Source organism: Diceros bicornis, chromosome 5 (assembly GCF_020826845.1).
Source record: "Diceros bicornis minor isolate mBicDic1 chromosome 5, mDicBic1.mat.cur, whole genome shotgun sequence".
Lineage (NCBI taxonomy): Eukaryota > Metazoa > Chordata > Mammalia > Perissodactyla > Rhinocerotidae > Diceros > Diceros bicornis.
Genome location: NC_080744.1, coordinates 57,587,659 through 57,659,380, shown reverse-complemented (window position 1 = coordinate 57,659,380; position 71,722 = coordinate 57,587,659). Strand labels below are relative to the sequence as shown.

Here is a 71,722-nt window from a genome sequence, read left to right as displayed (position 1 = left end):
ATAAAATATAACTTTAATATTTTTTATGGAGGAAGAGGCCCACAAAGGCAGAGTCCCCAGTGTCCACAACAGTTACAATGTGGCTCTGGTGGCCAGGGGTATCCTCAGTGAACTTTACATGTGAAGGTCCATTTAATGGGATGATCGTAGTATTGGGGGCAGATAGACAATTGGCACCTCCCGAACTATGATCGACCATCACACCCTGGAGGGGAATCAGATGAACTAATTAAAAGGCTGGTTCTGTCATCAAGGTCAGCATGGATTGGGTCCAACTGCCCAATCCTCATAGGGAATTTTCCATAAGAGGAGATACCATACAGAGCACGTGTTGTTGATTTTCTTCTTGACAAAGGAAGATGGCATAAAACTTAGCCATGGTTTAGGATCAAATCGGTTCTTTATCTCATATCAAGTCGGTGGGCATGGGTTCACTGCTTTGCCATAAGCATCAGAGAGAAGTAAAGCCATGGACCATGCTCTGGGGGAAGGGAGATCAGCTTTCTTGGCTGGGGCCAGTTTGTTTTCTTCCTTGGACTTTCACCCCAGTTAACAGCTCCACCCAGGGCTCCCTGAAGGACAGATGGGCAGTCCCTCAGAGAGCCTTGGAGCCTTGCCTGGCTCATCCTTAAACTGGCCATCCCCACTGGACCCCTCCGCTCCTCCCTGAAGCTGGTTAGCATTCTCAGCAGAGAAGCAGCACAAAATGGTAAAAAAGAACTTGAGCCAACCCTGTGTTCCAATCCCAGCTCTACCACTTCCCAGCTCTGTGTCCTTTCTGAGCCTCAATTTTGTTATCAGTTAAAATGGGGGTAATATTACCTGTTCATATAGTTGTTGTGAGTATTGAAGAAGAAAACCTATGCAAAGCCCGTAGAACTAGTAGGAGCTTGGTGTTGGCAATCTGAAAGCAGGGTCTAGGGTACGTGTCTTGAAGCTGTGTTTCCATACTTCACATAATATAAAGAAATATCAATGGCTTGTATCAAAGATGGGGGTGTGCAGCCCTTGGTGCTTCCTCTGTCTGGCTTATAGTAGCTCCCCTCTCTTCTTCTTAATGACTTGATCCCATCCACCAATAATCTGCCTTCATGGTTCTACCCGCCACCCCACCACCACCAGCCATGGGAAGACTGTGGTGTAATGGGAAATGCTCTGGATGTGAGGTCAGGGGCCTAGATTTTAATGTGAACCCTTCTGCCCCTTAGCGGCAGGATCTTGGGCAACCTGCTTCAACAATCTGGTCTTCAGTTCATATCTGTAAAATGAGGCCTCCCTTTGTGAAATAAGAAATATACAAATATTGGTCTCTGCCCCTGGTTCCTGACACAGAGCTCCTAAAACTCTTGAAAATAGGGATGCTAGGAGAATTTTTTGTCCTAATATTTAGTCTCTGACTCCACTTCCTAACACAGAGCTCTTAAGAACTTTTTAATGTCCTGAGCGATAGGAGTGTCTTTTGTTCTAAAGAGGTGACTCATGGTGGAATCCTGGATGGGGACTCAGCACCAGAAAGACCATGATCAAAAGCTTGGAAGTTTCAGACCCACCCCTCATTCTCTGGTGAGGACAGGGGGCTGGAAATAATCGACCATGCCTACATGATTTAGCCTCCATAAAAACTCCAATAATACCTGGTTTTGGGAACTTCTGGATTGATGAACACATCTACATGCTGGGAGGGTGGCGCGCCCCAACTTCACGGGCACAGAAGCTCCTGCACTCAGAACTCTTCTAGACCTTGCCCTATGTATCTCTTTATCTGGCTGTTCATTTATAACCTTTATTATATCCTTTATAGTAAACCAATAATCCTAAGTATTTCTCTGAGTTCTGTGAGCCATTCTAGCAAAATATTGTACCCAAGGAGGGATTCATGGGAACCCCGATTTATAGACAGTCAGTCAGATGTACAGATGACAACCTGGGGCTTGTGATTGGTGCCTGAAGTGGGAACGGTCTTTTTTTTTGGGGGGGGGGGGGACAGAGCCCTTAACCTGTGAGATCTGACGCTAACTCCAGGTAGATAGTGTCAAAACAGAAATGAATTGTAGGACACCCAGCTGGTGTTGGAAAATTTCTTGATGTGTGGCAAACCCACACATCTGGTGTCAGAAGTGTTGTGAGTATGGTAGTATTTTGATTTTATGACTCTGGGCAAATTCAAAGTTTCTTCACATCAGGAAAAGATTGGGGATTCTTTGTTTGAAGGTATTTCATGACATACACCACACTACACTGTGGAAACGGGGAGACGGAAACATTCACCGGGCAGGTAGAGTGAAAACCGGCTGCCTTCCATTAACTCCTTCAGTTCACACCCTGAAGGTGGAGATGACTTTTAAATTGCTCACCAGCAAACCAGAGGCAGCTAGACTGGTGAATTCTCATACAGTCCCTGCTGTGACACTTTGACTAAGGTGAGAAGGGAAAATGGAGCTTCAAGGCTCACACTGGCGAGACCAAGAAACCCCTCTGACAAATCCAGGAAAATCTAGAATTCCAGAGAGCTAGGGGAAATCACAACTTTCTGACTGGGATCAGACTTCATCAGCTTTCCCAACTGGGAGGTGACGTCTAACGTGAAAATCCCCGTGCTGCCAACTCAGCCCAAGTTTACTTTCCTTGAAGTTGACCAGCTGCAAAACCAGAAGTTTGGGGAGAAGGTCCATTTGGGGATAAGGGGGCCAAAATGACAACCCCACATTTACCAATAAGCTTGGGAGTGGAGGGGGGGAGAAGGAGAGAAATACCAGTTCTGGAATTCCTATCCTGGCCTGTTCCCGCCCCCTACTCCTTGCAGTATGGAAACCATTTAGCTGCAGACAGATGATTTCCCAGGCCTATTGTTGGGAGCACCCAGAGTAAATCACTTCCTTCTCCACCCCTGGGAAAAGTCTCTCTCGCTTGGATCATAATTCAGTCTGCCTCCGGTGAGCTGAGACTGAGATTAAGTATGGAGTGTACCAGTGCTGATGGCCTGAGCTCCAAGAATTATGAGTAGTGAAAAGACAAGATAAAAAGGGGGCACCTCCGGGGTAATGCAGTGCCTGCTTCAGGCAAACCTGACCCCCAAAACTTGGAGAGAGAACATTTTCATTTCTCTAAACCTAAATAATTATTTTAGGTAGAAATATAAAAAATATTTAAAATATGATTTTATTCATAAGATTTCTATTTACACATACCTTTCTGGAAATCTATGTATCTCCTAAAATGAGTGTCACTTTCTCACTAAAATTAGATTATATCTAGTGATTTTGTAAAAAATACTGGAACAAGCTGACGGGATAAGTAATAAGAATACAAACAGCCTCCCTTTAGAGTAGGGAAGCAATAAACTTTTCCTGTAAAGATCCAGATAGTAAACATTTTAGACTTGGTGGACAATAAGTCTCTGTCACAAATAACTCCATAGTTGTGGCACCAATGCAGCCAGAGACATCACGTAAATGAATGGATGTGGTGGAGTTCCAATAAAACTTTATTTATGAACACTGAAATGTGAATTTCACATAATTTTCACATATCAAGAACTATTATTCTTCTTTTGAGGCTTTCTTCAACAATTAAAAAATTTAGCTTTTTTAAAATTTATTTATTTAAAAATATTTAAATTCTTAGCTCTCTGGTTGTACAAAAACAGGTGGTGGGTTGAATTTGGCCCATAGGTTTTGCCTGGTTTATAAATTCCCAGGGCAAAGACACAGTGAAGGTAAAGTTTTGTTTCTGGTTAATGTAATCCTTTTCCTATGCTTCTGGTATTTTTTTGTTTTTTTTGCTGGGAAAGCTTCGCCCTGAGATAACATCTGTGGCCAATCTTCCTCTTTTCTTTTTTTCCTCCCCAAAGCCCCAGTACATAGTTGTGTATTCTAGTCGTAAGTAGTTCTTGTTTTTCTGTGTGAGCCACTGCCACAGCATGGCTACTAACAGACAAGTGGTGTGGTTCCGTGCCTGGGAACCGAACCTGGGCCGCTGAAGCAGAGCACACCAAACTTTAACTGCTAGGCCATCAGGGCTGGCTCTCCTACACCTCTGGTATTTTAAAATAAGACAAGTGGGTAAGGAAAATGAAAGTCAAAGGAATATATTATTAACACCGGAATTTCAAGAAGAGTAAGAGAAAATATTTTGAAGAAGGCCCCTCATTTGCCACCTTGTAAACAACTACTGACTTAACCTCCAGGTGGAAAGATTTTCACCTCTATCCGATTCAGCAGACTATACTCCAGGAACACACTAAGTACAGATGATGAAAAAACAGCCTCTACCTGCTGACAGGGCAGCTGCTATTAAATAATGAAAAGTCCTTTCCATTTAGTGATAGGATTCGATCATTCATTGGACAAAGCATTTATTGAGCTCCTACTACAGGCCAGGACCTGGGTTAGGTGCCCAACATTCCAAGATATATAAATTCTGAAGATGTTTATGGTAAGCGACTTTCTTCCTCACTTTCGCTTTGTTCTTATTTTCTTGAGGGACAAAGGGAGTAACAGAGGGACACGTTGGCTGTCCCAGATGGAATATCAAAGAGGGAGACCAAAGCACGACTAGTATCTGCCTTAGCAGGGCTGGAACTAGGGTGAGGGGCGTGAGGCTTCTAGGGTGCAAAAGTTAAGGAGGCATTCATGCACAAGTTCTTGCATGACCTTGAGAGGAAGCACCTTCTTCACCTTGCACCTTAGCACTTCACTCGCCTCCCCCTAGATCTGGCCGGTGCCTTAGCTCCCCCTAAGGTCTGCTGTGGTCCTGGGGGTGGGGGAGTGAGCGTTCATGTGTTTGGACTACCTCGTGTTCATGTTCCTTCCTAAGATGCCCCGATTCCCTGGTGAGGAATCACTTCTTTCTCACTGTATGCAGTCTTGTGGAATTCCTGCGGGGACCTCACCCGCCAAGAGCCTAGGCTGCTGTGAGGCCCTGAGGCTGGTGTGGGCATCATGTGCTCCCTTCCTGGACTGTGACCCCTGAGCTGAATGAGTTGCTTTCTGTTTCTTCCCATCACCTACGTGGCATCTACAGTCTCTCTGAGTAATGCCACCATTACACACCAAGTCATACCTCAGAGCCCTGCTACTCCAAGTGTGGTCCACAGGGCAGCAGCACTGGCAACGCCTGGAGCCAGTGAGGAGCAGAACCTCATGCTCACCCCAGACCAGTCAGAATCTGCATTTTGACAAGATCCCCAGGTGATTCCTGTGCTCATGAAGCGTGGAAGCGCTAACCTGCACCTTTCCCCAACTCTCCCACCACTGCGCGCCATTGCTGCTGCCCTTGAGTTTCCCAACCACAGGGTCCTGGGACGGGGCCTTTCTTGGAAATGCAGGACTTGCTGAAACTCAAGGAGGCTCAGAGCTGACCCTGCCCTTCCCAGACGGGCCTCACTCCCTGAGGAGTCCTCAGCCAAGGGCTTCTCAGAACACTCACCTGGTGCTTTGTTGATGACTGACTCTAAAACAAAAAATTAGGCATTGATGTCAAAAAACGACGACAGCATCACTCTTCGAACAAGCGTCTCTCCAGAGACGCCCCTTCCCTTTAAAAGTTTGGGGCAGTGGAGGCAGGAGACTCAGGAGGCTGCTTCAAAGGGTAGAGTTTCCCTACAAAGTCCCTCAGGCTAATATGGGATGGTGGTGGTTCCTTTTTAGAGAAGGGACCCACTCTATGTTCCTTTTAGAACGGGCCAGGAGTGAAGGAAGGGCATTAACAATCCTAATATTTACTGATAGCCTGCCATGTGCCAGGCCCTGGACATGTTTTATCTTTTATTCTTGAATGCGACCATAAAGGACAGGCTTTTACAGAGGAGGAAACAAATTCAGAGAGGCCAAGTGACTTGTCTCAAATTCTCCAGTTGTTACCTGTGAAGAACCAGGGATTGAGCCCAGGTTTTACCCGTGTCGCAGACTCACAGAAACACAGGAAACATAACACATGAGAAACAACTGTGGTGGGCGTCTGCCCCACGTGAGTGGTGGTGATGAAGAAGGCTCTGGGTGTGGACGTGTGCACATGTGTGTTGGTGGATGGTGGGGTGGGGTCCTCAGGAGAGTCAAGGGCACAAGTGAGAAGCTGGCAGAGGGGCCTAGCCCTTCATGGTGATGGGCCACGGCATCGATGAGATATGCAGTCGGCTTAAGGCACCTTTCACACATTCGTAATTCAAAATATAATATCACTATAAAATGACTGGAAGACAGACCAAGGATGTTCAGAGTTTTCCAATGAGGATTTCATCAATGTTTTTTGGGGGAAGTGTAAAATATTGAATTCTCTCACTTTTTCCTCATTCTTTTGGGTGCCCTGCTTTTGCTGATGTACTCAGTGCACATCCCTGTAGGACCCACTTTCATGCCAGCTCTGAGGCCTAGGGATGCTCACTCAGCTGTGTGGAAGGGGTGGTGACACCCCCCACCTGAAAGACCAGCGATGCGCACCCTGGTTAGGGAGGTGGGGAGGCTGAAAACTCAAGTGAGTCACTGCTCTAAGGATTTCTGGAGTACCAGCTAGCCCCATTCCTGGGCTCTGAGTCAAGAATGTAATTGAAGCCACAGGACAATAGAGTGTGAAAGGAAAGATGTTCTCTGGTGTCCAATACCCTGGCGAGCCAGAGCAGGTGCTTGGCTTTTGTTCCTGGTGCTGGCTGGGTCCTCGTGCCCTGCCCCACACCCCAAAGCCTCTCTTGACAAAAGCCACAGCTAAGCAGCTCAGGCTCCTCCTCCAGCACATCCAGGAACTGCTCCGGCTGAGAACGGCCTGCTTCCTCCTGCTGACCCCTTGTTTCAAGGCAAAAGATACAGAGGCAGGACCACAACCCGACAAAGGAAACCATGAAGCAGGGCCTCAGATGCTAAGGTTTTCAACCAGAGGACAAGGATATTGTTCATGTCTGAAGAAGACTTTCAAGCGCCCCAGGTAACCTTCTGGTGTCTGGCAATAGGATCAACAACGAGGTGAGCTGAGTTTTCATAGTGTCATCGAGAAGTCCCTAGGAAACCAAACCCTGGAGGCAACCCCCATCACGCCCCAGTGGAGACAGGGGACCTGGGCGCTCTCTTCTGGGTTGCACGGGGGAGGCGGCTCCCAGAGAGCTGGTGATGGTTGGTCATTCTGTCGTTCAGGGTCTATTCAGGCTCCTCCCCTCCCCACTGGAGAGGGCTGTTCTTACTGTTCACCAACACTGGATTTTAGTTCTGAAGGGTGATGCAGCCTTGCCTCCTTGTGATTTCGGGGGGAAGATCCAAGTGGACTATTTGGCCCTGAACGATCCTGCTGAAATGAACATCAGAGGCAGCCTTGAAGGAGCAAAGACAGCACCATATGGCAGCCTCACAGGTGAGTACGGCTTCTTTGAAGCCTGGGAAGGGTGGCTATAAGGTCTGATCACAAGGACACAAGACTCAGATGTGTTGAAATAATAACACCACAAAAGAAGTTGTCCATCATTGACAGTTTGCTGCATGGGGCACTGTACTAAAAACTTTAATGATGCTCTGACTGCAGGTATTATTATCATCTCATTTTGCAGACGGAGAAGTTAAGTAGCTTACTCAAAGTCACACAGCCAGTGAGTGGCAGAGGTGGCTTTCCAATTCTGCTCTTACCTCAAAGCCTGAGATTTTAAGCACACTGCTAGACTGCATTCTTCACAGTGCAGTTTAGGTTTCTTTCATCCCAGCTTCTTTCCTCCACCACTGCTCATCACCAGTAATTAAGGGTCTTCCCAAAGCCCGGGTGAGAATCGCCCTGGGCAGTGCCTCTGAGCCCACACACCCATTATTCACTTTTATCAACTCTGGGTCTAGACATGGGGAACGGGAAAGAGCAGGGTGGCTGCTGGGAAAGTATCTCTTCAAGTTCAAGTCTGTGTGTTTTTGTTGGTGGGAGGAGCAGGGGGGAGGAACAGAGATAACATGTGGAGCTAGATTTCTTCAAGGCCTCTATTTCAACTGGTTTGGGGAAAGTGTTTTGTTTTGTTTCTTTTTTAAGAACCCAAAGCCTGGAAATCAGATGGGCTGTCTAGTTCAGGCTGGAGCGAGAATCACTACAGAGTTAAACAGTTCAGCACTATATTTAGGTTATGCCTGCACTTAAAAGAAGTAGCTTTGTTTTTCTAAAAAAGTGTGTTTTCATTTCCTACGAGTCAGAAAATATCCAAACTGCAAAGAATCTCATCTCAGTTCTAGTTATGAGAGCAAAAAATCGGAAACAATCCAAATGATCAAAAATAGAATAACAAATTATGGCATGTGTACCAGATGGAGTATCATATAATATCATGAAGACCAGGTTAGCAACATAGGAAGGTACTTATACAAAAATTTTTTCAATAAAAAATAAAGTTTTGAATGAAGAGCCCTATATACACATATAGGCGAAACATATGGAAAAGATTTTTTAAAAAAGTGGTGGTGAGATTATGAGTGACTTTTTTCTTTATAGATTTTCTCTATTGTTTTTATAACATTTTGTGACAAATAAAAACCTTGAAATATACACAGTTATATGGTGGCTTGTACCTTCTGTGTACATTTTGGCTTATTTGCCTTGCAACCCTGTATCCAAACGTGGCAAAGAGCTTTTCATTTGAACTTGCAAATTGCTGCATGGAATTTCCATATTCTTTTAAACATATAACACATATCTATGACTGTTATACAAATTGGAATGAATTTTTCAGGTTAGAGTCTTTTTCATCCAAATTTAATTATGCTGTGTTTGTCAGTAATACTTTATCTTTCTTGGTTAGGAACCAAAACTAGAAAAGCACAGGCAGAGCTCCCAACCCACAGCAGTTCCTGTCAATGCAGCAGTGAACTCAGTTCTCTCTGGCACACCACCTCACTTTGCATCTTTCCTGGAAGGCTGGAAAAGGGATTATCTGCAGATCCTGACAGCTCCTCACCCAGTAGGCAGGCTGACGTCTGGCAACTCCAGCAGATCAGCTCATTGCCTTCTCTCAGGGCCACAAGAGCACAGGGGTGTCTTCCCATAGAAGAAGTATTTGTGGCGACTCTCATCCGTTTGCTTTCCCAGAAACTAGAGGCTCCCTGCAGACCTCCCTAGGGAGTAGAAAAGCTGATTTTAAAGTCTCTAAGAGTCTATGTCATCATTTATTTATACTCTACTCTTTGCTCTAAAGATTGAGAGACGCTCTTGGATAAAAGCAAAGGTATCATAAGACCAAAATTTAAAAAAAGTTAAATGGCACAAAACAAGGAAGGGGAAGTGGGTAACAGTGAAGTTTTAAAGTCCAGCAGAAAAAACCTATGACAAAGAACAAAACACTTAGTGGCCAGAATAAATAGTAAAACCAAAGCATTTATAAACTAGCAGAGCTTGTTTCTCAGATTTGAGAGGTACGGGTGAGTCGTGGACTGCCTGCGGCTCAAGGACCCCTGAGCAATTTAAACAGCAGGCCCCAGACAGCCTTTTCCAATGGTTTTAGGTGTTTAAAAATCTTCCGGGAAGGGGGCATGATATCTGTTTTCAATGCACTCCTGTATCATTTACTCTCAATTTGCCAAGTAATCATATCCTATTATTATTTTTTAATGTGTGCACATTGCTTTTCTAGATTATAGACTCTTTGAAGCCAAGAAATCTATTTTATGCTTTTTCTATATTGTCCTACAATTGCTAACCTACAGTCCCTAAAATAATGTGTGCTTCTTAAGTGGAATTGGAATTTAATTCTTAGTCCCATAGGCCAAATCATGTATAATCTTAATTTCTATATGTTCTTTAGTTACTAGAAGACAATATGGAAACCTTTTCTGCGTTTAAGAGAAAGCGAGCAGAACAAGAGATTTAGAGTAATAAAAAAATTGTAGCCAGGAGGTGGAAGAGAGAACACAAGCCAGAAAGAGGAGACATTCCAGATAGGAGCTTTCAAGTAGAGGATGAGCGATTGACGAGATGTGAGCAGTTTTGCCAGAATTTGAGACTAGAAACACTTTGTTGAGGCACATTTTCTTTACATTACATTCCTATTCCTGGGTAAAATATTCTGCCTTGTTCCTTTTTAATTTCTTGGTAAGGTGTTAAGGCAGACAGTCCCGGAATGTTCTGGAAAGGAGTACTTGGTGAGAACATAGCAGGAAGACAAATCACGATGGCAGCCTTTAAGCTGAATAAGCCAGCAATTAAACATTTCCTGGCTGGGTTCCGAGTTGCAGATATGCTGGCCATCCCTATGACGCCATCACCCACTTTTGTGTGTGTGTGTGTGTGTGTGTGTGTGTGTGTGTGAGGAAGACTGGCCCTGAGCTAACATCTGTTGCCAATCTTCCTCTATTTTTCCTTGAGAAAGATTGTCCCTAAGCTAACATCCATGCCAATCTTCCTCTATTTTGTATACAGGACCCCTCCACAGCATGGCTTGATGAGTGGTGCATAGGTCCATGCCCCAGATCCGAACCCGCAAACCCCAGGCCACTCAAGTGGAGGGCACAACCCTAAACATTATGGCCACCAGGCCGGCCTCCCATCACCCACTTCAAAAACAAAAATGAAAAATCCTATTGCCTGGGTGTTGGTTTACATTTCTAATATGCTGATCACTGGTCTTTCAGCAACAACATTTAACCCTATTGGGATAGTGACAGGGCTTACTTGAGGTAGCGGTGTCCTTGCCACAGCATGATTCAAGTAGTTACTTGGCAATTGTTTTATTGTGAAATGTAGTTTTCCCAGAGGAACTGGGCTTAGGACAGGGTGGGGAGTCGGGGTGCTGATGCAGAATGTGGTCAACTCATCAAAACCTGGCTCATCAGAAGGCCACAGGGCTATATGATTCCATTGCATGTACCTGGGAGTTGAATACCCGACTTATGGAAAGACAACATTCCAAATCCTGAGTATCTCCTGAGTTGAAAACAGATCAGGATGGGGGTGTGCTCCCCGTCACCCCCATCCCCATGCAGCATCCACGCAGCTCTTTCATGACTCCAGCCCAGCCGGGCCCAGTTGGCCCCTTGGGAGACAGAAGGGAGAATCCTTCCTCAGGCGCACACACAAAGGGCTTTTTACCTTTCCCGTCATTAGCTTTCCTCTGGAGACGGAGGATTCCGCAGTGGTCCTACCCAGTGGCTCCTCAAGAATGAACAAAGGCTGAACTACCTTCATTCACATCTGCTGCAAGGCGTGTAAGCAGTATTCCTTATTCTGTCCGCTTCCACTCAACTCAGCCACACATCCAAATGCAGTTCGAGACTGGAGCAACAGAAACTTATTTTCAAGGGGCAGTGTTTTGCTTAAAAATGAAATTTGAATCTCCTACCTGGGAACATTCTTCACCTCCTGTGCACAGGTGATTAACGACTCCGGAACCGTTACCCGAAGGTTTGTGTCTGGACCATTCGTCCAATCAACAAATGCATTTTGAGTGTCTTCCATGTGTGGGGTCCTGTTGCAATGCCATGAATGGCCTCAGGGGGACGGTACTGAGAATTTTCATTTCAAAAGGAAAAAAGTTCCTTTCAGTTTCCCTAAGGACCCAATGCAGGGGGGAAAAAGGCCGAGGGCTGAGGAGGAGAAAGGGGACCAGAGGAGGAGTAAGGCGGGGGGCCCTCTACACACTTCACCTCGTTTAGCTCTCAGCCTTGTGAGGAAGTGCACACACTTGTGAAGAGGCAAACCATTTCCGTTAAGGATGAAGAATTGCTACTCAAATTAAAATTAACCTGCGGTCACACAGCAAGTGGTGGGGCAGGATGCAAAGCTGGCCCCTCTGGTTTCCAGTCCCTGTACTGCGCTGCCTGCCCCGCAGGAGAGCTGAACTGGATGGGGTTGAACTCAACTAGCTGAATGACCTTGAACAAGCCACTGAACCTCTCTAGTCCTTGATGATTACAAGCCTCCTTCCGGCTCTGACTCAGCATTTCAGTCAGGGCATCAGCCTTGGCAGGCCCTGATAAGGCCTCGGCTCCACTCTTTGTTCTCCATGGCCTTGGTAACAGATGGAAATAAAACTCTTACAGGCAGCAGGAACCAGTCTTATCCTCTAGGTTGATGCCCATTTGTCAAAAATTTGGCAAAAGTTGCATTCATATTAGCAAACCCTCAATATAGCTTCATTCATTGTTTGACACACAAAATTTACGACATCTGTCGAAGGAATGTAGCTCCGAAAACTCTCAACGTCAAAAAGTATATATAATGGAAGGAACACTTCTTACACCGCCTGACATTTCTAATTTCTTTCCAAACCCGTCTCCAATTCTGGAAATGAGGGCTCCCTGAGCACCCAGTGCTTTTTGTTTTGATTGGAGAATTCAGACTTTTTTTGTGTATGTACATCTGACGGCAGATTAAAAAAAAAAAATCACATCTACAAATAGTGTTCACAAGTTGGAAAAATGGTTAACATACACTCAAATATTTGTTCAAGTAAAAATGACATTTTTTTCCTTGATTAAAAATATCAGGCCAAAAGTATTCAACTCTGGAGGATCCATACCAGCATACCCAAAAATCAGATTTTGTTTCTGCTAACGATATCTCTAGGAGCAATAAGTAGGGGAATTGTCCTCTTCAATGCCAGTCTCAAAAAGTTCAGAATGTACCCACAAAGCACTTTCCTTTCTCCCTTAATAACGGATTGTAGAACTCTCATTGCAGATGTAAACATTTTTGGAAGATGCTTATATTCTTACACTGCACCCTTTCTCTGTGGAGTTCCACAATGTTTTACTCTGAACAAGGCAACTTTGCCAGCTGTTCCTTCTGAAATCTGGGCCGAAGTTTGAACAATGGAATTTAGAGTATGAATCTTGAATTCTTTCTCTGACTTCATGGTTTTCTAAATGGTGACCACCTCGACTTCCAGCCTTGGTGTTTCCACACTGAGAAACTGTTCGCCACTGAGCGGCGTGATCAGAGATTATCACCCTGGGGCAGACCCAATGTGTGTGCCACGTGGAGATGGGGTGTTCTCCCTTTCCTATTTAATAGAAAGATCGGGTAACAATCATTCTTCAACTTGGTGTGATGCTTCCTTAATTCATGGATTTCATCTGATCCCTGGAACCCAGGGAGGAAGTCAGGCGATAAACCACTCACTTGTGGTCATGTCAGCTGCAAGCTGACTCAGCCTACATCTTCCCAGCCTCCTCTGCTCCCAACTGGACCCGCTGCTTCATCTGTTCCTACCTATGTCTAGTGGTTGCTTTTCTTCTGATGTAAAATGAGTGAAACAAGTGGAAGAAGAATCCTAACAGGGCTTTTGAGTTGCACAGGCCTGAGTTTGAAGCCCCGACCCAACTCCCTGTGAGCTATGGGACTGTGAGTAGATTCATTCAGCCTCTGGCATATGGTATCTCAGAATAGTATTAATGACCACCATCATTTGGGGCAAAGCCAGTGTTGTCTCAGCTTCACCAAGTCGGATATTAAACGCCCTCTGTGGTGGTCTCTGGAGCATGTGGCAAGTTAAGGACAGCAGCAGTCAGTGGTTATCAAACACGCCCTAGGGGCTGTGCTATGTACTCATTACATGGGTTATACATGCGAGTCCCACAACAACCTACAGGCTACGTGCTAATCTTGGCCCTGTTTCATAGATGAAGAATCTCAGATTTTAGCTAGTAAAGAGGAAGCCAGATCTGGCTCCCAAAGTGAAAGAGTGCTGGTCAGGAAAGGTCTCTATGACTAGAATGAGATGCATTTTCTGTCCAGCTGAGGACTGGCAGGGTGAGCCTAGGGGAGGTGAAGACGTGGGAAGGTTGAGACCCAGAGCGTTTATTTGCATTATACCCTTTCTTTCTGTGGAGAAAAAACACCTGGTCAAAGGTCAAAGGGCTCAGAAGAACAGCTACAGAGATATTCAATACTTTTCAATGAAAATATTACCCATGCATCCGAATGAGTTTTCGTTTATTTCCATTCTACTCTATTTGCTTTTCATGAGAATGTCCTTTTCTCCCTGCAGCACAAATTTGGCCAACTACTATTGTTCGTAATCTAGTTTTGTTTGCTTCAAGTCTTCAAGAGAGACCTGTGATACTTTCAGTTTCCTACTCTGAGAAAATGAAGATGCACTAGAATTAAGAACTCAACACGAAATCAGAAAGATCCTTTAAAGCAATACTTTTAAGTCGACTCACACCGCTCGGGGACAAAGCAGATTTGGTGCATTAACCTACAATTTGTTGATGTGTGTGGATGCCACTGCTAAAGGCCTACGTGTTAAGTGCAGATATATACAAAAACATGGAGAAAGGCTTCTGGAAAGGGTCTTTCCTGCTTGGTCGTAACTTTAACTGACCAAAGGGATGCTGCCTTGAGTGCTTCTGGGAGAATAACACGTGGAACCCAGTTTCCCCCTAGAACACAGTTTTTCCCTAGATCTTGTTTGGCTTTCAGAAACCATTCATGAGGGAAGGTAGATTGATCGCATGATCTAAAGTTCACAAAGTAAAAACAAATGACAGGACTACCAAATTTAGAAAATGTCCTACAATGTGCATTTTATTCCATATCATTATACAATGTTTACATATAGTTATAACTCTTAAGAACATGTTTTTTCTTTACCAGTTGTATGTAGTGCCTAAATCTTTAACATGGAGAAATGATGAGTGGAAATCCACATTGAATGCTGTCCTTCCTACGCATTATAATGAGCTGCAAGTGTGCCAATTAGAAGGAAATAGTCTTAAGAGAGCAGCGTGGCTTACAAACTCTTGGCTTTAGTGAATTCAGGCATACAGGATCCATAGTCTCATCTCATAGTAAAACTCAAGACAAAATAAATTAGTGTTGGACGGAATTCTAAGTTGTACAATATTGAACGAAAGACCACAGAGGGACCTTTTGTTTAAAGTAGCACCAATCCACACCTGATTGTGTTTCCAACATTAATCTTCCTGTTGAATGTATCGTTGGCACTTCGAGTGGAAATCTTTCTGCTCTAGTGAGGATTCCTAGACTGACTAAGCATACTGTGTTGCTAAACTCTCTACGAAGTGTGGCAACGTCAACCTGGGAAATGGCACATCTGAATCATCATGGCCCTGACAGGGGCTTGCCTTTGTGTGTGTGTGTGTTTTCCCCACCCCCTGATCTAGCTGGTATTTTGTGGATGTTTCTGTGACAGTGGTAAAAGTAAATAAAAATGCATTTAAGGGGTTTCAGGGTAAGCATGGTGTTAAAAAAAACAAAACAAAACAAAACAACAAAAACAACATGAAAGAATGTGGTTCGCAGCTAAGGAGGTTTTCACATGTTGTTTAACTCCAGTAAAGTCTGATCCAGCATCTGATGCATACTAAGGTTTTCTTCTTTGGCATGAGCCACTTTCTCTGTGGTGGGATTAGAAAATTAAGTCATGAATAGCTGTACTTTGGACACAATGGTGGTTTGTGCATTTAGGCAGGCAAACATCAATCACAGACATGGGGTGAGATGATTAGCACCAGGCATGCTTGGAAGACACTACTCGTTTCCGCACAAGGACCTCCAGAGGGGAAGCCGTCTCTGACCCAGAGGAACTACAGGCACGGCAGGTTCTCATGGAGCGGGCAGGGGAACCTTCACCAACAATCCACTCAGAATCAGGCACAGGTGGGGTCTGGTGAAGGTTCACTGGCTGCATGCCATGGGAACGGGGGAGGTGCTTGCAGCACTGGAGTTAATAACAGCAGACATTTCTGAGTCACAGGCAGGTAAAGGTCTGGGAGATGTGCTGTACCACAATCTCACAGGAAACAAAGACGACATAAATAGGTTTTCTGACAACTTTTTAAATGATTTATTTCTGTTGCTCATTAAAAAGAAATTATCAACATGTTTCATGCACACTTAGTAGGACATCTTCTTACTACTCTTATAGTGTTCTATTTATCATTAGCATGACAGTCTCACCAGATTCCAACAACACCATTAGACTGAATCAAAGCATACCTTTCAGACAACCAGGGACTTTTGACATGAGCTCCTTTTCAAAAGCTGTTCTGCCCAAGCATAGGTACATTTAATTGTATTTCAAACACTATACCAGGTATTAAGAAGTTAGGAATATGAATATGTAATAGAAATATATATATTATATATTATATTCCATATATAATATATATAGTTACACACACACACATCCCTCTGATTTGGCTTTCTAGCTTAAAGCAGGACTCAGTTCTCTGTAGGAAATAGAAAACTTTTTTTGGTCCTCATATGTATCAGTTCAAACAAGAGGACCTGCTGTTGAAAAGAGGAGTGCTGAATTGATCCTTATAAATATTTATCCATATACAGTGTATTTTACCATAAAAGCTGTTTTGAGATTAAAGAGAACTTAATATTCAAGATACAAGAGGAAAATGCAGGCAAGGCCAGCCTTTCAGCTGATTCCTTCCTCCTGTGCACATTTCTGCAGAAAGCCACTGTTTTCAACCCTATTAAGTTGGAGGAACGACAGTCTGCGATTTCCTGCCCAGGGCTCCACTCCTAGAATTCAGCCCCGTTCTTTCCCACTTAAGTTTAATCCTCATTCAGGGCCAGTTTTAGTTGGTTAGTTAGGCGGCGGTTTTGCTCAAGTTGCTGGTAGAGTTGATCTGTACAGGTCAGCAAGCAGGTTAGCAGAAGAGAAGAGCAGAAGGAAGAGAGGTTAGCTAGACTTGGTGAGAGGAGGTTAACAGACAGAACACAGAGATACCTCAGGCACCGATCACTGGCTGAGCGGTTTACCCTCACCCCGTGGTCATCTGTCCCGTGCCCAGTGCAGGTGGATGCTAAAGGCCTAGCAGACTTAGGAAGAGCCAGGCTTTCTCTCTTGGTGGGAGGGGAGGAAAAGGGAACAAGGTAAGAGGAGGAGAAAGAGTGGATGTTCCTCTTGCACCTCATGAAAAACACTGTGTGAGTCGGATGCGTTTTCCGGCAAGAGCCTGAGGAATGGAGGCAGGGCTGGAGGCGAGGCCAGCACGTCCCCCGCTCCTTGCTGGGGCTCAGTGGAGCTCTCACAGCGACACCTCAACCTGCCCATTCCTGCTCACCTCTTCCTGGAACCCCTTTCATCTCCACTCCCAGGGCTGGCTTTCCTCTCAGGTACTAAAGAGGCGGCGACTGCTGCTGCATTAACATTTCCTGAAATGCAGAACTAAGCTCCGTGTCCTCCCCCAGTCTCCATGACACAGGGTACAAATTCTGAACTCTTGTCCAGCCTTGCTGCCGGGTGTGTGTTACCCTACTTAAACAGCAAAAGAACAACACTTATCTCCACTCAAAACTGACTTCAAATTCATCTGCTTACTTCTTGAATAGGATGGCGTTTGGGTTTGGCGCTAGATGGATGTGTATAAGATGAACAAAGTCTCAAACATCTACAGAGACTAGCGTGATATAAATTCTACACAACAGCATGTAATCTGCTCACACGGCAAGGAAGCCAACCACGAGAGTCAGCCTGTATCCGACAGTCCAGGGGGCGCCCAGACAACGACAGGAATCTGGCACCTACCACAACAAGCTAGAGAATACATGATTGCTTTGAATGACAGTAACAACACGGACCCAGACATCCTACTTAATGATCTTGAAAAGCTGACAATCCTACCCCTGGGGAAAATGAAAATGTCCAGTCTCCAGCCCCTAGGTCTGTTGGGATACGGATTAATTCTTATTTTAACTTTCTCTCATAAATAGTAGGAGATGCAGAAGATGCTATGTTCATATTATGTTTTCTAGCTTGGAATATCTGCTGACTTGTTCTCTTTGCTCATCCAAATTTTATGAATATTCAAAACCCTGGTCAAATGTTACCTCCTGCAGGTGGCTCCCAGTCAGAATTATTCTCTCTTCTTCGTTGACTCTAAACGCACATCATCTATTCGTTCAGACTCGCTTCACTCATCTGTCTTCTCATAAGATGGCCAGCCCATTGAGGGCTAAGAACATTTCCGATTTATCTCTTTACCACATCCCCACTACTTTCCACACTGTCTTGCATATGGGGGTTGCAAAACCTAAACCCCGCTAGTACATTCACACTATTGCAGGGGGAACTATCACCATGGGCAGGCAGCATGTTTGAGTTTGCTGAGCCAATGTTTGGCCAAGCTGGAAAGGAAGAACTTTGGAGAAACCTTAGAGAATCCAGAGGGTCCATGTGAATTCGGCTTAAATGACAGCTGTCCCCATCACATCCTCTGGACCTGCTTGACCTCAGCTGCCATGGATCTGAGATGCTTGGGTAGTCTGAGGGCAGGGACCAGAAACGTTTATACATTTGGAAGTATTTTCCTCTCCTGTTCTACCTCCCAGATGTCTGGGCCTCCAGTGCTCAGACTCAGCAAAGCTTTTGGTTTGGTCCAACCAAGGCTCCTGCTGCAGCTGCAGCTATGGCCTGGCCCTCTGAACTAGAAGCCCGGGCTCTGACAATTTCTTGTAAACTCAACTTGCTATTTATCCTCTCACATGACCACACCTTCTTGGGCTGTTCCAGATCTGCCTTCCCAATCCATCAGTTTCCCACTTCCCCTTGTAAATTGTACTTAGAGAAAGTGTGAAAGTCTCTGGAAGGGTTTCCAAAAAACAGATGTGCTTTCAGACTTAACAGAACATCTGCTCAGCAGAACTTGCAGACTGGCCGTTTTGTCTATGGCAGGAAGCAGGGTTACTCAGAGAAGGGCCCACATCTATTACTCTGAATTTAAAAAAGAACCAGGCAGGAATCATGGTCAAAGTAGGCCCAAGGAGCCTTAGGGGAAAAAAACCATGAAATTACAGAAGTCTTTATATGCTCAAGGGAGAGACAATGTCCCAATAAAAGTCTACTATACCACTACTAAAATACTTAATTCACAGCCCTCTGAAAGAGTATTTTTTCTCTGCTCTGAGGTCTTTATAGAGTGATTGACATGATTATCAGTTTGTCCAAATTTATTTGAGTACAGTGGTACATTGACCCTCTTAGGCTAACAAAGCCTACACACAAACAGATGAAGATCACCCACATTTAAAATATAGGAGAAATACAGCCAGATTGTTAAGGAGAAATGTTGGAAATTAAGAAACAAACGTCCACATCACTTTAAAGTTCTAATTTTGCAATGTGTGTGTGTTTTTTTTTTTTAAAATCACTTAACTGCTGTTTTTGAAGTGAAACAGTGAAGCCCAAATAAAATAGAACTGTATTCTGAATAATTTCCACCAACTACGTTTTAGGGAAGGAAAAAAAAAAAAGAATCACCTTTAATGGCTATACTTTAAAAATGTCCACATATGAATAAACCAGCTATTAACACAAAGATTCTGTACGTACAATAAATTTCGACTTGAACACAGTAATCATATTTAGAAAACCTGAGGTGTAATTTCATGAACGTGGCTGAGTAATGAATATACTGCTAAAAAGTTTTAACAGTTTTTTGTGCTATAAAAGGATGACCAACAATAACCTCAACTTACATTGTTTGAATCCAAGTTCTTTTTCACCTTTCTCAATATGTAAATTCCTAGCAATGTGAGATGGCTGTGGAGCCATTCATCAGTTAGCCACGTCCTCCCAAGCAGGCCATCTAAATATCAACAAAGGCGGCTCACCACATCCCAAACTAAACCTCTGGCAGAAGACACTGCTCAAGGCGGATCTTCCAACTCCAACAAGCAGTGTCGCCTGTGCAGAGGTTCTCAACCCAGACTACATACCAGAACCATCACGATCCCTAAAAAATACAGATGCCCAGGCCTCGCTCTAACCTTTGGAAGCCAAAACTCTGAAAGGGACCCAGGCATGAGTATTTTCTAAAAGTTCCACAGGGAACTACTGCTTTAGGAACTCTCAATATTAATGTATGATGTTCAGCATGAAAAGAAAAACAAAAAAGCAGCAGCCAAAAATTAACCCTCATATGCGTGAAGCAGATTTATAGTTTTATTCAGTGTTGAAACTAAAATGTCAATAAATAAGAAGTAAAAAGAATAGCAAACAGAAATAGCTTACACAGTGTTTATTTTACACTGAAATGAAGAGCTTCTGTACAATAGAAAGCACAGTGTGTGCCCGGCCCTAAGGCAGGATGCTAAAGGAAAGAACCAGGCTGAGCTGGAGAAGAGACAAACTGCAGAGCTCAGACAGGTGGAACGTCCAGCTTGATGAAAGGGTCTTGGGAGAAGTGAAGCAAAGAAACTTATCTGCATGAAGAGAAAAGGCGGGAGAAAAAGAAAAAAAGTGGCACAAATGGAAAAAAGGGAAACCAAACTCACAGATGAGAGCAGCACTTGAAACACAGGGGAGAAGGAGACATGCAAAACCCACGGCCAGCTGCACCTGCAGGAGGATGTCCATCCTTGCCCACCAGTGTCTGGACTAGAGGCGTCACAGGCCCCCTCTTGGTAAGGGTCCATTTAAAGACGACTCATGAACAGAATTTAAAAACAAATTTAAGATGAAACCCACCTCGCAGAATATTTAATCGTACCTGATGCTAAATGTTTTCCCCATAGAATCACCACATTTTAGCACTAGAAAAGACCTTAGAGATGGTGATCCAATCCACTCTCTCATTTACAAATGAGAAGAGTCATGGAATTCTTTCTAGTTTCCATGGTGACAGTTGTGTCTCTAAGGGCAATGTAGAGATTCTATAACCCATAAGGCAGCAGGCACATGCCACACTCTTCAAGCTACCATTTTTCTGCATGGGTAAAGGAATGACAGGCGGGCCTGGAAAATGGAATTTCCAGCTCATATGGAATTCAGTGCTATATTATTAGCATGAAGAGAAGACCCGTGAAACATTCCAGGTTAGAATTTAAAGCAGCAGACTAAGTTTAATGTCTCAGTTTGGTTAGTAATATGTAAATTAGTTGTGTCTGCTCATGATTCTCATGAGAACAAGACCATCTACTCCAATACTTACTGCCTCACAGTAGTAAAAGCTGGGCCATTAACTCCCAAACTCATACTGCACAATCTGTGTTTTTTTTTTTTTTTTTTTTGGTGAGGAGATCAGCCCTGTGTTAACATCCGCCAATCCTCCTCTTTTTTTGCTGAGGAAGACAGCCCTGGGCTAACATCTGTGGCCATCTTCCTCCACTTTATATGGGACGCCGCCACAGCGTGGCTTGCCAAGCAGTGCGTCGGTGCGCGCCCAGGATCCGAACCAGCGAACCCCGGGCCGCCGCAGCGGAGCGCGCGCACTTAACCGCTTGCGCCACCGGGCCGGCCCCTGCACAATCTGTGTTTTATTTCCCATTTCTTTGACACAGCTTGCGGTGTTTATTGTATTTTAATTCCTTTTATATAAATACAGAATATTAAAGGCTTGGATACTCGGCAGAGGGTTCATTTCTGCCTAGAATTCTTAAAAGTGAGGAAGAGATGATCTTTAACGGCACCATTCTTTAGGCTGTATTCCATCAATTTCCTTCTCTCAGATGCTCAGGAACCTGACATTTTAGGGCTCCTTAAGTTTATATTTCTTTTATGAAAATGACCATGTATTTAATTGAATATCAGGAAACCAATTTTTGTTATTTCTTGGGACATGCCTGCACAATTGCATGGCTTTCTAATTTTACTTGAGCCTAGTTTAATTTCCTAAAAGAACAGTACTCAAGTCACTCACATTCCAGCTCGTTGCTTGGTGGGAACAATCTAGCTCACAGATTTTGAAATAAATGGATTCTGAAAGGAAAATGATTTGTATAGACACTTAAATCTACTTGGCCTTTTATATTAGTAGAATGTGAAAAAACAACGATGATCCTATTATGCAGAGAGTGAACAGAAAGGTGTAAAGATGGAGATTCTGGAGGCACAGAAGGAAGCAGCGGTGAGTTTATCATATTAGCGTGAGGGCACGGATGTGAGCAGGCAGGGTGGATGAACATTTACATGGAAGTCATGTCGTTGAGAGCGTGGTCCAGCTCCTCGCTGATGGCTTTGTACTTCAGTTTCTGAGCGTACAGCTCGTCTATGACCAGGAAGTGGAAGGCAGAGGTGCAAGGACATGGAGAGTGATCAAGAGATGGAGGGTGAGTGAGGGTGGCATGGACACCATCCCGGCACAGCAGCAAGGAAAGGGCAATGCATGAAGGAATTGGTGTCGCAGCAGGTGGCGAGTGCAGGAGGCGTGCGTTTTGTTTTTAAATGAATTGAAACAAAAACAAAAAGAACAAAACCCATTAGAAAATAAAACAAGAAAGACTCCATATGAAAATCATAACAAATATGGTAGGTAGGTATATCAGTAAACCGTGTTAAAGCCTAAACAAAACCACAGAAGGCTGTCTCCTGGGTGGGTAATAGGACACCTCTCTTTCATAGAGCCATATTTTAATTACGCTGGAGTAGTCAGCCACCTGCAACTAACAACCGTGGAAAACATAGCCAAGGGCAGTGTTTTGGAAGAACAATTTGTGACGACAGTCTGTAATCCTTCTCTGGCTCCACCTTCAAACCACTGCCTTCCTGACAAACTAGACCTCCGGTACGTGGATCTCTTAGTGCCATGTAAACTATTCCTGTGGTCTTCCCGCTCAAGCTGCCCTGTGACTGGTCCAGGAGGCTTGCAAGGCCATCTTCGCTGCAGACTGTTTTGCAACCATTCGTCATTCTCTCTTCTCCGCTAGCTTGGTTACCATCTGCACCAACCGCCAGTCCCTAGAGTCTAGGCTCCTCTGCCTCTGATGTACATATTTTATGTACTTTTTCTTTCTTTTCTTTCTTTTTCACAGCTGACCCTTCACAAGCCTCAGAGCTCAACATTTAGGATTTCTGTGAGATTTAGTGGGTGTTACTAAAACAAAACCTTAAATACCTTAGGGGAGAAATGCTTCAGTATAATCTCAGAATACAATGCCCTATTACACCCACCCCCTTTCAGGATATAGAGCATTTGCCAAGATCATTAATGACTGAAAAAAACCCCACCCAAACCCTTACATGGAATTCATACTTGGAAGAAGATGAGTTTGTCTAAAAACAAATCCATACCATTCTGACAATTAGGAGGGGTCACTAAAGACAGACAATACACTAGTCATTCTTACCTACAACTACGTCAACCGCTATGAAAAATAAACCTGCCACACTTCTGAAGACTGTGAAGTAAAGCTGGCATTACAAAAAGAGACGTACCCTGTCTGGTGGCTAACGGTCATCTGGTGAGCAGAGGACTCAGGCCCAAGAGCTTAAGAGCCACAGAATGAAAACCCCAAAGGACAGACAGGAAGAGTGTGCAAGAGCAAAGACGTATATCAAGGAGGATGCACTTGGACTGGATTGTTTCGCCAGGTCAGTATTCAACCATAAAGATTAAATTAAAAAGAAAACTTAAGATCTTACCTTCTAAGTCATCAATGCTTTTCTCCAATTTAGTTACTGACCTCTCTGCAAACTCAGCCCGAGTCTCAGCCTGTAATGATTCAATGTATTTCAATCAAGATTGAGAAGTTTTAGATTCCCAGTAGCTACAAATATAGGGAAAACGAGAGAATGAAAACCAAGCACAGCACCCATAAAATGGGTCTGACTCTACCTGTCAGTCATTCACCACCATGAGCAGCTAGCACAGCTCATGATCTCCAAGACCACCTATGAATATTCCTGACTTGGATCATCATAACTTTAAAACAAAAAAGCCCTGACCTGCTCCATAAAAACAAACTCATTTAAAATCCAGTTGGCTTTGTCCAAAACACTCATAATATTACCTCCTTCAGCTTGTCAGAAAGGACCTTGATCTCTTCCTCATATTTGTCTTCCTTCTGCGAGTACTGTAATTAGAAAGAACGTTCCAGATGTCAGGCCACAGCTCACCCTATACTCTTGTCTTCCAATACAAAGAAAGCGCCAGCCCAGCCAACAGATGTTGAGGATCTCTTAGGAGGTAATGGAGCCTCTGATATCAAATGGCATACTACAATATCTTCTCTGTTTTCTTGCCTATTGTTTTACAAGGGTTAAGAACAAGATAACTTATCGACTTGGCAGTTGGTTTAAATTAAATTGTTACAGATGACTCATATACTCAACGTAAAATATATTCTCTATAAAAAAAATGAATCTGTTATCCAATAACCATTAGGAAATCACCTCAAAATGATTCCATTTATTAAAATGCCTAAAGGACTATTGCTTTCATCAGCAGAGACTAAGAAAAAGTGGGTGTCTTTTGAGCAGCTCTTAAACGATGCTTTTCCCCCACACCATGCTCCTGGCCTACCTTCTCAGCCTGAGCCTCCAGTGACTTCAAGTTGTTCGTCACAGTTTTCAATTCTTCTTCAAGCTCGGCACATTTGCTAATGTTTTCGATCAGAGGCAGAAAGGGTGGGAGACAAGCCAAAGGAAGGAGGAGAGAAAAAGGAGAGGGATGGGAAAAAATGAAAACCGAGTCCTAGAGAACAAAGTGCTGCCTTAAAGTAGCCAAATCATCAGGTATTAAAATGCTCAATCTTGCCATGGACACTGCCCCCCAACCCTGCAAGAGCAGAAGGTGGGGTGACAAACTCCAACAACTCTGAAGTGTGATAATTTGGCTTCTTCTTTGGCTGCACCAAAGAGCATTTATGAAGGAAAAACAAAGGAGTATAAAGGACCCAAAGAAAGCACTTAAAGCAAGAGATAAGATAGCAAAGGGTGTAGTGAAGGTGCAGGCGTTACACCAAACGGACCAGGAGGCATTGGAAGCTGAAAGACGTCTGGGTTGCAGTTAAACCTAAAAACCACACATGAGCCATCAGTACCTTATCCTCTGCAGCCATTAATGCTTTCAAGGTCTGATCCATTATTCTTAATTGTTCTTCCAGCTGTCGAACTTGGCTGTTAGTGGACACAGGAAATGCACAAGGCCATTCTCAAAATCAGTGTGCAGGTAAGGCATGCGGTGATATACACATTCACACACAGACGCCCCACACAAGTCCTCCGAGTTCCATACTCATAACTCATCCACGTCAACACATAAGGAGCCCGGAGCTGAAACAGGTACATGTGCAGCTGCCAGAAGGTCATGCTGTTTAGTCACTGCTCTGCAGCACCCCACACACGGCCTCCTGGCGCCAGGCCTGCTTACCCTTCCGAGAGCTCAGCCCGCTCCTCTGCACGTTCCAGGTCACTCTCAATGATGACCAGCTTACGGGCCACCTGCAGCAGGACAAACAATACACACACACACCATGGGGCTTGCAAGTTTTGAGTAAGGGGGTGTGGGGGTGGGGACTGGATCCATCTGCCCCTAGGAGTTCTTGTCTACAAACAAGATGATTCTCTTTCCCGTGGACTGGAAACAACTCTCCATCAGGAGCGCCAGTGCAGAGGAGACCAGAGGCCTTTGCTCACAAAGACCCAGAACGGTTAGTGATGAGTGGGCAGTCTTATTTTAAGTCTGACCCAGGTGAAGTCTGTATAATTACATAGCACCCAGACCAAAGTGCGGAAGGAGGGAGAGAGACAAAATTCACTATCTCAAAAATAGCAGTATGAGGAGACATGATGCATTTTATGCTGCAAATGTGGGGACTGCCAGGAAAATACTGAAAATAATCCTAAGAACTCCATCAATTTAAAGCTTTGTACCTCAACCTCCTTTCTGTGGAGGAAGTAAAGGGCCAACAGAAACAGCAAGAGAAGCTACCGTGAGATAAGCTGGTGAGATGACTAATGAAGCCAAATCTGTCTTTAGTGAAAGAAAGACCCTGAGAGAAGAAGGGATCCTCTGAAGCATTTCAAAATTAGTGGGCATGGTGTAATCTGGAGATAACAATAATAATAACAATAAAGAAGAGGGTCAATGCCATTTCAGGATAGCCAGGACGTGATACGATAAGGGAAAACTAAAACCTTAACAGTCACGTTGGCTCTGTTATCATAGAGGTTGTCTTCATGGGGACATGGCCAGGAGCTGACTCACTTAGAACCTGTCTTGATAATGGGATTCTACCACCTTGAGGAGAGAGGAGGACAGACTGAAAATGGCCTCCATGCATCTACCGGTCCGTGTCTCTGCACTGCCTGAACTAGACCTTGTGAGATGAATCACACCAGGAAGAACTGCCTGCACCGTAACAGCATCAGAGGCTCTTTCCACATGACTCAAGAGGCCCAACTCTCCCTTCTCCTGGCCAAAGATCTCTTGTTCTGGTCTTTGGCGGGGGGGGGGGGGGGGGGGGGGGGGGGGGGGGGGGGGAGAGGTGAAGATTCGGTCTTCCCCAGTGTTACTGATTGGCTTCATAATAAAGCCTGGGATCCCCTTGCTGGATCAAAATAAGAATCATTTTCTGGAGCCAAAGGAAATCTGCTTCTCAAAACCAACCATTTCTGCCAAAGAAGCAGATCATTTGACAGGAGAATGCAAGGCTGTACACTCTACCTGGCCCCCCAGTGCTACTGCTGGGGAGTCCACGAGGCTTTGGGCCCCAGGATCTGACCTCTTCATACTTGCGGTCGGCATCTTCAGCAATGTGCTTGGCCTCTTTCAGTTGGATCTCCTGAATTTCCATTTTCTCCTCATCTTTTTGGGCTCGGCTTTCAATGACTTTCATGCCTCTGAAAAGGAAGACAGGGAAGAAACCTCAGGTTTAGAGTTGACCCCCACAAACCCACAGCGCACTGCATGGTCTGTGGGGCTCAGTGTAACTGGCAGACCAAAATAGAGCACAGAGCTGCTTTTATTTTCCAAACCATGAAGCAAGACTTTGCAGAGCTGAAGGCAGAAAAAAAAGTGTTCTGAGCCACTACACCACTTTGTTATCCCTCAAGCCTTAGAACTCTTTTCTGGTCTCATCGAGTGCTTCTATGCAACATGAATATATTAACTTGAATAGCTGAGCATAAGAGAAAATGCCTTCTGGAACCCACGAAGTTGTCCTGGTTGATATGGCCATGGTTCTCCGTTACCACCACAAAGCTGAATCTTGGAGTAGCAAGTCAGGCAGAGCCAGGTTACAGTGGGAACTGGCTCAGAAGACACGAGTATCTGACTGCATTTACGTGGGTGCACGTGTCTTATCAGCATTCCTAAGTCCAAAACGATTTACTTTTGCAGATCGTATTTCTGTTTTATCTGTGCTTTCTCTTCCACCTGTTTGTTGGGCTACTCGACAACTGATAGCCCATAGTTCACTTATCGAGGCCCAAGCCTCCTTGGTGTATTTTTTTTTTTTTAATTTTATTTATTTATTTTTTCCCCCCAAAGCCCCAGTAGATAGTTGTATGTCATGGCTGCACATCCTTCTAGTTGCTGTATGTGGGACGCGGCCTCAGCGTGGCCAGAGAAGCGGTGCATCGGTGCGCGCCCGGGATCCGAACCTGGGCCGCCAGCAGCGGAGAGCGCGCACTTAACTGCTAAGCCACGGTGCCAGCCCTCCTTGGTGTATTTTAAAATAAAGTTATCTTTAAAAAAAAAAATGCAGAATTGCCCTGTGGTCAGCAGGAACGAAAGAACCAATGTTATCCCTAGAATTTCTCATTTACATGTCCTACCCCCTTGTTGGATGGCGAGCTCTATAAGGGTAGGAATAGGATCTTTTTCTTCTTTGTAACCTTGGGATTTAAAACAGTGCTTTGCACACAGGTGTTCCACTGATGTTAAATGAACAAAATCAATAAAGTTATATCTGGGATCAACCGAAGAAATGATCCCACCAAAGGGACTGGAAAACTCTGAAACTCCAAAGGTCGGAGAAGCCCTCCCGCTCCCCCAGGAGGAAAGGCCTGTGCTAAGAGCCGGGCTGGACGGGGCTTCCTCACCTCTCGCTCTCATCTGCTGCCTTCTCGGCCTCCTCCAGCTTCTGCAGAGCTGTTGCCAGACGCTCCTGGGCACGATCCAGCTCTTCCTCAACCAGCTGGATGCGTCTGTTCAGAGAGGCTACATCAGCTTCAGCCTAGGCAGAGAGAGCGAAAGGTGTTTCAGAGTTGGAGAAAAGTGAGTGTCTCACCTTGAGGAAGTGGCTGAGACTGAAACTCTGGTTTCAGACAGGGCCTGGGCCTCATGCTGAGCTACCTTTAAGCGCATTACCAGCCCTGGTCAACTGTGGAGTTCTCAGATACATTCACACACTGATTTCTAGTGAATGTCCATGTTGCTGCATATGCAAATCAATACCCACAATCCTCATCACACAGACAGACCCTCAGCAGCCACTCTCTCACTTGGCTCCTTTCTTCCACAGATTTCAACACCCTGGCTTTACCTGACTGTTACAGGGGAGCTTCATTACAGACCCCTCACTCGCTGGGGGCCTGAGGTGTGACAGAGACGACAAGACTTACCCAGCCTCAGCCACATAAGACAAGAGCAGCACAGCCAGAAATCAGACTCAGGAGTCTCAGTTCCCCTTTCTCCTGGCCACTTTCTCAAAGGGGCCTTATAAAGGAACTAAAATATTTTAAAATTCAGTGGTTCTAAGATATATACCATACAGAGACACAACAAAATCCAGGAACCGCCCTCCCCACTGCCCCCTTTTCAGTACCCCCTTTAGAATAACTGGTCACACTGGAACAGGGCCAAGACAAATTTCCCAAGTGTTTTGACATAAGCCTAGTGTAATTTCTTACAAGTCAAGGTTGCTATAAGGAAAGTTTCAAACTCCTTAGGAGAAAAGCAGTACAGATACTGTTTTTATTTGGTTATCTCTGAAATAAGACATTTCCTTCTTGGGGATGTAGTGATTACCCACTGCTATAAGCATTTGTTGCTATGAGCCTCAGAGCACTGGCCAGACTATGATGGTCTGTTACATACACTTGCATTGGTGGCTGTTTAAACATTATGCATGGAAATGAAAGATGGAACTCACTAGTCAGGTACCGTTTCCTTAACCTCATCCACTTTGAATGTATGCTTATCACAGGGTGATGGGGTTTTCAGGACACTGGGAAGTTTTCTAAAAATTACAATACACACATAGGGACCTATGCTGGTTCTCTGTCTACATTCTTGTCTTCTTTACTCAACTATAAGTTTCTTACGTGCACGGAATCACAGTTCTATGCATGAGTATGGGCTCAGTAAATGTCTACCGAATAAAGTGAATAAAACCAACCTAATTTAAACAAAAGCAACTTTCTTAGCTCACGGACCCATGATATACACAGTTTGAAGTGCACACATAATTCAGAGAGAGGCTGCAATTATGGCCTTGAATCAAAGGAATATGAGAACATTCAGATCTTCGCTTATCTACATTTGTAAGATTTCAAATGTCAAGTTTTATCTGGGAAAGAGAGGTGATTAGGGTATCTGCAACTCTGGAGAAGGACTCTATAAAAACATTCAAACATACTTTTATCTCCTCAAAAATGTAGCAACAACTGGTTGATAGAGGCAGGGGAAATGTAAAATGAATTGAGGACAGTTCACAACTGTACTGGCCCACAAAGTAAATCATTATCAGTGCACAGCTAGTAATGGGCCCCACTAGGTTTGATTGGCAGGTGACTGTTGTTTTTTGGAGGAGGGGTAAGGGAAATAGAGATAACAAATTTCTTAAGTATGGGGAACTGTCTTTTTAAAGTCTTTAGCCCTATTTTTAAAAAATTGGAAGGAGATATATACACTAAGGGTATACTTTTGGGTCAGGTCAGCCTTCTTCACTTTTATGTATTTTCCGTTTCCAGTAAAATTCTATTCCTTTTATGAATGGTGGGGGGTGGAGGTTAGGGGAAACGGGACAAACAAGCAACTCTGAAAGTTAAAAACAAAAATGAAGAGCAAAAACAAAAAAACCTCAGAAGCGTGTCTAGGTAATGTACTCAAAAAGTATTTTTTTTCCTCCCCCCTTTCCTTGCTATCATTATTTTTAATATGAAGGGAAATATCCTTGTCACAGGTGCTGTGGCCAGAGAAAGTCAACAAGATTTTCAGTGTTTTTTGTAGCCACCACATTCTAAGTTCCCTGCTCTGCTTTCGATCTGCGCCCCAGCCTTCAGCACTTTGTCCTCTCAGAAAGGAGACTGTTTATACTCCGAGGAGGGCCGGCCCCACGGCTTAGCGGTTAGGTGCTCGCGCTCTGCTGCTGGCGGCCCGGGTTCCGATCCCAGGCGCACACCGACACACTGCTTCTCCGGCCATGCTGCGGCCGCGTCCCACATGCAGCAACTGGAGGGGTGTGCAGCTGTGACATGCAACTATCTACTGGGGCTTTGGGGGAAAAATAAATAAATAAATAAATAGAATTAAAAAAAAAAATACTCCGAGGAAAGAAACTTCTGGGTGACAGGCCAGTCTAGGCCTCCAGCTTCCCACATAGCCGGGGCATCGGGGGGTAAGGAGGCAGTACCCGGTGTTCGTTCCTGCCTCTGCACATAAGATCTCCCTACCTGAGAGGTGCCCCCATCAATCTGCGTCTTCCCTCTTATTGCCCCCAACTCTAACCGTTCTTTCCTTTAGCTCTGGACACTGTTTTATAAATGTCATTAACTCTTTACCCCCAGGAGCATTTTGTAGAACCTTAGACCTCTTGACATTAGGGGTTGTGCCCTTATAGGCACACCAGCCAATAGTGCCTCACGTAGGGCACCCAAACACCGACTGGGAACGGAGATCTGTTCTAGGAGCCACAAATGGTGCACACGCAGAGAGCATACCTGCGAGTGGTCCGAAAAACAGGGTCTCAGTTGTTTAGCTGGAAGGGTCCCTAGGCATTAGCCAGCAGTTCTCACCACTGGCTGGGTGTCAGAATCCACTAGGAGATGCATATTAAAAAGACAAACTTCCAGGGGCCGGCCCGGTGCCGCAAGCGGTTAAGTGCGCGCGCTCCGCTGCGGTGGCCCGGGGTTCGCTGGTTCGGATCCCGGGCGTGCACCGACGCACTGCTTGGTAAGCCATGCTGTGGCGGCGTCCCATATAAAGTAGAGGAAGATAGGCACCGATGTTAGCCCAGGGCCATCTTCCTCAGCAAAAATCAGCAAAAAAAAGGAGGAGGATTGGCGGATGTTAGCTCAGGGCTGATCTCCTCACAAAAAAAAAAAACAAAAGACAAACTTCCAGGCCCCATCCCTAGAGATTCGGATTCAGGAGGTCAAAGGGGAGGGCAGGAACCTGCACTATAAATAGACAACTTGTTCCACCCCTCCACTCTCCCCGCCCCACCACCCAAAGAAGCTGGCAAATCCTGTGGGAACCACTCTTCCAGCTCTTCGTTAAAAAGAAAATAGGAAGAGGGAGGGATCTTTGGCCCAGAATGCTAAAGCATGCTCAGGCCATACAGCCGTCAGCAGCAGACAAGACTAAAATCCAAGTCCCCCGCTCCTCCTGTGCTGGCTCTGTCACTTTCCCTCAAGGCCTCCTGGGACCTCAGGGAAGCCCTGAAACTGGTGGTTCTCACCCCTGGAGTCTTTCTCCCTTCCCATGTCAGAGTGGCAGGTGCTCTACAGCTGCCCCCACGCCAATCTCCAACAGAAAGAAAGGCCTCAGGGGCTGGCCCCGTGGCTTAGCGGTTAAGTGCGCATGCTCCCCTGCTGGTGGCCTGGGTTCGGATCCCGGGCGCGCACCGACGCACCACTTCTCCGGCCATGCTGAGGCCCCGTCTCACATACAGCAACTAGAAGGATGTGCAGCTATGACCTACAACTATCTACTGGGGCTTTGGGGGAAAAAAATAAATAAATAAAATTATTAAAAAAAAAAAAAAAAGAAAGACCTCAGTGACAGAGCCTAACCAGGACTAGAGCAGTTATTGTACGGAGTATCATCCACTAAACAATTCTTCCCAATCCTTTCTGAAATAAGGCGTGGTATAAAATTGAAAACTGCATCAAGTAACACTAATGGGTAACAGCTCACATAAAGACACAGAGCATTTGCTCGCCATCCCAGAAGCCAATGGCTCCTGCCCCACAGCTGTCAGAGAAGAACAGGCAAGGGTGCCTGTAGGTGACAGCCGGAACGGAGAGCCGGGTCTGGGCTGCATGTGGCTCCACATAAGCTTCCCCTGGGAAAAACCTGGACTCTCACTGGCTCCTCTGGCCCTATTGTACTGGTCTGATCTCAATTTTGTTTGGTTCCCTAGAAGTCAAGATATGTTTAATTCCATAAGTTAATTAAGGGCAACTTTCTCATTTTTCCTCTTTTTTGGATTATGCTCTGTGTTCAAAAGGCCCGTATCTCTCACCTTCACCAGCCTTTATTTCTGGTATGTAGTCTCTAAGTTCTGAGGATTATTTACATATTTTTTTAAGGTTCCTTTCATCACAGCACCTGGGCAGTCTACTAAAGACTTAACCTGCTGTTGCCTCTGCCAGGGCAAGCCCATGGCCACATGACCATCTGTTATTTAAAAAGCAGATCTAAGTAACAAGGCTTTTGGGAAGGGTCAAGACCCCAGACATAAATTATTTCCAGGCAAGGAAATCACCCTTAGTGTACTGGGTTAGCTGCTTCTAACAATGGCCCACATGTTGACACTGCTGGCGAAGTCTTTCAGTTTGGGATGCTAGTTTCTTTTATTTCAAAAGTGCTATTGTGTCCCAACATGTAACGAGCTACTCAGAAAAGAGACTGCTATATTAGAATGGACTACCAATTGTCTTCCTGCAGATCTGTTGTGATCTGTACTTGTGAGGGGCCTTAGAGTAGCATGTGCCTGCCTGTCCCCCCAACCCCCACCCCCAAGGGACCTATAAAGAAAACAAGAACAAGCACACCACTCCCCCCACCCCCAACAAGGTGCTACACAGAAATCAAGGGCATGCCCGCCCCAATATAGCAAAGTAGTACTCCAAATCAAATTTGAAAGAAAACTTTTACAAGACCTAAATTTTCATGAAATCCAGATGTTTTAGCCAAGAGAGCTAAAAAAAAAAAGAAAAACAGCAATGATTTTTACTTACAAAAAGTATTCCAGTTAGGACCATTAAGAAGAAATAATGTTCTTAGGAGAATAATATTATATCCTCAAAATTAACCCTCTGGAATATGTTTTTAAAGTCCTGCCTGAACCAGAGCGGAGCATAGGATGATCAAAGGTCAGGTCTTTTTATTTCATGCAAACTGTAGTTATACAGAGAAGGTTTCACCCAACTTGCTGTGTAAGACTAAGTAACTAGAGCCAAGTTAAACTTCTGCCCTTATATGGTAAGGAAGGGGAAAAAAACCACTGATGACATTAAGGGGCACTCCCATGGATAACAGATAAACACAACCTCCTCTATCTGTGCCAAGGCCTATAACTTATGAGGCGTATTTGTATAAGGAAGGAGAACGGATATGAACAGGGTATTGTCCTGCCTCTGCCTTGCCTACATAAGAAAGCGGAAATCTCGAGTATATATTCCAGTTACTGCCATCCTGTGGGTGCCAACCAGAGCACAAAATGTACTCTCAGTTCCCCAGTCTCAGAAATATTTACTAACACTAAAGAGGGATAGGGCTGGGAATTTTTGTAAATTGGTTATCACCCATGATTTAATAAAGTTACCAATTAAGACCTACAGGCTGCAACTTTAAGTCTCCTTGTTTGCTGGGTAGTATCCAGAAAGGGAGAAGGAGGATTGGCTCCTTCTTGCTACTTTTTCTCTTGATAATTACAAAAAACAAACAAAACCCTAGTGGTCACAAGACCCAGAGTCAACCATTACACCAAAGTAGCCTCATTCCAACATTTTGAAGGGCCCACACACATCGGGGAAACAAAGCAGTCGCAAGTAAGGAATGGTCGCTCTTTCCAAGGTAAGTGCTGGTGTAATAGAGCCAATTAACTACGGCCTGTCGGAACTTTTGAGAATCTGAATTTAGGGCCAAGTCTCCAGTCAAATATTTTTTGCAGTGGCTCATGATTTTGTCACTAAACATTTACCTTTGCTGCGAAGAGAAACCATGACTGCTGGCTTGACTCACAGCTATGTCTGACAACTAACTAATAAGAAACCACCTCAACTTAGCTACCTGTGAGTTTCAGTTTCATGAGTTAGGAACAACTCTCCATCTGAAATTCTCTCTTCAATGGTCTGACCCAATCCTCAAGTTGCTGTCTTACAAGGTTCTGTGCCCAATCACCCAGGTAGACTGTTTTCAAAAATTACTTAAAAAACTTGAAACTACTTAGACCATTTTTAATATAAAACTTTGAAAAGAATGAAGGCATAGTCTTTAGCTAACTGGCACAGGAAGAAGACTCTTAGAAGAACCATGCACAAAAGAGAAGGGGAGTACAGAAGTAACAGTGTGCCTTTCATAAAATGTATCTTCTGTGTCTAACATTAATCACCAGGACAGGTCAATAGGAGGCTCTCCCGTAAAGGACCACATCTTCCCTTTCTGAGTAGGGTGAGGGGAGTTCTACTGATTTCCACCAATACCACTCCAACCTACCAAACGTGCCTTCCAGTCTGCCCACATCCTCTCTCCATCCAAGTTCCAAAAAGAAAAATTATTAAAACTATTTAAATGGAGTGTTTTAAGATGTAGTGAAATGAGCAGGCCATTTTTAAGACCCTCCAATAGGTGGTGAATTGAAGGAGAAGGAGCAATGAGCTACGCCAGGTGCTGAGCAGTTTTAACACCAGCTGACACTCACAGCACTCACTCTGCTGTGCCAAGCACCACTGAAATTTCTTTACACATTCTACCTCCTTGCACTCTCACAACAGGTAGGTACTGTGATTATCCACATTTCAGCTGGGGAACCGAGGGACTAAGTTAAGTAATTTGCCCAAGGTCTCACAGATAATAAGTAGTTGAAGTCAAGATTCAAATCGTGGTAGTCTGGGTCCAGAGTTCTTATCCATCATGTTCTATTAGTTCTAATGGTTCAAGGACAGCTGCTAGCCAGTCAGAGAGGGAATCGGAATCAATTTATTGCCCAGCCAAATTCAGAGTTATCCATGAGACCTTTGCTGACTTGTCCTCTAAAGAAAATTATCTTTTGCCTATTGATTTCCTAATTCCTGTCTGTATTTTATCTGAAACTTCCTCTAGTTAAGCCCTCCTCTTAAGAAGACCCATTTGTTTCTATGTCTTTTAGTGAAACAAGTCTTGTAGTTTCCGCAGCCAGTCATACTGCCGTTACAAACACTTAACCAATAGGATTTACTCAGCTTAGAACAGGCCAGTATTAAGCACAGCTGGACATCATATTATCGCTTGTCATAACATTCCCAAGGTGTTTGAGTATTGTGATTTAAAACACATACACACACACAATCAACAAACAGCAAATGCTTCAACTCTCTCTGAAATCCTGTTTCTGTTTGCTGGATACATTTGCCTTAGTTCGAGAAAGGAAGGAAGCCAGGTATTACATTCAACACGGGGAAGGGGGAAGCCAGCAAGAGAATACACCCAATAATCCCTGACATTTAGCCAACTTTTTTCAAGACTCGGTAACAAAGGAATATCTATCTGTATAAGAGAACCTGGGAGGAGGGATGGTTAAGAAAGGAAAAGGGGAAAGGGTTGCATACTGTATAACTCAGAACCTGGCACTGTCAATGTCTCATGCTTCCAGGAAACCAAGGGTGAACGGGGACGGGGGAGTTCAGCACTCCCGGGCCTCCAAATCTGGCAATGCCTCAGACTTGACCTGTTAGCGCCCCTTCCTAAAGGAACGGATTTCCAGGAGGAGGGACCTCTTCCCTCCCCGCCCCCCGAGTAAATAATTCCAGCAGCGCAAAGTGCACATCCTGGGGGACCCAGACCGAACGCAAACCCCCCAGAAATAGAGCCCCTTCTGGGAAAGTACTGCTTCCAGAACCTTCTCAATACCACTCCTGCTTCCCCTCGGAGCTTTGACTTTAGACCAGGGAGATGAAAAGGAAGGGCTGAGGAGAACCGGCAGGGCCGCTCCCCAGAGCCCGACGCCAGCTGGCCCAGGTGCGCCAGGTGCGCCCAGTAGGAGGTGGGTGGGGGCGGGGGAAGACCGGCTCCGGAGGGCCCTGTGGGGTAGGCTGGGGAGGAGGCGCCTCGAGTGGGGGTGGGTGATGGGTGGGTCCCTTACAGTCTCCCTTAGCTTCCTCTCGTAGTCCAGCTCGCGCTGCAGGCTGCCCGCGCGCTCCTCCGCGGCGTCCGCCTGGTCCTGCAGGCTCCGGATCTTCCTCCGCACCGCCTCCAGCGAGCTGCTCCCCGCCATCGCGCGGGGCGGCGGCGGGCAGACGGGCAGGCTGCGGTGGGCGAGGCTGGCTGCAGCGCTCCGGCCGCCGCTGCTGCTGCCGCCGCACTCCCGAGCGCCCGCGCCCCGCCCAGGACGCGCTGCGCGATCGCGGCGCCCCCTGCGGCCCAAAACCAGCCCGGAAGTCGCGGCTTCCCGGGCGGCGCAGACGAACCGCAGGCGGGTGCGCGAGCGCCGGGGGCGGGCACAGCCGGCGGGGCGGGGCGCGCGCCACGGACCCCCGGAATTTGCAGGTCGCGGGAGGCACTGCGCATGCTCGCGGCAGCGGGCAGGACAGGCGTGGGGGGCGCGCTGCGGGGCACCTGGCAGTTGGGGCCTTTCCCAGAGGGCGGCCACCGCGCCAGAGATTTTACTTCGACTCCCAGCGCCCCTCCCTGGCTCCGTGGTGACCTGGGGTAAGGGACCTGGCTGCGAAGGGTGATGGTGCCGCCCACTGGCGGCAGGAGTACGCCGCTCTGGAGTCCTGGATTCCCATGCCCAGGAGGGAGAGAAGCTGAGCGAGGGGTTTGGGGTCTGAATGTGCCCCGGCAGGGACTGTTCCTCGTTGTAAAGAACCCCTGAACACAAGATCCTCACCATCACAACCCTCCTCCCCCTCCAGAATTCACGAAGTGAAAACCACTAACATATTGTATAGTGGTTAAACCTCCTATTCTAAATGCAGTTTTCCTAGGTTAGAATCTGGCTTCTAGTTCTCTCCTGGCTGTGTGACTTTGGGCAAATAACTTGACTGCTCTGGGCTTCATCTGTAAAAGTGGGGTTAATAGTGGTACTTTCCTCATAGAGCTGCTGTGAGGATTTTGAAATAATATAAAACGCTTAGCACAATACCTTGTACATAGTTAAGAACTCAAATGATAGCTTTAGTTAATAAATACACAGGCACTGTCTTAAGAGTCAGGCTGGAGCCATTAACCAGCTGTGTGATCTCAGGCCTGCCAGCCTCTCTGGGGCTCACTTTCCTTTCCATAAAAACAATCATCTGAAGAGTTCCTTCTAGTTACAACCTTCTCTGGTTTTAGATCAGCCTGTGCGATCTTCTGGAATCTGACCAATGCTGGGCTGGACTGGGATGCCATTAAAAGGCACACCAAGGGAGGCCACAGAACCCTATGAAAGCCTCTGGCTACAGCTGGATGAAAACCAATGTGAAAACCAGACACAATCTCTGGGAGCCGTCCTCTGCCAATTCTCCTATTGGGCTGCGATTTTAAATGCCTTGTGTCACGGCTTTCTTTCCTCATCTTTCTCCCAGAAGCCCCTTCAGGTCAGTTCCTGATGTGTTTAAGTGTGGGAATAATGAAGAAAAAGAGAACATGCTTGACAACCCCCCTCCTACCAAGCCTAACGGCGAACCTCCTTGGTTTTCCTGACTCATTTTCTTTGGACTTGCTCACAGCCTGTGCGGACGCTCACCAACCCCAGCATGGGCCCTCACATCCTGTAGGTGGAGCCTCTCGCTTTGTTTCCACACAGTTCGTCTGGACAGGCGGGAGGTTACAACTCCTCGCCTAGACAAGTGCTCTGGATCGCGCGTCTCCAACTTTGAGGGTGGGGGAAGGGAGCGTCTGGGAGTTTCTAAGAGGAACTAGGGAAACTGCTGGACACGTACAAGTGCTCTAAGCAGCCAACTAGTGACTTCAAACACCTGGGAAAGTCAGTTTCAGGTGAGTTCATTTTCCTGCTGATGTCATTATACAAGAGGTTAGAATAGTTCTCAGCCTTGGCTGCACGTTGGAATCACCTGGTTATTTAAAAAATACTAACGCCTGTGTTCCACTCCCAGAGATTCAGATTTAATTGGCCTGGGGTGCAGCCTGGATTTGGGGTTTTAAAACTTCCTTCGGTGATTCTGTTTAGATAAGGTTGAGAATCACTGATTTAGGAAGCAAAGACCTACAGGGAATAAAGACTTACATACTGTAAATATCAGATACATCACAGTTCTTGGGGAAGGGGTGGGGGCCAGAGAGAAAATGGAACGCCTGATCCCCTTAGAGCCTCACCTAGGTGGAACCACAAAAAACAAAACCCTCGGGGATGCTACCTGAATTATAAGCTTTTAAGCTAGGAAGAGCCCACTTCTGGAATAGGATTTGTAAAGTAGGTTGATAAATTAGTAGAAAAATGTGAAATTGTTTTACACTGGTAATGACAGTGAAATGTCTTAATCTCAAATGTAACATGATTCTACCTCAGGAAGCTGACCTCTCTCCCACCTCCCCCTTTCTCTAGTGACATCTGTCTCTTCCTCCTCAAATCTTGACTATTTTTACTAGTTAGGAATTACTCTAAATATAGCATTTCCTCACAAACATCCCTACAGGTTCCAGACAACCTAAAATGTCTTAAAGGAGAAGGTGATCAATATACTACAAAAAAAAAAAAAAAAAAATGGCTCATATTAGGGACAGTTTTCCAGTGGAAAAAAATGAACCAAAACAGTTTCAAAAATCTCCCTCCCCTGCTGGCTCTGCCCCCGGCCCAGCTGGCTTTAAATATCCTCTTTTCCACTTCTGTCCCACCTCATTCCAATGCTCCCTTAAACAAGACTTTTCAATAAAGACATGATAGCACTCCATAATTACAATAATTATGATCTTTTTTTTCCTTAAGAATTGTAGTAGCTTTTTATCTCCTTCTCTTGCCTTCAGTCTTACTGGGCTATTTTCAAATTCTCTGCATTCTTTTCCTTATAAGGAATATCTCTCCTTGATCTATCAGCGGCTCTTTTGAAAAAACTAAATAAACGTCCTGCTGGAGAATTTGGGGGAGACAGACATCCTCCATTTAGCCATATACGGAGCAGACATCTGATCTACATTATACAAAGCAGGCACAGAGTTATATGTGTTTTTTGGCTCTTTTTCTAAAGCCAGGTAGTTTGTAACTTAAATGTTTTAGCTAAATCAGTGCTTCCCTGAACCCCCTTTCCCAGGAATCTTGATTTTCACTGAAAATTTCTTTTTGTCAGATTCTAAATGTCCTATGTCTGGATTTCTCATTTACAAAGCACACTTGGAAATTACATTTCAAGCCTTTCACGCCACAAAAAGCCTGTACTGATTTCAAGACCCAAGACCCTCCAGCAATTTGCATTTTACTCTCATACAAAAAATTCTGCGGTTGAACTTGGTAGTTCAACTTCCGGGCATAGCTTTCCCGGGTGCTCATGCATTCTTGGAATTGTTATACCAACTTCCCAAGGAATTCTTGCCTAATTGGGCCTCTAGGCTTAATTAGCTTCTGGAATGGAATCCAACGGTGTGAGAGGAAGTCAGTCCTTTGGAAATCTAATGGTTGGCTTGACTTATTCAGCAGAAGAGGCCAGCTCTTCAGCGAAAAAGATTCCAAAGGGCAGTGGACAAAGTGCTGGTAGAGCTTTGGCGGCCTATGCATCACCCCTGAAACTATGCGGTGGTTGTCAGAGGGCTGACAGGTGGGGGTGGGGCGAGCAGGAAGGGCAGGGGGCAGCGGGCTCACTATACCATATAAAGCACTGAGCTATATATAACTCCCAGCTTACTTTCTGGATCTGGTGCCCTCAGACTGCAGACCCAAGCAAGTATCATCTTCCCAGGCAGATCTTAAGGGGTGGATTAAGACTTCCCTGGTGAGAAAGGAGGCCTCAAGTGTCTCTCTGCCCCACCATCAAGCTCGGTCTTCTGAGTAAACCTAGCACCATGCCATTCCTTCCATCTAGAGGCCAGGCCCTCTGGATCCTGACTAGACCCACCACTGAAACCCAGGCCTTCCCATCCACCAGACATGGCAAAAGGAAAGAGAGGAAAGAAAACTAGGCATTCTGTCTGCACAAACCTTGGTGATGACACCTCAGAAGTTTTCTGCCACCAGGGAGGCAAGGTTCACCTCCAAAGTCCAATTTCAGCTGCTCTATGCTCCCAGCTTCTCACCCACCCACCTCCACCCCCAGGGGTGGGGAGAAGGAAGGAGGAAAAAAGAAAGAGGAATGGATGAAATATAAATGAAGGTGTGCAGTAGCAGTCCCAGGCAGCATCCAGTGCTCTGAGCCATGGCGAGGCTGTGTGCAGATGTCCAGCAGGAGGAGGTGACCCTCCTCCATTGCTCTCTGGCCCGTGTGGTGACCCCGGAGTGACTACGCGGGGCAGGAGGTGAGGGAAGCAGTGTGTGCGTGCACTTACGTCGGTGGCCTTTTTCTCCGCCAGCTCCAGCTTCTCCTGGGCATCTTTGAGAGCCTCGGAGTATTTGTCCAGTTCATCTTCGGTGCCCTTGAGTTTCTTTTGCAGCGACACTAGCTCATCTTCCAGCTGGGAGTTGGCCGTGGGGGACGGGAGGGGGGGTGGGGGGGTGGGTGCAGCAGGCAGCGTGATCCCGCAGGGGAAGGGTGTGGGTGCACAGAACCAGAAGGACAGGGACAGAGGGAGAGAGAGAGGGAAAGACAGGGAGGGAGAGAAAGAGAGAGAGACAGAGTTAGCCATTCGTGCGCCGCACCGCGCCGCGCGCCCCGGGTACCTTGGCGGCGGACTCGTCGGCGGCCAGGAGGCTGTCCTCCGCCTTGTGCAGCTCCTCCAGCACCCGGTCCCGCTCGTCCTCCGACGCCCGCATTAGCTTCTCCATCGCCGCGATGTCCTCCTCGAGCTGGGGGCAGCGGCGGGCGGGCGCGGGCGGCCGGCACGGACCGGGTGTTAGACACACACACAACACAAGGGCGCCGGGTTGGCTGAGGGCCCTCGGGCTTGGGGCGCCACCGAGTTGGGACTCAAGGGTCCCTGGGTAACCTCCTCTCGCTCCGAGCTGGAACCGCACCGTGGCCCACCCCGCACCTCCACCTCCCCCGGGAGGAGACTCCTGCTGAGGCCTCAGCGGGCTCAAGTCCACAACTTGGGGGCGCAGAAAAAGCCCCTGTTTCCCTATCTTTCGGGCCGCACTCTCTATTCTGTCCTATCTTTGTTCTTAGGAAAAAAATCCATGACTTCCTCCCCTCCCCCGTCTCTATCCCAGTTGAAGTTTATATTCTCCCCAGTCAAAAGTCCAGAAGAACGACTAACACTTTCTGGACTTGATTCCCTTCAACCCCTCAACCCTACCGACCCCCCCATCCAAAATTGATTCCCGATGCTGAGGATCAAGTGCCTCTAGGACTTGGATTGACTTCGCGAGCTCTGGGACCAGAGAAGGGAAACAAGCGTCCTCAGACGAGACTAAAGAGTTAGAATAAGCCTGAGTCTTCTCTTCCCCTCCCCCTTCTTAGACGCGCGTCCCTGGCCGCCCAGGAGTAGGGGGTGGCCCTCCGAGTCCTGGGGGTGAGGGGCCGGGCGGGGGTGCCAAGCCCGGGTGCCAGGGCTCGGGGCCACCGGGCGGACGGAGCGCGCGGGCGCACGGGGGGCGCAGAGCCGGGGAGGCGCAGACCTGTTTGCTCCTGTCCTCCGCCGCCTTCTTATCGGCCTCCGCCTGCTCTGCTCGATCCAAGGCGTTCTCCTTGTCGAGCTTCAGCATCTGCATCTTCTTCTTGATGGCGTCCATGGTGGCGGCGGCGAGGGGCCCTGGGGCTGCGGCGGGAGCGGCGAGGCGAGAGCGCGGTGGGGCGGCCGAGCCGGAGTGCGAGCGCAGAGCAGCCTGCTGCTCCCAGATATGTACTTTCCCAAGGGGGCGACCGCATTCCTCAAGACAGCCAATACTTTTTTGGAAAAGCTTTTTTCTCCTGCCCCTTTTCCCCCTCCTTCCTCCGCCCCCTGCCCCCTCCCCGCTCCTCCCGCGGGGGCCGCTCGCCCATTCGCTGCCGCCTGCCGGCCTCCCAGTTGACGGTGGATATGTCTATATATGGGGACCGGAGCCGCCGGGGCGGCGGCCGGGTGAGGCCGCCCTGTTTCCAAACCTGCACGCCAGGGAGAGGGCACCGGGGCCGAGCCCGGGCCGGGGCGCTAACCTCTGCGCTGCGCGGCTCCTCCTCCCAGGGCGGACGCCCCGCCATCGAGGGCCCCAGGCGAGCCCGCCCTGAGCCACAGGAGGCCGGGGCAATAGGGCAGGTAGAGGGTGCGCGTCGCCCCCCTGAGCCGCCAGATCCCGGCGCGCACAGCATCAGGCCCCGAGGCCCCCAGCAGCCGCCCCACTCGGCGCCCGGGCCTGCGCGCTCCCTGCACTCGCCCAGCGCTTCCCCGGCAGCTCTCCGCTTGCCGGGTGTCATCCGGGCGCTCACTCTGGAAACTCAACCGGAGCAGAGAAAGGACGAGTTGGGAGGAAGTTCTGGGGGCCCCTCCTGAGACTTTCTCTGCTGGTGCGGGTCAGAATGTCTGGGCATCTTTCTGCGTGCCCTTCCTCCAAGGAGAGGAACAGTCGAATATTTTAGGGACACAGGACTCGGCTTAGTTCTGCTTTTGCCTGTGTGTGGTGCTTCTGCAAAGGTGCTTGTGTGTGTGCTAGTGTGTCGGTGTGGGAATTTAAGGGGAAAGAATATTGAGTGTAGACTCAGGCAACTCAGTCTTTGGTCTCCATCATCAGCAGCTGTGTGACCTTGACGCATGGCCTCGGTGCTGCAGTTTCCTCATCTTTAAATCCCGGGGGGTAGATGATCCCTGAGGTGCCTCCAGATCTCACTTTTTATCATTTTTCTTGCACTGATTTTAGGGAGTCGGCCTCTTTCCATGTTAGGTGCTCAGGTACCAGGTTGCCAAAACGTGGGATAGATGTTACCCCAGCGAAGTCACTGTATCCACAGCCATAACCAGGAGAAGCGATCAGGCCAACTCTGTACAGACTGTGAGACTTCAAGCTCTGCTTGAAGGCAGGAGGATTTCCCTTACATCTCTGACTCCTCCCAGCCCCCAGTGGGGAAAAGCTTGCTCTTTTCAGAGCTTTGGTGGGAGGGGAAGAGAAGGGGCCACCCCAAGGCTCTGCCTGAGACTGGCTGCAGCAGAGTTGGTGAGGGTCTTCTTCACCCTCCCCAGAGAATAATTCACAACCTGTACTACATGGATACTGAATATTCCCTGGGCAGTATCTGAGTAGATTAGGCAGGTCAAACAACTTGTAAGTCCTTCAGAGAATAGTCAAGTTCCTCTCCAGGATTTTATCAAGTTTCTTCCACTAACCTAACAGCCCAGGAAGGAAAAGATACCCTGACCTAATGGTCAGAACATTAGATCTGTGTGCATAGGGGCTGTAGGGCACAGAAATTCACCAGAACCCCCCACCCACAGGAGCACTAACAAAGTTCAAGGCCTATGGGCTTGAACAGATGCATGGACCACAGGGAGCTGATTCTCCAGCTTGGAGCTCAGGACAGGGGGCAAGAGTAGGGACTCAAGAATTAGACCCTGGGATCCAAACCTGGCCTGGCCACCTCTTTGCAATGCGACCGTAGCCATGTTACAATCTCTTTAGGCCTCAGTTTTCTCTTCTGTAAAGTAGGTGTAAAAATTCTTCCCTGTTAGAGTTGTTACAAGGATGACAATGCAATAAAGAATGAAAAGCATTTTGTCTAGCACATAGCAAAGTGCTCAGTAAATTACTGCTGCTTGAGTGGCAGAGGGCAAGTTGTTTCCCCTCTCTGGGCCTCAGTTTTCTCATCTATAAAATGAGGCAACTGAACTAGAGAAACTCCTGGAGGGATCATATAATATTGACTTTTCTCCACTGTGCCTAACATAGCAGAGCAACTTGTTAAATTTTCCTTAAATGAACTGGTGCTACAGACAATTCCTCAAACACACCATTGGTGAGCATCTGCTCTATACCAGGCAGGCACTAGGCTCTGGTATCCCCAAATGAGTAAGACACATCCATGCCCTCCACGTGTTCAGCATGAGCAGGGGTATAAGAACTCAGAGGAGAAAGAAATAGAAATGACCAGTTCGGAGCAGACAGAATAAACTTCTCTGAAAAGTGCTGGTTTTTAGACTGATTTTAGAGGAAAGGTAGCAGATAGAGAGGAGGATACTGTATGAGCCAAGGGAAGAAAAAGGAATGTTTGATGGTGGTTGGACACTAGGTTTCCTTGGGGGTGAACTGGGACATGAGACTGGAAAGGTAGATTGGGGGCATATGGTAAAGGGACTGAATTCCGGGTTCAGACGTTCAGGTCTTATTGTTTGGGTTGAAGCCAAGCAGTCTTCTTCCCCTCCCTGCCCCTCTCACCCAGAGTTATGTTCAGAGGATGAAGACTGTGGTATCCAAGGGTGGAAATGGAGCTACACAGAGCCAATTTTTTAAATCCCTTGGTACCACATCATTGATCCCTAGATTGATGGGTTAACATAGCAGGTCCCTGGACTGAATCATTTCCATTTCGCCACTGTTGAGATTCTGCCCTATGAATAGCCTGACAGCCAGCCAGACCCAACCCAGCTTCATGGACTGCACCATCCATGACCTTTCTGTTGTGTAGGGCTAGGACAAGCAAAACATCATGACTTACACAATTTCTTCTGTACTGGACAGATCTCCTGGTCGCTGGATAGGATCAAGAGGGGTGGGCTGGACAGCCGCGTGCTGTAGTGTATATATCCCTCTTGCCCAGCTGACTGGCCATGACTCATGGACAGACCCAAAGGCTAACCAGAGACCTAGTGCTGTGGTCTGTCAGGCAAAGATGGACTAGGCCACTCAGCTTCTCTCTCACTGTGGTTTGAACTAAGGAATGTGGAAAATATGAATCATCAGCTGTGGCTGCTGAAACAAAAAGTGTTTGCAATCTTGGGCTAGAGATGCCTTGAATGAGGGTGATTAAGGCTATTCACAAATATTTGGGCTTTCTCCCCAATCAGGGTCTTGGTAGGATTATACATCTTCACCCAATTTAGTTAGGTGTGGTCATTTGACTTGCTTTGGCCAAGGAAATGTGAGCAGAAGTGATTTATGGCGGACACTTGAAGAGTTAACACGTCTCACTATGTTCATTTTTCAAGATTCTTGCTGCTCTGTCATTCTGGGTTCCCACGTGGCTATGGTAAGCAGAGCTCCCCCTCTCCTCCCAACTAACCCTTGGTGGACATGTAGCAAAAGAGAGATATAAACCTTTGCTATTTTAGGCCACTGAGATTTGGGGGTTGTTTGTTACTGAAGTGTTACTAGCATCTCCTGCCCTAATTCAGCACAACAGGTCATATATCACCCCAGTTATGAGGAAGCAGAGATGTCTGGTTATAGAGAAAGGAGGATGGAGCAGACATGTCAAGATAAACAGAAGCACCACTGAGAGAAAGAGAAGGGAGAATATGACCAAATTTCAGTGCCAGGAGTCCTTATAATAACCCCCTTTCTTTCCTGAGGTTACATGAGAGAGTCTGTGTTCCTTGAAATTAAAAAAGCTGACCGAATCACGGTGACATGGGAGCCTGCACAACATCCTTGGTCCAGAGCTTCTGTGTGAACATCAAGAATGTCTGTGGAATTTCCAGGAGATTTCCGTAGTGCTTGGTATTCAGTCATTTCTCAGTAAATGTTTGTTGAATGACTGTTTATTGGCTATTAGCCATACAATTAAGTAGGAGAAACAGTATCTGGGAAGGAAAGATAACAAAACTATGCTCAAAAGACATTATTTCCATTCAAAATATGGATTCTATGTTTTATTTTCTGAAGTATTGTGATAGAGTAGGACAAATATTTACTGAACACCTTTTGTGTGCCAGGCATTTAACTAGAGTTTATGGGATCAAGGAAGGTGGATAAGAGACCTGGATCTTTTCCTCCAGGATAAGTATTTATGTATGACGTGGGGTAAAATCCTCTCTCTGGGGGTCATTTAATGTGAATTTCCAACCACATTACCATTGACCCAAATGCTGCCTGGGCCCCCCTATAGCTGCGAGGATCATGTATCTCAGGTTTTCTAGGAGAGCTTTAACATTAAATATACTGTCCCTTCCTCTCATAAGAGCACCCATACTTGCCATACTACATTTTCCAATATTTGGTTAGAAAAGACAATCAACATGAGCAACAAGTGTGACGCCTTTAACAAGAAGACTCACTTGACTATGTACATGAGGGTTTGTTTGTTTAAAAACAAAAACAAAAATAAACTCTTATTACCTGATAGTCACACCTTGTTTAACAGCACTAGCTCTACCCGTGTACCATGACTCCCCCAGCGTCAACAGTGCTGACTCAAGCAATTATGGGAACGTGGAGAATCTATAATTAAATTGAGAGACAATTGCTTCTTCCACTGGGTGTTGGAATGCAGCGTGTTATGCTCACGGCTCATTGTCTCATGGAACAAGATACAGCCTGTTCTCCTCATACACAAGGGATCTTTCTTTCTCAAGGTTTGTGATGCTACCATCAAGCACCCAAGGAAAGTATGCTCTGCTTTCAGGGAGGGTTTGGAGCTCTGAGAAAGGTCTTCAGGCCACTGTGGATGCCTTTCTTCATTTAGTGACCATCTTTCATTGTTTAGAGGTCCCTGAGTATGCTTGCTACCTGGAGGGTTGGCACAGGCAAAATGGTTCTCCCAGTACAGAAAAAGACAATAAGTTAGTTCTGCCTTATATCTTATCTTCTGTTTTTCAACAGGAGCAACTATGTATAGATTTAATCAAGCTGACTTGTGGTGGAATTTAGCTGTCTCAAGAATAGCAATATTCCTTATTTATGTAAAGTCTAAAAAGCACTTTCAAGTTCATTATCTCCTTCTCACCACCTCTTATGACAGCATCAGGATGAGTGCTATTATTCTCATGCTATAGATTAGAAAACCAAGGGCAGTGACTGGCTCAAGGTCACCCAGCGGGGAGGTGGCGGTGCAGGGACAAGAACGTGAATGACCCAGCTCCCAACAACGGTGCGCTTTTCATGAACCGTTTCTCAGCCTGTTTTATATTAATATTTGATTTCATATTTAAAAGCAACACATTATAAGGTGAGAAGGAGATGAGAGGGGGCCACCAGAGGTCTCCTCTACATCTGAACATGGTTAAAAGGTGATAGTAATGAGGCAGGGGCTGAAAGGTGTCTTATCTTGCATGAGCCATCCCAGTACTGCAGCCCGGGCTCCTAAACCCACCCCCATTCTCAGCTGATGGGGGAACCTGGTGAGAAGGTGTGGTGGGCCAAGGAAATCTTTTCCTACTCTTGTGTTTATGGGACAAGAAGGACATCTTCACAAAGATAGAAAGGGAGGTACATTAGTTTTGTTCCTAGTAGCTTCAAGGGAGAGTTTGAGGTGATCATTAGAAATCTATACCTGCTTCTCTCAAAACTCTTAGGTCAGCAAAGGAACGAGCCACCAATCAATCCAGGCAGTATATTTGGGGGAAAATGAAGACAAAGTATGGGGTCGGGACAGCATCTAGTGCCGCCTCAAGCCCCAGCCTGTGCAGAAATGAAAGCGTCCATGGGCTTTGCAGTCCAGAGACTCGAGTCAGCCTCACGGGCCACATCTGAGCTTGGAATGGTTTTAATCATTACTTCCCAGCAAACCCTGCATTGGATGCCATCTATTCATTTTTATATTTGGTTCTCAAGTTTCCACTGATGTCCTTAACAAGAACATATGTGAAAGTGACCCTTGCAGCCTCCCGAGTGGCAGGCAGAACTCCACTCTTCCTTTAGAGACCGTGAAACCTGATGTGAAAACACTTGTGGATGTGGACAACCCCGGTGCCTTCTGCTCTGACGTCTAGCTTCCACTCATCGGTGCTAGGAGGGCCGTTGTGTCATGCAAATTCAAAATTGGGATTTCTAAAATTTTGTTCCTGCGCCTATGCCATACCCACTGCCAACAGCTTAGTTTCAGTTGAGATTCCTTGGTTTGGAGGTCCATGGGTGGGCCTAGGTCACTGAAAATAGTCAGTGGACTTCCTTGTTTTTGTAAAGCCCCTTTCTTGGCTGACTAGCAAAACCGTTCTCCCCCAGTACTTTCTACTGGGACCTTGGCTTCTCCTTAAGAAACCCTGTTTTCTTGATTTAGTAGAAATTGCTGTTTCTCAGTAGAAATACTTCTTTCAGTGTGTCTTCTTCAGAGGACCATTTCCATCTCAGAAACTTCAGTGGAGGAGGGAGCCAGACCTTTCTTACTGCTTAAGGCAGAGGAAATTCTCTCTTCTTTTTCTGAGGTCCTGCCGCTTGGGGAGGGAGCTCCAGGCTGCTGGCAGAGTTCCAGAAGAGTCCGGGTATTTTTAGCGTGGCCTTCTTTACTTCCCAGCACCTGCCATGATCTGTAACGCAAGGGGCTACTTAAATGCCAGCGAGATGACTGAGGACAAGGCAGCCTGAGCTAATGTCCTAAAATACCACCCAAGGGAGGCTTTTCTTGTGGGAGCCATTTCATTTCTAGCTCTGTTCCTCTTCTTGTTCCTCCCCAAACTGTGGGGCTGTTACAGATTCTGGCTGAGATGTGTGACATCTGCCTTGGGAAGAGGTTGGAGAAAACCACTGGATCTGTGTACCTTGATGCCAGCCAGTCTAGTTATGATGATTCTACTCTTGGCTCCCAACTTCAGTCTTTCCCTCTACTCTTCATGCCAGATAGAGGCAACAAGAGAAAGAATGTCTACATATATTTCCTTGAAGCAAAGTCCTCTTTTGGTATCCATGAAAGTAAGATGAGAGACAAAGTCCAGCTAATGTTCCAGATCAGATGATGGTAACGGGGGTGCAAACGTCTTTCTCAAAGCAGATATAACTCATTGAATTCATTATCCCCTAAGGATGGTACAAGCTGGAAATAGAAATGTGTTCTCAAGAAGCCTGATACATTTGTGGAGGGCAGATGCATCATGGATCACGAAGGATAATGAGAATGTCTTAGGATGTCTCTAATCCTGGAGTTTGACATCAGCCCATCCTCTCCACTGCATTCCTTGGTGCCACTGTCAGACATACAATACTAGGCTGATAAATTGTAGGGCGAGCCTGGTGTGGAAGTTCTTGTGTGCCTCTGCTAATTCCTCTTGCTATCCTAAATTCTCCCAAGCGCCATGGAAGGCCTGATTATGAAGTCAAGAGCTTATTTCAAAAGGAAGTGAACCAGAACTTAAATATTTAAATGGATTTTGTCCCCTTTAAAGTGGTCAGTTTTCATTTAGTTGAGTGAAAAATGCAAGCAGTGAATCACACATATGGTTATACAATTTAGTAAAAAATGATATGTATGAATATATGTAATATATAGCATATATATGCATTATATATGTATATACATGCGCAAACATAAAAAAGATTTGAAAAGTTGCAAATCAATCTGATAACTGAATTCACTTCCTCTAGGGAGGTGAGAGGGGTACTAGGATTGGATATGGTGGTCAAAAGGGAATGTAGCCATATCTTTAAGGTTTAATTTGTATGAGTAGAATTTTTTCATGAATTATATAAAGTGTTAACAATCTCTTATTTTCCTTTTACTGTTATTTAAAAATACATTCTTGCGTGTATTACAGAAAATTCTGGAGGGCTTATAATGGCCTGAGTCTCTTAGAGGAAGGAAAATCCACTCTGGCATGTATGCCACCCAAAGACACACTAGCCAAAGCCACACGGCAATTAAAAGTCAATTAAAAAATAAAGTGATCGATCTCCTTCAGGGCACGCAACTGTTTTTAAGTGCCACCTATTATTCGTCAGGCATAACCCTGGTGTCTTGACATGAGTGCGGCCATGTTTGGCCGCTCCATTGACCTACAGCCACCAGCACAAAAAGAAATACAAAGCTGCTTTCTGTGTGGTGGGAACTGGCCTTTCTCCCACGGAGAGAGTTGCAAGTTGTAACATTTCAAGGCTCTTGGAGCGTCGTAGCCCGGGATGGACTGGCCATCTGTGCCGGGCTGGGACGATAACCAAAGAGAACAATGCACGTACACAACTACTGGGCCGGGATGTTAGCCAGGGGGCTCAGTGCACGTACGCCACTGATAACCATTTTGTACATGGGAACACTAAATGCTTGCTCTGCAAACTCTGTAATTGCTTACTCTGAAAATTACTGATGGTATAAAAACTGCTGGAAACTGAGACCCGGTGAGAGTTCCACCTGTGGAAGGGACACCTTGCCCAGGACGTGTGATCCTTGCCCAGCCGCGTCGATTGACAGGGCTCTCCCGGCAGTGGGGCGTGGATGTTGTGAGTAACTGATCTGATGTGAAGTAATTGATTTGATATGAAGTAATTGATTTGATGTGTTCTCTTTTCGGTCAACCTGGTGTTTCTCTTTCTGGTTGATTTGTGTCATTTTCTCTTCAGCCGATGTGGGTGTTTTCCCTTTCCAGTCGGGCTGATGTTTTTTCCCTTCTAATACTTGACCTATCTAGATCTGTTTGCAGACTGTCACCTTTACTATCCTCTATATAATAAAATATACCTTCGGTCCATTTGTTTGGAGTGGAAAGTGTCTTTTACGTCTCCGATCGAATCCCCGAACCTCTCATAACATAATTGGCGCTGTGAGCAGGATTCGATTAAGGAGATGGCTTTCCTGTTCAAACAAAGGGTAACTGAAGCCAAGGTGGAAGAGATCCCAGGATGGGAGGACCCTCCCTTTTGCACTCTGGCTGGGGAGTGGGCTCATAGGTCAGGATTACGTGAATCTTGGGATGTTCGTCTGCAAGATATGAATCATTGGATGTGACCAAAACTTTGCAGACAGCAGGAAAAAAGAGATAATGTTTCTTTTCTGGCACGGCCAGGTTAATGTTTATTGACTGCTTATCGTCGGGCTATGGAAGATAGGGATAAAATACAAGGGAGAATGTACTCTTGAAAAAAGAAGTTTCAAATTTACAGTCCCGGCTGATGTCACCCAAAATAGAAACTCTTTCCTTGCCGTGAGCCTGGCATTCTAGTTTTATTTGGCCCCTCTTAAGTGACAAATAGTGAGCCTAAATGTGTATCCAATAATAATTTGGCGAGCCAGCCGGGAGGCTCTTTGTCCGTGGCTCGGTGGGTCTGGGCCGGGTGGGATGTCCTGGGAAACAGTCCAGCAGCTGCCTAGGTGATTTGCCCTAGGGACTGCTCCCAGTGCTTTCCATCTGACCTGGCACTGCTGACCCTGGGCACATTTTTCTTATGACAGGGAAACAGCCTCTAGAATTATTTGTTTGTTTGCCTATTTGTTTGTTTTTGCTTACACCAACAACTCCCTTCCCCTCCATCTGGAGTCCTGTCTCTTTAAGAGGCAGGGCTATCCCTACTGGAGTGGGAATAATTGTAGGACTTTTACCCGGAATCTGTTAGATGCATCTATCTGTTCTGTTTGGGATCCCATTTAACTGTCTGTTCTGTATGTTTGTAATTTTGAAGGGGGGAAGTTCCATCTGTCCCCAAGGAGAGCCCTCTGGGCCACCTCTTGGCTAAACGGGCTATATTCAGCTAGGAGCCCATGTCCAAGAAGAAGATAATTTTTTCTTGTAACACCACATGGCCACAATATTCCATAACTCCAGAGAGGAAAAGTGGCCAAAATGGGGCAATTTCAATTTACCAAAACTGATGTATTTGCTTATGCAATTGGAAAAAGCCAGCTAAAAAGTTAAACCACTAGTGGGAAGCCTATTTTAATCTTTTGAGGTTTTTAAACAAAATCAGGAATACTGCATTGCCTCTTTAAGAGAAAATAATTAAGCAATTAAACATGCCAGCAGCCTAAGCTGAATTTGCTGCTCCCCTCCCCTCTCTTGCTGAGCTTCCCCGCTTCAACTCCCCCTGAATTCCTGATCTGAAATTAAGCAAGTGAAAATAAGTAAACTTTTGAAGTAATTTGAAATTGGGATGGCTATTCTGGAGAATCTGTTTCAGATGAGTTCACCTTAAGGGTCACCCTTAAAAGAGAGGATTCAAAACCTCTCACGATGAAATACAATCTTTAATTAATACACAGAGACTTCTAAAAGACAAAGTTATTTCAAAAACAGCTTCCAAAATCTTTTTGGTAACTTGAAGCTTTAGAGTTTTGCTAAATTAAGTTGATAAAAATTTATTGAGTCTCTGGTCATTCCCACATAAGATAAAACATTAAAAATTGGTTACTAAGCATAGATTTGTCTGCCTTTGGTTTCTTATCTCAGAAAAACTAAAAGATGCTTACATTTATTGATAAACATGTTATGTGCATGTTGAGGAATTTTCTATGAGAAAGTACACATTTCTGGAAAGTCTGTATACAAAAAAAGCAAAAGGTATGTTGTCCATAAAGAAGGTATAAAAAATAGAGATATTTATGTTTGTTTTGTTAAAAAAAATAAATTTGTCCTAAAGTACTAAGAAAAGAAAAAAGGCGTAAGACAAATTCTAAATGTAAAAATAAGTGACAAAAGGTTTGTAAAAGTAAAGCCCTGAGGAGTTTTGCACATGATCAAGTTGGCTAAAGTAAGCTGATAAAAAATTAAAATTTGGCTTTCTCTCTTATAAAGGTAATTTTCTTAAACTTTTAGTCTGCTCTTTATATAGAGATTAAAAGGTGTTCTTTTGAGTAAGTCTATGTAAAAGACAAAACACCTATGTTTTGTTAAAATAATTTCCTATGTTCAAAAGGACTGAAGTCTCTCCCTTAAGGTTTTTGTTTTTGTTTTTTGACTGTTTTAACTCTTTGTTTGCCTTTAACTGTTTCTGTTGTCAACTTGATTAAATAAATAACTAGGCATTGTTTCCTATTTGACCAAGTGTTTTAAAATCTTTTGATATTTTTGATAAACTTCTGCCAAAATTAAAGTTTTTTTTAACTTAAAAAAAAAATTACAAAAAGAACATATGATTATGATGCCAAAATACAATTGTTACTGTATTTCATGTTGATGCTCACAGTTCTGTAATTTCTACAGAACAAAAGTATAACTCTTACACTGATCAGCTGGTGCGAAGTCATGCAACACACAACCCAGGCTTAGCACAATGAATCCACGAAAAGAGTGGACACTTGGGAGAACAAACTTCATACAGGTGGGCACAACAAAGGGGAATCCTTGTCACCCATGATGATATTGCCACTGCAGTACAACAATGTCAGTTATGCCAACAGTTAAATAAACGGGGAGTTCCACACCCCTACCAAGGTCATATCCAAAAGGGATTATTTCCCACTCATACCTGGCAAATAGATTTTATTGGACCATTGCCAAATTCTTGTGGATATACTTATGCCTGCACTGCTGTTGATACATATTCTGGTTATTTATTGGCTATGCCAGCTAAAGTGGCCACCCAACAGAGTGCCATAAAATTATTAGATATAATTAAGTTATATTATGAAACACCAAGGCAAATTCAGAGTGACAACGGTTCCCACTTTACAGGTAAGTTGATTCAAACTTATACCAAGGAAAATTATATAAAATGGATTTATCATATACCTTATTACCCCCAAGCTGCAGGCCTCATAAAACAAATGAATGGATTGCTTAAACAACAATTGAGGAAACTTGGTCATGGCTCATTAAAGGGGTGGCACAACCATCTAAGTACTGCTCTAAATATGTTAAATAACAGGCCACTAGGCCCTAATGAGACTCCTCTGTCAAGGTTGTTACCAGCAAAGATTACAGAAGTGGCAGCCGCCACCCATGAGCTTATGACCTTAACCTATTGGCCCCTGACTCAGTCTGCTAAACCGCCTTTTCGTGCCACGGCCGAAGCGGCTGGATTGGATTTATCTACTGTTCATTCTATTCAATTGCCCCCTAAGAAGCAGTCTATAGTCCCTACTGGGATAGGGGTACAGTTTCCCAAAAATACCTTTGGTTTGTTAAAAGGACGCTCTAGACTGACAGCAAAAGGTATTGATGTACTGGGAGGAGTTATTGATCCAGATTACCAGGGAGAAATAAAATTTATATTATATAATGGTAGTGACACAGTACTAACTGTAGAGTCTGGGAAACGAGTGGGACAATTATTGGTGCTTCCCCTCTTGACTCCAAATGTGTCACAAGGACAACCTCCAAGTGAATTAACTAAAAGAGGAATGCAAGGATTTGGGTCTACAGATGGATGGAAACCTGGAGCAAAAGTGTGGGTGACACATCCACCCAATGCGGCTCCCCGTGCCGCAGAAATAGTGGCCCAAGGGCCCACTGCAACACTCATAGTAATGTATCCAGGAAATGAACAATTATATCATGTTCCTAAAAATTCTGTTTCTTTGCGTGAATAGATATTCCTGCTGTGTTTACTATGCTGTGCTACATTTCCATGTCTGCTGCAAACCTACGCACCAACTAATGCCTCTGTAGGACAACCTTTGACCCTCTACAGTTAGACCAACTGCTCTACACCAGTGGGACCTATAACCTGGACTATGAATGGCCAAGAAATTTGGTCTCAGAAACAACAAACAACTTCGCAATATAAGATAATTTCTCTATTACCCTGCCTTCTGCTACCCTCTGTGATGGGGGCTGATCTGGACTTCTGCAAGCTAATTTGTTATGCCTAAGTGTTACCTTATCTAATGTTATCTTTGATGCTGTGCATGATTTGCAAGATCAAGTTAATAACATTTCATATTCTAAGGGGTTATTTGATTGGTTACCTTGGGGTTTGGGTCCTTTATTGCGAGATAGTTTTATAATTATTGTAGTCATTAGATTTTGGATTATTGGATGTGCCTTATGTACTTGTGTACGAAGTTCATTGTCTGTGCGTATGGTGTCTTATGGTTAATGGAGACGGCCACGGCCGAATATGTCTTGACATGAGTGCGGCCATGTTTGGCCGCTCCATTGACCTACAGCCACCAGCACAAAAAGAAATACAAAGCTGCTTTCTGTGTGGTGGGAACTGGCCTTTCTCCCACGGAGAGAGTTGCAAGTTGTAACATTTCAAGGCTCTTGGAGCGTCGTAGCCCGGGATGGACTGGCCATCTGTGCCGGGCTGGGACGATAACCAAAGAGAACAATGCACGTACACAACTACTGGGCCGGGATGTTAGCCAGGGGGCTCAGTGCACGTACGCCACTGATAACCATTTTGTACATGGGAACACTAAATGCTTGCTCTGCAAACTCTGTAATTGCTTACTCTGAAAATTACTGATGGTATAAAAACTGCTGGAAACTGAGACCCGGTGAGAGTTCCACCTGTGGAAGGGACACCTTGCCCAGGACGTGTGATCCTTGCCCAGCCGCGTCGATTGACAGGGCTCTCCCGGCAGTGGGGCGTGGATGTTGTGAGTAACTGATCTGATGTGAAGTAATTGATTTGATATGAAGTAATTGATTTGATGTGTTCTCTTTTCGGTCAACCTGGTGTTTCTCTTTCTGGTTGATTTGTGTCATTTTCTCTTCAGCCGATGTGGGTGTTTTCCCTTTCCAGTCGGGCTGATGTTTTTTCCCTTCTAATACTTGACCTATCTAGATCTGTTTGCAGACTGTCACCTTTACTATCCTCTATATAATAAAATATACCTTCGGTCCATTTGTTTGGAGTGGAAAGTGTCTTTTACGTCTCCGATCGAATCCCCGAACCTCTCATAACACCTGGGCACCAGAAATTTAAAAATGAGCAACCGCAGCATTCTGGCCTTCCATGAGATCCTTCGTTTCTAAATCGCTGCTTGTGGCAAACTCAAATTTCAAGCTACCCACTGGACTGCCATTAGAGCTATTTTATAGGCCATCCAATAAAATTCATTTCATTACTTTACTGTCTTGTGTTTGGACCAAAAGCAACAAACCCCCAGCTCGATCACTTATCAAAGTTGCCCCACCTGGTTCCCGACGACTTATGGATGTTTCCAAAATGCCAAGCTACCTTCAAAGGATAAAGATTTGCCTCATGAGCAAAGTGAAAAGAATGTGCTACAGAGTCTAAGGGAACAGAGGCTCCAGACGTGCAGGTCAGAAATACTTTTGGAAAAAATACCAATAAAAGAACATACAGCAAAATATGGACGATAGTTTCCTGGATGATGGAATTACGATAAATTTCTGAAATACTTTCTCTACTTTCCAAAGTTTCAGCAATGAACATATTTTACTTTTTATTAATACTAAATCAATAAATGTTCAAAAGCTCCTTTAACTATCAGCAACAATGCTTTATATGTAAATTTGAGGCCTCCCAAAGGGACAGTTTTGAAAGGGACAGAGTTTATAACTTTGAATTACCTGTTGGGTTACTTGCCATATTCTGCATGTTTCCTATTTCACAATCACAGGCTATTTATGTACTTGTCTTAACGCCTTTCCTAGCAGGAACACTCCTTGAGTCCTACCCTTCTCCCTACCAGCACCCAGCTTAGGACTTCCACCGAGTAATAACACACGTAATAAAAGCAGTAGACTCTCACTAGACTAGGCCTGAACAAGGCTAGGACTTGAACCCAATTCAGACAGGCACCAGAGGTCACCTTCCTTACCACTAGACTATATCGCCCCTCCCAATGCTTGATGGGAGTAGACCCACCACATATGTTTTATTGAGTGAACAAATGTTCCACATGTGCATTAAAAATTGCAGTTGCAGTATCTTGTAGTTACACATCACTAACAGCAGTAGGAAAGCCAGCAGCCAGTATCTTTCAGCTAAGAGAGGAAAGCAAAGGTCACTCTAGCCTGTTTTCTCCTCCACTCACTCTCCGTCAGCCTTGAAGTCTGAGCAAGGATGGTGAGCTCATGGCTGGGAATGATGTGCTTCCCCTAGGTGTGTGGTCTGCCAGGAAGCCGTTACTCATGTCCTCTCCTCCAGGGAAGCTGGCGTGGCTTGTGACTTCTCAGTCATCAGCCAAGTTCCTCCAAGGGATGAGTGCTGGCGGTTGCTTTCTGGGTTCCTGGGTTCTTCTATTAGTGTGGGTTTGCTCCTTGGTGTGACCGTTTCTTCTTGGTGTTCTTCAAGCTGGTGAGCTCTGGTCCTGGTATTGCCAGAGACAGACAGAAGCCCTGAGAAGTAACAGCCCAGTCATTGAGCACCCCTGATCCAGTGCAAGGCCAGGCCTCCTGTCCAACCCAACAGCCAAGTGGGTTCAGTTCAGAGGTCCACACAAGGATGTAGGTTGCCTTGTTTGGGGGTAAAATACTTTCTTGGGCTTTGGAGTCACCCAGGCAAGAATCTGAATAGGGATGGAGGCCCTTATCTCTCCCAGCCTCAGTTTCTCCTTCTGCAAACTAGAGTCAAGAAAATCCACTCATAAAATTGTTAGGAGGATTGCGTGATAACAGAACCACTATGTCTATTGCTTCCCCTCCGACATTCACATGTGGGAAAATGATCACATTAATTATCGCCTATTTACCCCTTGAAACAAACAAGCTCACCTGTCTTGCTACCAGCTGTATAAACCTTCAGTATAAACCGTTAATAAATGAAACTAGACATTTCTTGTCTTATATTTTACACAGAGGAGTCAAGGGTACAAACCCTTGTTTGTATCTTTTTGGAGAAATGGAAAGTATTATTTTAAAAACAGGCTTTGGAATTAGACGAAGTCGATTTTGCCATTTATTAGCTTTGTGACATTAGTCAAGTCACTAAACCTCTCTGTGCTTCAGTTTTCTCATCTGAAAAATGAGGATAAACAATAGTACCCATTTCGTCAGGCTCTTGTGATAATTGAGCTATTTAATGAATATAAATCATAGTGCCTGCCATGTAGAAAGCATCAATAAATATTACTTTTATAATTATTATGAATTTATCAAAATGTCCAAGGCATGTGAACATGGGCACACACACATATGTGTGTTTGTGGGTCTGTGTATAAAACATGAGCTCACACACATTATTATTGCACCATTTGGGGTTGTCTTCTTGGCAATGAGCTCTCTTCCACCACAATTTCTTCTCAGAACAAGGCTGCTTTTCTGTGACTTGGCCCGTAGATTCCTATTCTCTTCCGGGCCCCTTTGGTTATTTATTTTAACCAGATATCACTTGTATGAAAATGCTAGGGAGGTGGGACCTTGAAGTCCTGCCATAACTGTATCAGTTGGGCTCTGGATGCAAGTCAAGACCTGACTGACCCTTGTTTGTAATTTTTTAACTTTTTATTGACATGCACCATACATACAGAGATGTCCATATATCATACACATACCCCTCACTAAATTCGCACAAACTTAACAGACCTGTGTAACTAGAACCCAGATTGGGAATCAGAACATTTGAGAAGCCCCTTGTGCCTCCTTCCACATACTATCTCTATAAGGGCAACCAGTATCCTGATTAGTTGTTTCCTGTTTTTGAACTTGGCCCCTGATTTTGAGCAGCTCGGTGCCTATTTGTTTCTCCCCAAAATCTACACTGTGATTAGGTTTTCACCCATTTTTGATTATTAATTCAAGTGTCAACAAACTTATTCAGCAGCAGCTACGTGCAAGGCACTGTGTTAATTAACTAAAGCAATGAGGCAAAAGAAGTTCAATGTCTTTCGTGAGGCTTTTTTGCAATCTTCCACACTTGGGGCCATCTGCTTGAGCTGTTTCTCTCTGGAATGAGGTCCAAGTTTCCCATACACTTCTCTCTTGTCTGGCTTCCAATCTGTCTCCTATCCATGAAAGTGAGTCTTCCTGGGTAAAGATCCCCACTGAAACTGACTGGTGTATCTGATTTCCAACTCCAGAATTCCAGGAAAGAGTGCTCGACTGGCCTGGCTTTGTCAATTCTTGGTCATGTCAACTGTGGCTGGAGGGTTAGGGACCCATGATGCTAAAAGGCTGTAGACCCACTCTGAAAAAAGGGAGCGCTACTGAGAAAGGGGGAGGGGCATGCTTGGAGCTTCTCAACAAGGACCATGGTCCAAACTGGCCCTTTCAGCTCTGATAGTCTATGATTTCTTTTCCTTCTCAGATGCAGATCCTTGACCCAAAGTCTAACCTGACTTAGTCACCCTCTGCACCAAATTTGAACTGAAGCAATTAAATAACATGGCTCATGGAGGACTAAGGCCAATGCTCCCAAACTGTAATTTGAGGGGCATTTCCAGCTTTGATGCAGCAGCCAGCTACTCAGGAAGGCAGCTCTTTCATCTGGCTCTGAGGCTCAGCCATGGTTTTATAGACACACATACTCTGCAGTCTCTCCCTCTGAGGAAGAAGCGTGTTCCATCACAGCATAGACCTGGCCCCTGAAAACTAATTTCCTAGACACAAGGACCACCAACTGTTTATGATGATTATTATTGCAGAGTATTGGAATTCCTGCTCAGATTCCAAAAGTCGCCCACGTGGAGGATTGTTTGCAATGGCGTCCTGAATCCTGTATAACCTCGTGGTCAGAGTGAAGAGCATAATATTGGGTCTACGGTCCCAGCTCTGCTTATACCGTGTGAGGGGCAGAGACGGAGGCAGGGAACTGTGCTCAGTTTGCTTTACATACATGAGCTCATTTAATCCTCACTGTAAATCCAAGAGGCAGACACTATTACTACTCTCATTTTTTTTTTTTAAAGATTTTATTTATTTATTTTTTCCCCCCAAAGCCCCAGTAGATAGTTATATGTCATAGCTGCACATCCTTCTAGTTGCTGTATGTGGGACGCAGCCTCAGCGTGGCCGGACATGTGGTACGTGGTGGGCCCCCGGGATCCGAACCCGGGCCGCCAGCAGCGGAGTGTGTGTACTTAACTGCTAAGCCACGGGGCCGACCCGACTTCTCTCATTTTTAAGGATGTGCAAACTGAGGCAGAAAGTGGTTAAGTATAACACAAGTAAAGCCCATTATCATTTATAAAGCGCTTTCCTCTTAATTATCTCATTTCATCCTCAAAAAATTCCATTTTACAGACGAGCTTCTTAAGGCTCAGTTTCCCAGTTTTGCACAGGTCATAAGTGGCAGGGATTGGACATGGACTTGGAACTCTGACTCCGATCCCCTAAAGCAAATCTGCAACTAAGTGTAATAAGAAGCAGATGGTGAAGAATGCCTTTAGATGATCTAGGTGAAATCTATGGTGTTTCAGAGACAGTTAGTTCACATACAGATAGAGGAAACTGAGGAAGGATTGAAGGAAGAGGTGATATTTAGACCTGGTTCTTATAGGTGGGCATATTGGACAAGTATAATTTGAGGGAAGGGCACTCCAGCAGGGATGGACATGAGCCAAAGTCTCGGGAGGAGGAATGTTTGGGAAATAGTAGGACTGTCCCAGAAATGTACTGGCAGACTGATGGGCAGAGTGGGAGATGAGACTGGAAAACCAGGGCGCCTCTCACCTGGGCCATGATAATTGTCTCCTTGACAGCTTGGGACAGATGGGATGGTGGGTCAACAACCCAGAGTTGGAGGTCTGTGACCTCAGAATCACTAACCGAGTTTCCTCGGCTTCACTGGGTGCCTATGGTTAGAGACAGGGTGGGGGGTAGGAGTTGGAGCGCCATATTATTTACAAGTGCTGGGGAGATCCAGCAACATTCTAAAAGAGGGAACAATGAAACTTTTATAGACTGTTACAGAGTCAGTTGCCCCATAAGGTAGAGTCTGATGGTGTGTGTGCGTATATATGTGTGTTGGGAAGTCTGAGGGTCAGGGAGGATAGGGAGCAAGGCAGCCAGGGGATAAGAGTGGGACACGGCCTCCTCTGGCCCCATGTTAGTTTGCACCTCCCGAGGCATGGCTTATAGGAGGACAGCATCCCTACTCTGAGCCTCAGTTTCCTCATCTACAAAATGGGGGATCATAGTACCTACCACTCAGGATTACTGCTGCAGGAATCCAGTGAGACATGCCAATGTGTCTTGTGACATTACTTTCATTATTATTTTATGCTTTTGATAAACTTAAGCCTTCTCTGGGTGCATCCATTCCCAACTAGAAAATAGGAGTAGAGGCCGTATCATCTTTTTCTTTTAATCTTTGATAGTGCCTAAGAAACATGCAATAAATTGTTTCAAGAAACAAAATAGACAAATTCTTAGTAAGGTATATTTTCCCATGGCATGAGCCAGTCCCTGGGTGTAGATTTGTGGAGCCTCACCTTACTGCCTGAAATTGTAATGAGCCAGATGTCAGTGAGCTGAAAGAAGCAAGGTGTGTTTCAAACAATCCTTCCATACTTGTAAACAAAGCTGCATTGAGCCCCTGTTCTGTGCCTGGCCGTGAGTGAGTTCTAATACATTGGAAGGAGATTATTTTAGAATCAAAAACATGAAATGTGTTTAGGTGATGATAAACTAATGGATTAAGTTATTGAAAAGTGAGGGTATTGTCCTTCCTGCTGCTGTAGGCTCATCAGCCAAAGAAAAGAGAGTTATTCTGCCTTGAGCCTCACCGGATAGGGCAGCCAGACTTCCTTCTTGAGCCCTACACATCTTGCCCTGGAGGATGGGGTGGAGGGCTGGTAAAAACAGCATTGTGTGTGTGTGATTCCAGGACAAAGACAATAACATCTGGGGTTTTTGGGAAGGTCCAGGCCCAGTTAGGAGGAAGGCTTGATTGTCCTAGAGGAGAAGGGGTCAGGGGCTCGACACTGGGGTGGAGGAGAGGATGGGAGACCTTTATTCTCGAGGGTGGCAGGACCCAGTGTGGGCTGGCTGCCTGGATGCTTAAGGACCAGGGCCCAAATACCATACTTATGGAAATTTGGCTTCTGTCCTGTGCCTGAGCTTGGCACAGTGGTCATAAATATCTTTGTGGAGGAGCCCACGTTTGAATGGACCTCACAAGCTTGGACCAAGGACCCCAACAGTGACCATAATGAACCACAACTAGAGGACTTGCTCCTATTGTCTCATGGGTCATGAAAACCCTGGAGAGAGGGCAACAAGCCACAAAAAATCACCAACGTGGGACTTTGTACTGAGCTTCGTTTGTGAGGAATTGGAGACTGATTTCACTCAGAAACATTTCCAGTAGTAACAATTCTTATGGCTCAAGTGGGGCTCAAAGATTCATTCCAGTTCTGCTAACAATGGTGAACACTGTGTAGAGAAATTGCTATAGAAAAACTCTCCTAGGACCTGAACAATGTGTGTTGAGGGTGGGAGGGAGAGGGCAGAAGTTGACATTGGAGGATCTCAGGGCCAGTCTGCATCATCTTTGAATGATAAACTTCTTTCGAAGAATTTCCTTTTGGGATGAATGCCTGGAAAATTTGTGTCTTTGATACATTTGAAAAAGTAGGAGATGCTACAAAACCGCAGGTAGTCTCTAAAGTGTAAGGAGGGGGGATCTGGATTTGAGCTTGTCATTTCACATATTGTTATACTTTTGTGGTTAGAGTATCCAGCTTTAGGAGAAGGCAAGGATATTTTGGGAAGTGAGGGCCTCACTTGGGTTACTCTGTGTTTTGTTTCCATTTGCTTATCCCCAGAACTCCTGTGCTAAGTCCATTTTTCAGTGAAGTTTTCTGCCTTGACTTCCTGTTGGAGTCTCATAATTTGTTGTCATCACTAGATTTTCATTGCCACCTATTTTGGGGACATTGTTTATTACCCCAGAAGCCCAGGGACCACAAAAGGAAAAACTGTGAAGGTATAGTTAAGGAGAGACAGCTTCTCCTAAGATTCAGATATAGAAAGATTGTGTTATAGCACCCTCATTCCTAGTCCGTTTGGATCTAGGAGTCAGAAATCTTTGAGGTGAGTCTGGTGGGAGCTTACCAGTGGGAGGGGTGCCTGGCTAAGAGTGTCCAACTGCTGGGTGAGGGGGGAAGGTTGTTACTTAGGGCAGCAGCTCAGGGGTGTTTTGCCAGTTTAAAGATGAAGAATCATAGTGGGGAGGAGGTCAAACCAAAACCAACGGGACCATAACAGGTGTCAAATCCAAGAGACGGCTGAGGCGGAAGAGGAGAAGGAGGAGAAAGGTGAGGAGGCAGTTGAGGGAAGAGGTTGGGTTGAAGAGTCAGGACCAGCTCTGTGAAGGGAGATCATGTGCTAGGGCACCCTTGACACCCGGTGGCTGGTTCATGTCCCAGAGGAGAGTGCTGATCCTAAGGGGCTAGCCAGGCTGAACATTCACCCTAGAGTGCCTTGAGAATCTATGGAAGTCACCTTCATGCCTGTCTGCTTTTCTCAACCATCTTGCTGCCCATACTCTACTCCCTGACTGTCCGAATCCATCTGTCTACCAGACCCTCCACCCCAAAGTGGCCAGGGAGAAGGAAGCACAGAGAAACCACAGGAGTCCACTCGGCCACCAACCAGTAACAATAACTAAAGAACAGTTTTGATGGAGGATCAGAGGTTGAAATAAGTAAGCATTTCAACTCATGGTTTGCTTTATGTCTCCTTGCATCTCTCTACTCTGAGGAAAGAAATTTAACAGTACACACCGGAGCCCTCTCCCAAATTACAGATAGATCTGATTTCTGCCCACTCCTCCCTCTACTTCACCAGACAGGGGCCTCTTTAACTGTCTCCTCTGTACCCTGTACTCTGTTCTGGGCTCCTGGATCAAGCTAGCTCTTAGACAGGAGGAGTGGCAGGGACTTGGAGCTGCAGTTCTGTACATGACCACTGAGTCAGCTTGGCAGCTGGTCCTTCTGTGGCCTTGCTGCACCCCTCAGCTCCACTTCGGCCTGAGCTCCAGGTGTGGGCTTCTCACTTGCTTACCATTTCTGCCTTGATTCCCTAAGCCTCTGAGACTGGGTTCCTCTTTCTGGCCCCCTACATCCCACCTCACAGTCATCTCTTGGTCTGAAGTCTTGCCCTTGAGTCTCAGTACCTGTCCTTTTCCCTTCCCTCAAATTATACTTGTCAAATACTTCCCTCTCTCCAATCCAGACCCTCTAGCCTGGATCTGCTTGACTAGCCATGAGGATGTCCACTGGTTACTCCCAAACTTTCCTGAGGCCAGCCCACCCCTCTGGACTTCTAGGATCTCCTATTGCTGAGACCATCCTTGACCACCTGCCCTGCCTCGGTAGGTCTGTGTCCTGGCCAACCTTGTGTGACCTATCCCCTGCCCTCTAAGCTATAGTTGTGCTAAGCAGTTCTAAAATCGTTAATCCAACACTCAACAAGTAATTCTTTATGGAGCACCAACTACTTGGTTGTTGCCGTGGGAGCAACACTCCTCAACCAAATGATGATTGAGAGGCAATAAACACCAGTTTGTAGTGATATGAGACCAAATACAGAATTATCTTCATTTACCCTTTTGATGGAATTGTTTGACCTAATCTATTAGTTATCTGTTGCTGCATAACGAATTACCTCAAAATTTAGTAGCTTAAAACAAGAATTAATATTTATTATGTCTCACAGTTTCTATGGGTCAGGTATTAAGAAATGGTTTAGCTGGGCAACTGTGGCTTGGGGCTTCTCATGAGGTTGTAGTCAAGATGTCAGCTGGACTGCAGTTATCTGAAGGCTTGTCTGGTGCCAAAGGATTTACTTCCAAAGTAATGCATGCAATTTGGTGCTGGCTGCTGAGAGAATACCACAGTTCTCCCTACAAGCCTATACATGGCTTTGTAAGTGTCCCCATGACATGGTGGCTGGCTTCCTCCAGAGTGAGTAATCCAAGAGACCAAGGATGAAGAAGAATGTCTTTTGTCACCTAACCTTGGAAGTCACAGACTGCCACTTCTATGATATTCTATTTGTCACATAGGTCAGATTCAATGTGTAGGGACAACATAAGGGCATAGATAATAAGAACTGAGGATCATTGGGAGCCATCTTGGAGACTGACCACCACACCAAAGAACCATTCAGCTTAAAGGCCAGGAAGAAAATCGATTTTATCTATTAAAAAAATGACATTTGTTTAATGCTTTATCTCCAATGTTGGAACAAGGCCTGGCACACAGTAGGTGCTCAATAAACATTTAGTGAATGCATGATTGAGTGAACAATATACATTACTTTCAGGAAGTACTTTGTAGTTTATAAAGTACTCTTCCAGATCTTATACAATTTGATTATCACCTCTGTGAGGTAGATAGGGCTAGCATTATTAATACTATTCATAGAAGTATTAATAGTATTATTAATACTTTTTGTTTCAGATGTGTAAAGCATCACCCAAAGTCACACGGCCCTGAATCTGATGCTCTTTCCCCCACGGTCTACTCATATCACACGATCAAGTGACCCCAGTTCGCCAGCCTTTGTCCATGTCATTGGCTGTGAGGTGGCTATCTTGAAGGGTAGGTGAAATGACCCTTGCGAGGCTGGGCCAACCCCCTTTTATGGTTTGTAGGGCAGATTTACTGTGAAGCTAGTGACACTTAAGGCCTGTCACTTGCACAGGGCCTTCCAGGGCAATTCCAAACATTTTGGCAAGTGAAAACCATCTATCTGTGACTTCACTCAACAAACTGAAACACATTCCAGAAGATGGTAACCTGCTGTTGAACAACGTTCACTGTCACTCAAGACAATGCAGCTGCAAGCATTCTGTAAAAACATCAATGGGTTCTCAGAATAGGTGTTATGTCCAGCTGATTTCTTTAATCTCACAGGAGAAATCTCTCTCCCATAATACCTGAAGTTGTTGACATTTTAAGTGTTTTCCAACAGTTACATTTTTTCTTTTCAGGTTTGTCTCATAGGTGGAATGTTTTAAATATAGATACTAACTTAGATTTTTCCTTAAAGAAACTCATTTTTCTGTACCTAATAACTGAGAGAAAATGCAGATAAAAATTAATAGATTATGAAATTGATGAAATGGACATAAATTATTCTGATATCAAGAAACAAATTGTAACAAGAGAAATTTCAGTACCAAAAGCAATAATTCATTAAGAAGAGGTACGTTCTGAAGATAAGTAACAAATAGGGTCTCAGACTGTTGACAACCCCATCTCTAGGGGAGGTCTTAGCTGGGTGGGGGGAAGCTTCCTCCAGAGGATGCGTCTCCTTCTCAGCCCAGGGTCTGTGGGCTGCAGCTCCTAACAGCCTTGGCCCGGGGGGGACCCCAGTGAGCTTGGGCTTCTCCTGCAGGCGCATGACCACCCAGCAACTCCTATGACCCATGTGACCCGGCCTCTCTCTTATGACCCACTTAGGAGTTCTTAGGCGTGAGCAAATAAAAAGAAGCCCAGAAGAAACATTCTGTATTTATTTAAAGCAAATATTCACTCCCCCGTCTCCTTTATCCTTCTTCAGTTTGAGAAGAAACTTTGTCACTGGGTTAGTCCAGCTGAAGTTATTTTTCTTACTATCTGTAAGGAAGATTTTCCATTTTTTCAACAAGAAAATAGCCTTTGGGCCAAAGGAACTGTGAAAATGTTTAGTCTCCAGAAAGGCATGAAGACTCTCCGGGCAGCAGAATCTTTGCAACTCAACTTTGGAGAGTGCCATTGTGTCATTTATGAAATAACCTCTCTAGCTTTTCCTTTGCACACCCAGCATCAAGTTTCTGGCCCCCACAATTCACAATAGCTGTTCTTTGGGATGTCACGCAGAGATTTATTGGGGTGGGGTGGGGTGCTGCTGGAATGCCACACAATTCTCCAAATAGGTGGTGTGGAACGAGGGAACGGATGCCAGGCTTGGAGCCTGGAGACCTGGCTCCAGCCTCGGTTTTCTTGCTGGGTGATCACAGGCAAGTCATTTCCTCTCCTCATGTTTCAGTTTCCCCAATTGTAAAAAGAGTGTGATGAAGTGGCTGATCTTCTTTCTAGGTTTAATGACTTAGGAGCTCCCCCAGAGGGGGCGTGGTGAGGCCAGGATCAGGGTAGTTCGTACAATGATTTACATGAAATGAGTGATGAAGAAGGCCATTCTCTACATATGCTTGCAGGGAGAAAGAGGCCTTATTTTTAAAGCATATTTTCGTATTAGTGAACTGTATCACATCAGGCCAATGAAGGTCAGGGGATACTTGGTGGGGAGGAAGCAGGGATTGTGATCATGAAAGCAAAGGTGACAAAGACCTGGCTCAGGACGACAGCGGCTGAAGTTATCAGTCAAGGCAGATCAGGAAGCCAAGGTGAATAGTTAGAGACCAGGAGACAGTCAGAGGCCAAGGTCAAAGCAAGACAGAGTGGGGAACTGAGCAGTATATACAGCAGTAGCTAAAATAGCTTGCACCTGAGACCCCTCCTTCTCCAGCCAGGGAGCCTTTTACATGCCTCCTGCTGAGCCAGGTGCTAACGATGAGGCTCCACACCTGGCCAACCTACTGTTTGCTGGCCAGGAGGGGTCGTGGGGGAGATAAGTGAGTGTCACAGGAGTAGGGAGTGAACCCATCTAATGTTTTTATATGACTGAATATTTATGCAAATAAATATACAAAACAATCTGTTGAAATACAAAGATAAAATATAAATTATAATAAATTCCTATCAACTTCAAATAGTTAACAAAGAATTAGTATCATGCTTCCTATATGTTATGGATAGGCCTGCAAATATACAAATTAAAAGTATTATGATTTGTTTACTATTGCAAAAATATTCCCCAGCCATCATGCGCAGCTACTGTGAATACTGCATTAATTTTTGAGCGCCTCCAGCACCATACACTGGAAAACAGAGAGAAGCAAGAAACAGACATTCGGCACTACTAGGAAAGGATACTTCACTTCCCATGAATCTGTTGCACTGGTATCGGAGAGGAAGAAAATAATAAGTTAATCAGTTTGTCTTTACTCTTATCTATGTGTGTCTGTTGCTCAAATCTCGCCCACCATCTGAAGGGAGGAGTCCATCTCCAATGTTGGCAGCAGCACAACCCACAAACCTTCATGGCATCTGGATACAGTTTCCTTTTGATTTGTAAACACATGGCAAGAGATGTGCGGAAGGTTTCCCCAGGGCCTGACTGTGTAACTCATGCGAGTGGATCTTTAGGGTTATCGGCTCTGCTGTGCCAATGCTGAGCGCTGTGTCCCGAGTGACAGAAACACTCTGGTCCTCTTTAATATATTAACTTATTTTGTGTTAGTGACATGTGAGACCTGGTAAAGCAAGGGCTTGGAGAAGGGGCCCCTTTTGCCTGAGTCTTGCCCAGATGATGAGTGACTCAGTCAATAGATGCCACTGTGGATGGATGATGGCTGAAGATTACACATTCAAAACAGAGAAGAAGCTGAACCATAGATCAAGAAATTCCATTTTTTGAGTGTTCTTTTGTGCAGCTTTCTCCCTTATAGTCAGAATTAATCACCATCTTTTGAACCACTCCTATACATATTTTTTATTATTATAAATATGACATTGTAATATATAACTTAAAAAATATGTTAATATTTGTTTCCCTGGCTAGGTTGAAAACTTGAGAGTCAAGTTGGTATCTTAATTGTCCCTCTGTTTCCTGCACGTAGCACAGCAACTGATGTATCACGGACGTGTGGGCAGAAGTGGACTGTGAGTGTTAAGAGCTTGTACTTTGGAGCCAGACACTCCTGAATTTGGATCCTGGTCTCACCACTTCCCCGTTGGGTGACTTTGGAAGTTTCTGAACACCCCTAAGCCTCAGTTTACTCCTCTGAAAATGGGGATAGTGACATTGCCGCCTCATTTGGTTGTTCTGAGGCTTACTTATGACAGTATTTGTAAAATGTTTAGCACAATGTTAACTGTTGTAGTTATTCCATAATTAATCCAAGCTGAACTGTCTTCTGTCCTGCCTCACAGGGTTGACATGCAAAGACACCAGGCAGTGCACAGCGGGGCACTCACAAGGGTGTTTCTAAACTCTAAGGTGACACTGAGTGTGTGGAAGGTTTGCGGGTCTTTGAGCTGATTGGGAGGGAGGAAGGATTAAGGAAATCATCTGAGCTAAAAGGGTTCTGGAACAAATGAAATGTAGATCTTCAGTTGTCATTCTCCTGGAGAGTGACGCTCTCTGGCAAATATTTCCTGCTCTAATGGGGTGGTGGTGATGGCCCATCCTGAAGCAGCTCCCATCAAAAGCTGAGGAGCTGGAGAGGAGTGTAACCTGAGACCTCACTCCCGCAGGCCTGAAATCTCAGCTGATAGCACCAGCTCTCGGAGCAGCAGACTTGCTGGGACTCAGCTCTGCCTCTGGCACAGCCGTGTCCTGCCTGTCAAGTACAGGACATGTCCTGTCTTTGCAACCTGAAAAAAGACACAGGCTGTCGTGGGCTGGTGTGTTCCTATCTGTCAGCTGACTGTCTTAATCATCTGCACTGGCCCTGAGAGGCGCCTCAGCTTTCCATTGCCCCACCGACCACAGTCTTTGCTATTTTGGGATCTGGGAGGCAGGGTCTGCAGCCCGTGTTCTATGACATCAATGGAGCCACCATTCTACAACATTTCTAAGCTCTGATTCATCTCCAGGCACTGCGCCAAGTGTGCAGGGGACAGGAATGGGAGAAGAAGGCTCTCCATTCCCGGCAGCTTACACTCTGGTTGGGGAAAGAGATGGGATGCTAGTCAGCTGTTAATGTAATACAGCTGTTAATATAATATATGCATGTCCTACGTGTCAAATTAATGCTTTCGAGGGCAAAGGAGGGGCCCTGTAGAGTTGGCTGGGACATTCAAGGAGGGAGTCTCAGAACAAGTGAGGCTTCTTGCCACGTTAGGATGATTCCCTGACCTTGCAGTTGCCCATTTACCTGCAGCCCACATAACCAGCATATGTGCCGACCCCCAATCACCAGGATTTGTGTGGGGAGCAGGGGAGAGGTGTCAGACTCTTGCCCAGACTGGTATGAGAGTGTAATTCTTAGAGCAGCCTGGGATGAGATTTGCAAATCACTTCTCATGAACACTCTAGGCTCAGAGGCAACGCTTAGAAAAGATGAAACACCACAGAGCAGCTTCCCTCAGCTCAAAGAAGGGATGGGAAAAAACAGAGCTGCTGCCAGAGCAGAGCGTCTCAGGGTGTGACTTTCCATCTAATACGTGTCTCTAGCAGTCATGAGGTTATATCAGGCGGAGGGCCCAGGCCCAAGGTCTGGCTGACCAGGGAGTGAATGTAAGGACTACAATGGGGCTTGAAGTAGCATGCCCACCTTGGATGATCTAGGACCTCAGGGCAGGCCACAAAGAGTTTCATTTGCAAAGCATTGCGAATAGGAGTGAGGGTACCTCTCGATCATGCTCTAGATTAGTCCCTGGGGGACTTGTAGCAAGTTTCTTACTGGGAGAGTCTATTCAGCTCCATGAGTAGGGCGAGCTTTGAGAATTCTAAAGAGCAACTATTATTGAGAGACCGGGCCATCCAAAGTAGTTCAAAAGACCTGTCATCTGATGGGATTACCTTTGCCTCTTCAAGAAACCCTGAAAGGGGTTCACATAAGGAGGAATCACAACACACGTCCTTCATTGACGTCCTTATCATTTGTTATATAAAAGCAGTCATCAAACACCAACTAGCACAGTGCTATGTGCTAATCCTCGTAGCAATCTTACAAGCTATGCAAGAAATGTTACTTTCCTCATTTTACAGGTGAAGCAACTCAAATTCAGAGATGTTAAACAACTTGTTGAAAGTTAATTTATTGCAGTAAAGTGGCAGGGCTGGACTGGAACCTAGGTCTGTCTGACTCTGAAGTCTATGTTCTACTTCGGCAGCTGTTTCCACAACAGCAGCAGAGATGTAGCGGCTTTGGCACCAAGTAAGCTTCCTCTGAGTGTAACTGCTGGAGATGCAGGACAAGCTGGGATCTCTGGTTGCAAGTGACAGAAACTGAATAGCTGATTTAAATAGCAAGGGGGTTTATTGGAGAATCATAGGGTAAATCAAATACAGAAAGACTGAAGAATAGGCAAGAACCTGCCCCCACCAAGGCTCACACAATGGGAAATTCCTCCAGGAAGGTATTCAGATGCTGGGAAGCCAAACATTTACTGCAGACTCCTAGAAATGGCAGAGCATCAAAGATGATGGGATTGGAACCCCAATAATGAAAATTTGTGGTCAGAGGTAGCTAAAAATAACAGCCACTGGTACCTAAGCCTCGATGCCCTCAAGACTGAGGGCCTGCAAAAACAAGTCATCCACACAGATTTGAGCAAACAGGTGATAGCGTCCCTTCCATTTGCCCCTCCTCACACAACAACCAAACTTAGGTGGGAAAGCTTTTGTAGTGACTGTTCCCAGTGGGGTGCTAACCTTAGGAGCCACTCATTCTACGTGGCCTCCCAGATGGCCGCCAGTGATCCTTTCCTCTTGGTATTCTTGCTCGTTCATAGTCCCTCCACACTGACCTATATGAATAATAGAATACAGTGGATATGATAACATTTGAATTTCAGAGCTGGGTCATAGAGGCATTGCAGCTTCCTCCTTGGTTTTCCTGATAGGTAGCTGTGGGGAAAGCCAGTCGCCATGTTGTGAGGACACTCAAGCAGCCTCATGGAGATGTTTGTGTGGAGAGGAACCAACTTGCCAGCCATGTGAGTGAGCCACTGAGTTTTGGGGTAATTTGCTATACAACAATAATTAGATGTGAGAAAGAAAGGAGAGAATAGGTGTGAAAGCAATAACCACTGAAGGCACACAGTCCTTCCCAGGGCTGAAGGGGACTTTCCAGCAGGTATGGCCATTTCCTCAGTAACATCTCTGACAGGTGCCCAGACTCTCAGCAAACCTGGAGCTCCTTTACCTGTTCTTTATGTGTAGTTGTGTTTGCAAGAGATGCCATGTATCTTGGCCTCCTGGGGCAAGGGTAAGGCAGGTCAGGAAGAGCCTCCCCTCTATGGGAAGCGTTCTTCTGGCCCTCGAAGTGTGTCTGGCCACAGCCCTTCATGTATTGTGTTTTCCTTTTGTGTAAACCAGGGATAAGCACACTACGGCTTATGAATCAGTCACCTATTTTTGTAAATAAAGCTTTATTAGAACTCAGCCATGCCCATTCGTTTATGTATTGTCTAATGCCATTTTTGTGCTACAAGGGCAGAGTTGAGTAGTTGTAACAGATATCATATAATGCCTGAAAAGCCGAAAATACTTACTATCTGGCCTTC

At 45.4% G+C, this 71,722-nt stretch overlaps 1 protein-coding gene across 24 annotated transcripts; it reads right to left on the bottom strand.

The window, feature by feature from the left end:
- Positions 1-14,442: 14,442 nt before the first annotated feature.
- TPM1 (tropomyosin 1) lies at positions 14,443-41,668 on the bottom strand. Of its 24 annotated transcripts, none has more exons than XM_058541754.1 (10): positions 41,440-41,662; positions 40,543-40,668; positions 40,212-40,337; positions 27,689-27,822; positions 26,368-26,485; positions 25,014-25,084; positions 24,165-24,240; positions 23,653-23,715; positions 23,285-23,354; positions 14,443-15,302 (listed from the first exon to the last, which is right to left on the bottom strand). In XM_058541754.1, the coding sequence occupies exons 1-10, from the start codon at positions 41,551-41,553 to the stop codon at positions 15,220-15,222; spliced, it is 981 nt and encodes a 326-aa protein (XP_058397737.1). In that variant the 5' UTR covers positions 41,554-41,662; the 3' UTR covers positions 14,443-15,219. The 24 variants fall into 24 exon arrangements, with proteins under 24 accessions (XP_058397737.1, XP_058397742.1, XP_058397740.1 ...); XM_058541746.1 differs by lacking the exons at positions 14,443-15,302; positions 24,165-24,240; positions 40,543-40,668 and adding exons at positions 20,062-20,127; positions 21,833-21,911; positions 24,685-24,760 and having other exon boundaries at positions 41,440-41,651; XM_058541755.1 differs by lacking the exon at positions 14,443-15,302 and adding an exon at positions 21,656-21,911 and having other exon boundaries at positions 41,440-41,667.
- Between the last annotated feature and the right edge of the window lie 30,054 nt (positions 41,669-71,722).

What these genes read in the sequence shown, in the direction of transcription:
- TPM1 (XM_058541755.1), bottom strand. Translation starts at nt 41,553, where the DNA reads ATGGACGCCATCAAGAAGAAGATGCAGATGCTGAAGCTCGACAAGGAG. An exon ending in CCGACGAGTCCGCCGCCAAG is followed by an intron (nt 40,338 to 40,542) that starts GTACCCGGGGCG and finishes GCCAACTCCCAG; the next exon opens with CTGGAAGATGAGCTAGTGTC. An exon ending in CGGGCTGAGCTCTCGGAAGG is followed by an intron (nt 24,241 to 25,013) that starts GTAAGCAGGCCT and finishes CGAAAACATTAG; the next exon opens with CAAATGTGCCGAGCTTGAAG.